This window comes from Calonectris borealis, chromosome 2, assembly GCF_964195595.1.
Source record: "Calonectris borealis chromosome 2, bCalBor7.hap1.2, whole genome shotgun sequence".
Classification (NCBI taxonomy): Eukaryota; Metazoa; Chordata; class Aves; order Procellariiformes; family Procellariidae; genus Calonectris; species Calonectris borealis.
In genome coordinates this window covers 165148837-165220925 of record NC_134313.1, presented here as the reverse complement: position 1 = coordinate 165220925, position 72089 = coordinate 165148837, and the positions used below count along the sequence as shown (strand labels likewise).

The window sequence follows — 72089 nt, the reverse complement described above, 5'->3', positions numbered from 1 at the left end:
TGTTTATTAAATTTAAGGTCAGTCTCATGAAATATACACACTTAACCCATATCTACTGATATTTCATATGATGAAGTTTGATGGAAAGGGCAAGTGACTGAGAACACTAGTTATCATACACCGTGATGTACGCTTACGTGAAAAACGCTCCCTGATAAATGCATTAGGCAGGTGAGGTGCAGGCAAGTTCTAATGCACACATAAACTCTACGCTGAAAGTCATTTTTAAAGAAGTTTGATATACAGACTGTTGAGGGTACATGGAACGTGAGAGCATCTGCTTCATTAAGGTTGTAAGATCAAGGACCTTTTCAGTTCAGAGGGATAACAAGTAAAAGGGAAAGGGATAAACAAAACACAGAGACACAAACCTGGTAGACAAGGGATAACTAAGATGATGATGAAGACCAAAAGTCTCCAGATGGTAGTTGATGGGCCGCTAAGGAACTACAGGCACAGCTTTGGAGAGAGCCAACCTGGGCGGTGCAACTGATAAGAAGGGAAAAAGAAGATGAACTTGAGGATTTGGGGTATTCAAGGGGGCTGTGCAGGACAAGCAAGCGGGGCTAGCTGACAAGTAGGAGATCATATAGGAGGTAAGAGGGCCAGTGTTCCCACTGAGGGTGCACCAGACTGGGCTCCAGCAGCTGGGCAGGAGAAATCCCTGGTCCCAGAGGCTGCTGGAGACAGCAGGTCCTTAACACATATATAATACTCTATATGATGGTCTTACTGGTTTTAGTTAAAACCTTTCTGCACCATTTGGGCAGGTAAAGGATGTTTAAAATTGATAAATCCAATTTACTGACACTTCAGTGTTCTTTCAGTCTGAGCAAATAATATAATTAGCTGCAAGAGAGAGGGTCTGATATTCACTGTCTTTTAAATTGAATCATCGTTATAATACAGCTAAGATAAATGCAATGTTCGCTGTTGGTGAACCTAAAGCTCTCCCTTGCTGAACACACACACAGACTTTATTGTTCATGTCTGAGTCATCTTATTCTTTTCTTAAACAGTTGTCTTTCCACATGATTCTTCTAAAAAATAAGAACTTTAATTTTATGTTAATTAGAAAGTCTAAAATACTTATTTACTCAACATTTTTTTTATTTCTAGTGTTTACTGGCATCTCTGATAGCTAAACATTTTGTATTGGCATCTTATTTTTAGGGTTTGATTGCTGCTTGTGCCTTTTCTAAAATCTTTGTGAATCTTTGGATAACTTAGAGAGAGCGTCAAAACCTAGTTAAAAAAAAAAGACAGTTAATAATAAATTAAAACCTATTTTTCTCATGGTGTAATTCAAAGTTTTGTGAATGAGTTACATCATGACAAACTTCTATTTCCTCCATTTCTTCGTCTGAAACCTCCAAGAGATACAGAAAAAATAGTGGTTTTCCATCTGTATAGCTTCTTGGGATTAATCTGAGATTAAACCAGCACTTCGAACCAAATATCACAATAGGTTTAGAGTTAAAATAATTTTAGAGGTAAAAAAATCTTAAGATAATGAACAGGTGCCCCGTGGTACAATTTTTTTCTATCTGGACATTTTACTTGGACTAACGTGTATGTTGTGTTAGGAAACCCCCCCAAAAAGAGCTTCAAGGAAAGGTTTGATGCACCTTGGATCCCAGTACCAGGGCTGGGGCACGAGGGCTCACACGCTCGCAGCCATTGCAGTCCTGGGAAAGGAGCCCGTCACGTCGCCGTCGCTTTTCAGAGCCCAGATGCTACCTGGCTCCCGGGGACTGCAGGGTTCTGCTTCAGCGCACGTTGTATTTGGAGAGTAAACCAGTACATAAAGATCAATGAACTGGGAGATGAGTAACAACACCCAACACCCCACTTTTTTTTAACTCTTCGGCATCTGACAACTTCCAGTTTACTTTTGCTAATTGTTTTAGTTGAATTCTGGCCTTGGCGGTCTGTTTTAAGTATCATATGGGGTTGGGCCATTGCAAAAATAATTTGAACGCTTTCCTTCTACTAAAATATAAATCACATGAGCTAGAATATAAATCACATGAGTTACAGCAATGTCCCTTCATATGTTAGCAATCGTATCGTATCTTGCGCTGTCGTATTACAAAAGGCTAATGCAAAACCAAACAGGTTGTTAACAGATTGTGAAATAAGCCTCAGTACTTCCATTTATAGTAAACACCCAATATAGCATTAAAAAACCACTGAACATATACCTGCACTTTGATCTTTTTTCTTGCAGCTGAATTCCTACAGGCAGGTTTTTAGGATCTCATAATACAGAGGAATTTATATGTGAAATCTTTATATTAGAGCAACATATGATTGACAAACTAGATGGAATATATGGATCAAAAATTCTTATAATTCAAACACCTGTAAAAGCTTTTCAGCTTCTCTGAACATTGAGCACAGAAGATCCAAAAGGAAAACCATCTCCCGTGTTACAGGCAAAGACACAATTTCCAGGAATAACCATTTACAACTGGGTGCTGTCAATGTGACAACAGGTTTCCTCAGTGCAGTATGAAGAATTTGGATGATTCAACTCTTAATTATTCAAAACACTGCTAATCAAATCAAGGTCAAAGGGCTCCTTTAAGTAGCAAAACATGTTACCCACTTTAATATGTTTAATGATCCATGATTAGTTTTGAGCATTCATATAGCTCTATTAAAATCATTAAGTATACATACTCATGCAGGGGAAGCATGTAATTAAATATTTTGCTGGATCAGGACCAGATCGTTCAGCTAGTTGTAGTTTCACACTATGAAATAAAACTATCCATCCCAATATGGATTTGACTATACTGAAAATCTTGGGAAAGGAGCAAGATGTCAACAATTCAAATGACTTCTGCACAGCACAGAATTCAAAGAGCAAGTCTTCAGAAATAACGTCCTTTTTATGTACTTTTAATACTTTTAATTTACTTTTTAGCAGAGTAGCTTGATCTTGCCTTCAGGTTCTGCAGAACATTCAGTACATAATTCAATCTCGTTTCAGTTTTTTAAGTCACTGTTGTGCTAGTAAGCAGTTTACTGAAATCCAGAGTAACACTTAAGAGTTATGGGTGTGATTTTCTACATGCAAATAAACTGTATGCTTTAGAAAAACTAGTCTATGAAGCTTTATAAATACTGGTATTCTTAATTCCACTGAAATCAATGGAAAAGTTTAGTATTAATGACATCAGAATCTCACCCAGTGTGTTTACTGGAAAAGTTCACCTTGACCTTAAGTAAAGAGGAAAAAGTACAAAACAAATAGCCCACATTCTGTCTTTTTTAGTCCTTACTCAACATGGAAAAAACTAGTAAACACATTCATGTATAAGTATTTTAATATGCTTATTAATTTAATTTCAAAGCTTTTAGTTTAAAGTTAAGAAGAAAATGCTATTAATTGTGGAGAAAAAAGTAGGTAAAAAAGCAAGGTGGGAGTCTTCGCAGTTTGTAGCAGGAAGGAATGTGTATGAAAAGATCTTAAGAATTCTTACCTCATTTTTTGCCATTTCTACAAACACTCTGAGAGCATTTTCTACATTGCGTATGCCTGTGGTAGCCATTAAACAGTAGTTCTGTAACGTCTTTAGCTGATTTTGGCCCTCTTCCGAACAAGGACAAAACTACTTTAATAATTTTTCTGCTATTCTTACACCCTGTTGCACAGCTTCCTCCTTCTCATCTAAATTACCGTAACATTAAATTCTATACGGCATTTCCTAGTTTATCAAATAGTGACTAACACAAAGCGGTATGCATCTTTGTCTATAAATCCTAACTACCCTGTATGTAAACAGAGTGGTTATATATTTGTTTTTCTAAGTATCTCATAAATCACACTGTTTCCCAGACCAGAAATGAATCACCTTAAACTATCTGCATATCTGTTCTATAGCTAATTTCATCCTACTCCAAGTTTCACATGCATGGCATTTTTCAGAAGTGCTACATTTTCCTTTAGTTTTAAAATGAAAAGACATTTTAAAAGAATGGTTAGATATTAATGTTTTATTTCTAGGTGTGTTGTCAATATGTACATTTGTGCTTTTGCTGTACATAAATTCACGCACTCAAGACTGACAAATTTTTATCTCAGTAGTATGCACAGGGGATACATATAAGTTACCTTCCTCTGTTTGCCCTCATTTCTTCTTTCTCATGTCATTCATGCTGGTGTCATAAGAAAGGCACACACCCTACAATATCTGTTTCTCTCAACATCAGAATTTCTGGAAAAATACTTACGGCCTCAAAGCAAGAGATGTAGGAATATACATACAAAAACATATCTTAAAGAATAGAATTTCAGCCAATTTCAGGAAATTCAACATAAGGAGCAGAAAAAGACTGAATGCCTCCACTTGTGGATGCTGAGATGGCGGCTAAGTATTCACAACTAATTGGTGGAGATGTCCATCTAGTTGAGCTTAACTGTGTTCGCAGTGCCTAGTATTGCAGCCAAACTGATAAAAGCATCTGAGATGACAGCAGTTGATGAACGTTGTGTACTTGGATGCACAGCAGAGCAATTTTTGACTGAGGATCAGAATTTCTCTTGCTGAGAAGTTGCAGGTGTGCTCTCATCCAGAAGGACAACCAACACAAGCACCGTTGAACAGGGACAGCAGAGCCTGGGATGGCGATTCTGGCCTGAAACAACTACAAGAAGATGTAGAAGGAAGGGCAGGGCTCTTGGACTCACTGGATACCCTCAAAACAGAAGAAGGTCCTTGGCCAAGAGTAGGATCAGCTGAAACTCCACTGTAAAACCCCACTTGGCAAGGGTCCTGAGTGCACCAGCAGGTGCTGCAACCCAATCCTCATACCCCCCAGGTGTTCAGCTGCCTGTGTTCAGGGTCAGCTCTGATATAGTGGAGCTGCAACCTTGGATCAGACTTCTGTGGAAACTGCTATGTTATGAGAAAATGCTGAATGAGCAAGAAAACCCTGAGAAGCCTCATCTGGGACCATACCCATTGGGCCTGCTGCTCAGGCCCTTGCTTTTGGTACTTGCTTGAGCTACGTTGCTTAGGACACAATTCCCCATCCCTTCTTCCCCCACTCCTCATTTCATGGTCATCAGCTTTAAAGAGATTAGCACTTCCACTAGTATATTTGAAACTCTTGGCAAGTCACCCATTGATAAACTTGATGCTACATGCTGCTTGCTGGTAAAGAAGATGGGAACCTTGCAGTACCTTATTTATTGTTATTATAGCAGCGACATTACCGCTGTGGTACCGCTGATGGATCTTCTTCATGTAGGGCTTTGGGATATTCCCAAGCATGACAAACTTTGAGCTTTCAGATCACTGGGATGAACCTTCCTACCAAGCAAGGAGGCAACCGTAACTATTAATTAGGGTAGCAAAGATAATTTGAAAGGTATTCTGATACATCCTTTCTCCATGTCTGCTGTTGATAAAGAAAATCCCAGACTTTCTACAGAAGCAACATATTCCTGCTGGTCAAATGATGGAAGTGATCAGGACGTTGGTACACTGACCAACTTCATGCTCTGTATCACCCAGTCCAAGTCAAAGCCAGAACTCCAGAGGTTTAGTTGGATCAAAAGGAACTTTTCTACATTTATCTTGAGACCCAGAGCTCCTTCTACGCCAAGAACTAAACAGCACCAGAGCAAAGGGCTTGGCATTTCCTTCTGTTGTCTATATTGTGAAACTGTTTGCACAGTTCCTGGTGTGGTTTTGCCCCATGTCGGCCACCACAGTCTCAGACAACTCGTGGTCACATTTTAGTGTATAATATGGGCCAGGAACAATTCCAATAGGCAATTGGGATGCGCCCAGTCTGGTTTAGAGAGGAAAGATTTTAATCACATGGACGTGAGCCGTGTCTTGCAGGCTGAACTCAGGAACAAAGAATGGTACCACCCATTTGATTTACTACAGACTCAGAATGATTTTTTTTGCCATCTGAAACTCTGTCCAGACACCTCCTTTTTAAGCCTGCTGCTGATGCAAAGTGAAGCAATTACTCTTTTCACCCTCAAGTTTCTGACAAGCGGTATCACCTTTTTGAAAAGTCTGGATGCTGAGGAAACGGTGGGACATTGTTCTCTCCCTGGAGAATAACGGGATAACTCCTTGAAAGTGGTGAGTCAAATTAGTCTTTTGCAGAGTGTAAGAACTTGGTTTAGGCATTGAAAAGGACTCTACAAAAGGTGTTGTACTTGACAATTAAATGAAAATGCACAGGAAAACCTCAAGACAGCAGCCAACCTACCTTAGAGCCATCCCTACAGGTAGAAGTCTTGGATTTGACAGAGACAAAGCATTGCTCAGGAATGTAGCCTTAACCCAAACAATGGAAGGAATGGCTAAGTTCACCAGAGCAGAAAAATCACTTCCATAAGTTATAAAAAGTCTGTCAGAAAAGTTGTGGTCATGTGGCACACGAAGAGCCAAAGTCCGAGAGGATTTACACAAATCTGAATCATATTGTTAATCGCTCTCTGGCCCCAGTCGCTGCTCTTTCTAGCTTTGTTAAAGTATCTCAGAGCTGGACTAGATTGTCCCATGTCCCTACCTGAAAAGAATAGAAGGCGATCAATCTTTTCAATATGAAGTTTCCATATTTACCTATATAAAGCTAGAAAAAGAAAAGTTTTTTTTAGAAAAAGAGAATTTTGAAATATTTGCATACATCTGTACACAAACCTATAAACAAGTGTATGAATTTCTTCAGACAGATGTTTAATTTATTTTATAATATATTGATGGATGTACAGGTTTTCTCACACCTATGCCATCCTTTCATTTATAGCTTCACAGTTCTTACAGTTTCACAGATCATGTGCTTGCCAGTTGTGATGCACAGATTAATGCAAAATCAAGCATTTAAAAAAGAGACAAACCAGGCACCAACCACGTAAGCTCTGCTAACGGAGGAGGAAGTCAGCCCTGGAAGAGAATGAGTTTGTCTACTTCTCCCCAAGTACCACAACTCTTGCGCTGAATCATGACTGCTTAAGTACCTCGTTTCTGCTTACATGCTTAGACAAAGAGTGCTTCTGCAATTAATGAAGTACTTTTGTTTAGGTGCTGAATGAATTAAAAATCTGTCAACGGTATGTGTCGCTGGAAACCTGCCAATTCAAATCTCTCCGGGACACAGATGCCTACATTTCTCCAAACTTCTACCTTAATGTCAAAGTTGATGCTCTCACCCTCACCTTGAAATCCCAGCAAAACCACAAGCTCTACTTAACGCACGATGTTCCCTGTATGAAACAGCGAGCAAGAGAACAGATGGGTCGTGCCAGATGTTAACTATGTTGTTTAACACAATTCACAAAGGTACACCTGTACTATGGTGATAAATAAAATAGTGAAGAGCAATATTGATAAAGAACAGCATTTCCTTTAACAACTGAGGTCTAGAAAGAACCCTTTCGGGTAACTGGCAAGGATAATTTATAATTAGAGTAGCATTAGGGTATTGGCTCGTGTGCTCTCCAGTTACGGGTACTTACATAGCTGAAAACTGATGATGGGGCAAGCTCCATCAGCTGTGCCGAGGGTAACGTTACCTATCAGGTTTAGCTGCTTTAACAGCTTGTTGCTAAAAAAAAAAAAAGTGACTTCTTATCACTATTTCTGGCAACAGGGTCCTCACTTGCCTTGAGCTCTGGAACTTTTCCTCTCACATGGTAAAATTATTCGATTCACTAACCCAGGGAAAATATATTCATATTTTTGCTGGTTATTTCTCTGTCATTTTAGAAAGCTGAATCAGGCAGGTACAGAATTGGGTGATTTTCAGAGCCTGTGCAAAGAAGCAGGTGAGACCATATGGCAAGAAGCAAGGCAGGAGGAAGAGCAGGACCTTCCCATTCCAGCACAGCAAGTGCCCAAATCTGTATCATAAAGTTAGACATCCATGTTTTCATGTGCAAAAAAATTGCACATCTACATAATGAACATTTTACTAAGTTTTTCATTCAGTGCTGCAAGACAGTCCAGTGCAGGCTGAAAGATCTGTCCAATACACTCCCTATTGTGCCTTCACATATTTAATACGTTCCAGTCGCTTATGCCTGTAGAGACATACTCTGAGCAATCAAGTCATGAAGAAATCACTAAAGACTCAAGTTAAACCGATTCTAGTTACAAGCACTTTGGGTTTGTGTATTCTGCATTATGCAGTAAAGAGGAAAAAAAAAAAACACACCTTCTTGTTATCAGATTGATTATATAGTCCAAGTTAGTTTTGTTTAATTGTGTTTTGATATATCATTTACAGACACATATTAGATGTGAAACCCTATAATTATAATGTCTCATTTTAGAGCCAAATGCCCAAAAGCCAAAAAGTAGACTAAGAACTACCTGGACTACCCGTACAACTGAAAAATGGGTAAAAACCCAAATTTGTAGAATATCGAGGTCATGTGTATAACATAAATGTGTAGAAAATGTTTTGAGATCCCCAAAATAAACAGGTGCTTTTACAGTATGTTGCAGGACTTATTTGAATTCTCTTACTGACTACATTATAGAAAAACATCTTGGTCAGAATCCTGGCTCAGTGAAATAATTTAAGCCAGGATTTGTCTCCTAATGTTTGCAGATGGAGGACTATGAACAGTCAACGCTCTTGTGTTAAGTATCTGCAGTTGATATATTCAAATCAACATACTCCTGTTTGGAGCACTCTCTTTCACTTTACATATAGCTTTCCCAATCTTCATGCTCCAGTACTTTCCAAAAGAAGACCTGACCTATTAAGAAGTTTGTATTTTTACCAGCTCTAACTTATAAGCAAATCTGAAAACACTAGTTTCATTTCTGTGCACATGAAGAAATAACATTTAACAAACTGAGCCTTAAAGCAGTCACATAAACTGCACAGAGGTTCTGCAGCACCGCTCTGAAAATCTTAAATCCACAAATATTCCTTTGCATGCCTTACCAGCAGTAGCATCCTTTGCAGTAGTTACATCCAGGTTCCAAAAATAACCATGTTTCTTCACCATTTCAAAGAAAAATGCAGTTTTATCAAGGTTACCACTTCTTCTCAGCAAATCAACCATGCTAACATTTCCAGCTTCTTGAAGTAGAAAGCTCTTCCAGAACACTTCAGATCTATTCATATTCTATATGTGACATTAGAGAAAGTCCTGAGAAATCCTGGATTTTACTCAGGAGGGGAAAATTTTGTAGGTGAAATTAAGAAAACAGAGTTTTCACATTTTCATGAGTTAGTTTTTTAAAATTTAGAGTGGAAATCTGAACAAACACACAATCTTCAAACTTATTTAATGTTATATACCTGGTGATTTTTCCACAACATTCTGGTAAAGGTTTATTGCTTCTTCATACTTCTGTTTCCTGAACATGAGATCTGCCATCATCTAGAAGATAAAAACTTGTAAAAATAAAAGGAGATGCACAAATAAAAAGCCCTATATATGAACTGGCATTAAACAATATTCCAAATTTAGTTCTTTTAAATATTATCAGAATACATAATAAAAGAACTAATAATTACCATACCAGAAAGCATTTGGGACATTTTCACTTTTTATTCCAATTGGCATGCAATTACCCACAAAAAGCAAACATTTCTTTTATTTTCATATGTTTGTATAGAGTGAATATTTTTTCTGTCCTACAAAGACTATATTTGGCGGATACAGATCTTTGCTTTTCATCATTCCATTACTTCTGTCCTTTTCTATGACTTTTTCTGGACAAAAATTAGTGATCCCAACCTATCATGCCAGCAATTTCATTATTAGTACTTTCATGTAAAAACAGTGTGCTGGTGTGTAGACTGGGAAAACAGTTATTAGATCTTGACAATAAATCATCCAAATTAAAATAAGCCAACTTCAGTATTATCTGAGAAAATAAGAAGTAATTAAAAATGAAGTATTTAGATAACAATTTTAGTAAGTATCAAGAGCCTCTTATTTTCTCCCTACTGAGTTCTATCATAGAAGACAGAAACAGAGTAGATCAATTTTTCCCAACGCAATTTCAATCGACTTTTATAATTAAATCAAAGATAGATTTCCCCATTAGCATAACCATTGCAGTATCCAAGTAATTATGAATAATCAGCAAAGGATATTCTTTACTGATTTTTCGTGTGCATCATTAATTATCTGAGGTGACAGGGCTAACATTATTTCTGTTATGAATAAACAACAACTAGAGGAAACATGGAGGAAGTCATAATAATAAGTAATAATAATAAGATGGCGACTTTTCAAAAATCAGTTAATAGCAGTGCTATTTAAATGAAGCTGCATGTGCTAGCTAGACATTAAAGCTTGTAATATGTTGCGTATCATTAGTTCTCAGAAAAAGCGTAGATGGAATTCATATCTAATTCAATGCTATTTTCTGCCAGTTAATGCCCCTGAGAATCAAGCGTTCACAAATGTAAATGGGAGTTTTTCCAAACCAATACTTTATGGGCTTTAAGAACTAGCTTTTACTGTGAGTAGAAAACCATACCTGAGCAATTTTCTTTGTTGTAAGTGTGACCGGATTTTTACATTTGTAATATGATACGCTCTTCTGATCATTTACTATGTTACACAGGAATTTTAAAATATTTTTCAATTTGATACATTTTATTGAATGGAGAAATAAGTACAGAAATGGCTAACGTGGCTGTATTTCCTTTTTGTGGTCGTGTTCCTTTTTGGCTCTTATTCCATTCAAATGTCAGAAATACGATTTAAGAATTCACCCACGGTAATTCTATGGTTTTGAAAAATCAATAAATACTTCCTTTTCTATATTTTTGAGGACACGACACTAACAGAACAATTTCTCTCACTTACCTTGTATATAGATACTAAGAATGAGATATTGATTGAGATTTTAAAAAATACTTTCTTTACTATCTGTTGGAGAATATGTTAATGCATTTTTATAGCTCTCAGTAGCTTGTATATAGTCCTTCTGAGTCAGATAGCGCTGGACATTAATCAGCGCTGCCAGCTGCTTCTGAGAAGAAATTGATCCTGGCTCCTCCAAAGGGACACGTTTCCGTGTTCTCTCTTGTATTTCAAAAGCCTGTAGCAATGATGAACAGTGTAGGGGAGATTCACAAAAATGAAATAACAATTTCTGACAGTTTTTCAGAGCAATTTCTTTCGTGTCTGTGTGTTGTTTGGGCATCCACCTGAGGAGTGGACATCTGCCTTTACATCGCCTTTTCTTGGTCCGAAAGAGAGAACTCAATTCAACCCTCCTACCACCAGATTTGTGTCCTAAAAGCCTGACGGGTATTAAAAGATAAATCTCTTTCAGTCACTGCCCACTGAAGCTCTTCCATTTTGCGTAAATAACATATTAACTAGACTTGTGCAACCTGACCTGTGCCTGTGGGGAATCATGGCCATTGGACTATGTCAATATTTTCTTCTTCCAGGCATGCTTCGTACATAAGTGTGGATGACTGAGAATACAGTTAAATAACTAACCATCCATTGAAATATCATGCCTTTTCCTAGTGGATAGATGGTTCTCCCCATCTCCTGGCTTGATCCTCGCCTCTCTTAAGTTCACTTCAATGAAATCCTTTCTTAAAATGCTTTACTCTTCCAATGCAGTATATGGGGAGACTGATGGGGGCAGATGCAGCTGTGAATTCCACCACTGCAGTGACTAAATCCTGATTTCGGCACTGCTTTTTATCAATGGATAATTCTCAATATATAACATTTACCCTTTTTCAGTACGTCACCCCAGGGATTATGGATTTCAAATGGTGTCTGGGATGGTGCTCTCTCTGCCGGCAGGTGAACTGTATTAAAAGAACTATGTTCACATTAAAATTCCTGCTCTATCTCTGATGGATTCACAAATGTATTTCTAATATGAAATCCGTTTCTCTCTCACAGAAACACACACATGTACCTGGCTCCCACACCACTTATCCTACTCATTGACTAGTCTGCCTTAATATTTGCCACACACTAATGCACTTACCCTCACCCGCTCCAGCTGCTGGAACTACAGACACACAAGCCCCTGTGACCCATGGTCCCTAACCCAGTTGCTGGCACTTAGGCCCCCGTACAGGCATCGCAGGGAGCCCCTCATCCAGGAGAATCGTTAAAAATCGAGTTTAATGAGACTGTGCTGATCAGACACAGGGCATGGCTAGACAAGTGCACTGATCAGCAGCCCTGTTTACAGATGACCAACCCCTTTTATCTCCTTATACCTCTATTTTCCCATGCCTGTTCCTCCCCAAAACACCTTGATCCCTCCCTTTCCCCAGCCTTGGTTTCTCTGCTAAACATCTCATGATAAGTCCTGCGAAATCCCCAAATGCTCTTCCCCCGCATCCCATTATGCGTCCCATATCCCCCAGGCAATAGTCCCCCTTGGTCCAAAGATGCTCTGGAGAACCTTCCCTGTTGACTCATGATGACAGGCTTCATCCCCAGCCAAGGGGACTAAGGACTCACCCGTGACAGCGCCAGGAGGAGCTATGGTAGGGTGTCTGTTTCTGAAAATGCATTATTGGGGTTTCCCTGCCATATCACGTAACCTAACAAAGCTAACTGAACAGCACATGGATCACATCTGGACATGGACTGGACATGACATCAAGAACTGTCAGGCATGATAACAGCGTGAGAAGCTGACAGAAGTTACAGATAATGCCACGAGGGATGGCTGGATTTGGCAGGGGGTTCACAGGGAGTTACATGAGAAATGGCTGGCCCTCACAGATAACTGGAGGGGAGCACTGAGGACCTTTATGTGGAGCAGAATCTTGCAAGGCCAACAGCATCAAGTTAAGTGTATCAGTGATTCCACGGAAGGCCTAGGTAATGGCATCAGAAACACCAAATTAGGTTATGGATGTAGCAAAACTAGGACGAATGGGGAAAAAGTAATGAGGAGATAAGACTGTGTTAAAGAAAGGGAGGTACAAAGGTGGCAAAAAAGGGTCAAGAAACAGGGAAAGGATAACAACGTATGGACATCATGTCTGTTTGGACACATCTGGGCTTGTTTATCGCAGCTGAAGCAGGACACTACACCAAACCCGTTTGTTGTGACCATGTTGTAAGAGCCAAACCTGCTTCTACTGCCAGGAGAGGCAGGGTAGAGGCAGGGGTGGCTGGCTGGGGAACACCTGGACAGAAGGACCGAGCATCCTGGTACCACCTGTTCTGGGCCTGACTCCATTGGCAGCTACCTACCACTTCATAACACTCTCTATCATCTTTGAGACAACAACCAGGAGAGATAAAAAGGCACAATATCACAATCATCTTCAACACTGAAGATCAGAGGAAGTACAGGCTGCTCAGCCTATCCTCAGTTGTTGGGAAGGTTAAGGCACAAATAGTCCTTGAAGTCATTTCCAGCCACCTGAAGGACAAGAAGGTGATTGAGATCAGCCAGTATGGGTTAACCAAAGGAAAATTGCACCTGACCAACCTAACTGCCTTCCATGATGAGATGACTGGCTGTGTGGATAGGAGGACAGCAGTGGATGTTACACATCATCTCGACTGTACCAAGGCCTTTAATAGAGTCCCCTACAGAATCTTTATAGCCCAATTGGTGACATACAGAGTGGAAGACTAGATAATAAGGTGGATGGGTGGATTGTCAGGTCAATTGTGGCCAATTACTAGTGGCATGCCTCAGGTCAATACTGTTCGATATCTTTATTAATGATCTAGATGATGGGATAGAGTGCACTCCCACTATATTTGCAGATATTACCCAGCCAGGGGGAGCGGTTGATACGCTGGAGGAGAAAATTGCTCTTCAGAGAGACGTAGACAGGCTGGAAATGGCCTGGCAGAAACCTCCTGAAGTTCAACACAGGCAAATGCAAAGTCCTGCCTCTGGGGTGGAATAACCATGTGCAACTGCGCAGGCTGGGGAACGACTGGCTGGAAAGCAGCTCTGCAGAAAAGGATCTGGGAGTCCTGGTGAACAACAAATTGAACATGAGACAGCAGTGAGCCCTTGCAGCAGATAAAGCCTACCACGCGCTGGGCTGAATTAGCTGGAGCGTAGCCAGCAGGTCAAAGGAAGTAATTCTCCCCCCCTCTTCAGCAGCTGTTAGACTGCATCCCTGAAGTAGCGTGTCCAGTTTTGTGCTCCCCAATGCAAGGAAGACATTCACATCCTGGAACAAGTCCAGTAAAGGGCTACCAAGATGATAAGGGGGCTGGAGCCTAGAGAGTTAATCAGCTTGCCCTATAGTATAAACCTATACTTTATCAGCAGAATATATCTTTAGACTCCCTTGGGAGTGATTCAGTTACTTAAATGTAGGCTTATACAGCCATTTTAAGTGTCCCAGAATATCTGCCACATCCTCACTGGGCTGGCAGTCTGACATAGGACCTATATCTAGACATGGTCCTGGGCAACTGGCCTCTAGGCAGCCTTGCCTGAGCACTGGGGTTGGACAAGATGACCTCCAGAGGTCCCTTCCAACCTCAACCATTCTGTGATTCCATGGGAGACCCATTCACTTCTGAAGCTTTGAGGTAACTTAATCCAAACACTATTCAAGTTATTTCAATTTGCTGATGACCGCATTACTGCTTGACTGCTATCGATGCAGTTAGCCTGCTCCTTCATCAAGCAGCGCAGCTTAAATGGTGGAACATTTCCAAGAGCTCCGTTTGTACAGGAAATATGTTTGCCTACCAACGCGGGCGGTTGTGATAGCACTGGCACGCTGGTGCAGTAATGGAGACAAAAGAATAAATTGCTTAGTTTCAGCAAGTCTCAATAATAAGAAAAATGAGGTTATTAAAGACATTTTATGCTATACTGCTATACTAAATTCAGGTGCACCCTAGAGCTTTGGAAACACCAAAACGTTCTTTAGCAGCGAACATCAATATGTTGTTTACATTAAAGGGGAATTCTCTCTTGTGAATACAAGAAGGAGCTTGAAACACACTATGACAGCCCACCAAAACCAAAACTGGATGCAACTGAACCCTTGCCTCTGCCTGGCAACTTTTATAGAAAGTGTAGAAATATTTTTATTTATGCTTCTCCAGGGTTGCAAGATTCAATTCTCTACAAGTTCTGTAGAGGTGACACTGTTAACAAGGTGATGATCATTTAAATTTTTAATGTATGATGTACATATGAAAATGCTGTCTTATCGTTGTTACAGAGACAACTGCTTTCAGAATGCCTGTTTGTGAGCATCCTGTGCATGTCTTCAAAGCGGTATAAACAAATATGACTGAAGATCATGACAGATTTATTAATATGTGCCAGTGAAATGAATAATCTTGTCGGATACATAATCATTCAGGACTAAATTCAATTGCTCACATGTTGGCATATAGTGTCCCTGGAGATCACCCGAAGTATTTCAAGTGAGGGCTTACCTCCTCCTTCCCTTGGGAGCCCCTTTGAAGCTGAGGCTTCACCACCAGCCCCAGCCTGCGCTACGTAGCGTAGCAGCTATGTCTGTGCCCAGCCTCGGATTGTGGCCCTGGTCTGGATTCGTTGCTCAGCCAGCTGGAAGAGGAAAGCGCCCAGGCCCTAACGCCCGGCCGACGTCCAACACCCTAGGCTGCCACAAACTGCAGCAGCTGTCCAGTGCAAAGAGGTGAACCAACCTCTGGCCAGGACAGTCAATGGAGCCTACAGTGCTGTTGATCTCACTTAATGTAGGTGTCTACTTTAGGTGACCTGAACAATTCTCTGCTTTCTAGACCTCCATTGCGGGAGCTTTGACACCTAAGGCTCAAGTCATTTACCTGCACGTAGCTGTCCCATATCATCTGAGATGCCATACAGTACCTCTCCTCACTTTCAGATACTGTTCCAGAAAGGCACCAGCACCCTGTGGTTCGTGTGTAACGACTAACAGCCTCCTTCAGATTTCTCAAGTACCCTACGGCATCTCAGCTGGCACTGAAAACCCGTGTTTAAGCAAATGAATTAGGACCGTAGGCATTAGAGAGACAACTTAACGTTGACCTGACCACCACCCTAATAAGCACTATTCCACCAAGGACAATACTGTCATCAAGTATTTTCCAACTCAATGTCAAATTCACTTTTTTCCAAAACGGATCAAGCAATAAAACGTATTTTTTGAAGTAAGTTTAGCATCTTTAAGAGATGGACAAAACCACTTTTTCAGGACAATAAAGGTCCTGTAAATCATCTGCACAAGTTTGAGAGGAAATTAATCTCCTTAAGAAAATGCAGTTTAAACAGGTTTGATCTACTCGATGCTCTTCCTCTTATTTTTTCGCGTAATGAATTTCTGTCATCTCTTCTCAGTAATGTTTAGTTCTATTCCCAATCATTTTGACCAAACGTTACTGCTTGTTTAGGGTCAACTTCTTTGATCACCTTAAAATTTACTATAGGAATATTATTATACAAATATTTTGTATTGATAATTACTGAAGAATTAATCTTCCATTAACATTTTTCATCCTTCTTGATTTTTCTAATTAATTAAACTCATTCACAGAATTTCTTCTGAATTGCAAGCTTGCTTCTGAAGCTTACTGAGTTTGGACAGTATAACATTTGAAAATCTTTACTCCTTTGAAACCTTGAATTGGAATGTTTACTCCTTTATAATCTCTGATGAGTTCTAGAGAAAAAACTTCTGAAAGAGGGCAAAGATCTTTATTCACCCTACACAATTCTTCTGCCATACTGAACAATTACTTGTACAATGAGGATGAGAAATCCTTAATTGTAAGAGCTACAGCCGAGAAGTGCCTGTTTTTGTCCACATATTGAAAAAAGGAACTTATGACTAACTCAGACGCAGCTTTGTATACTATATCTACATATCTAAACGTATTTTAGAATGGTCAGCACACATTTCACATATCAACTGTCATTTACATAGGAACGTTTAGAAAAGACTGATATTGGAAGCAAGCAGTAATTGCTAAGCATACAAAGAGCTTTGAAAAATAAGCATTTAAAGTTTACAGTACTCTGCAGAATCTGTCAGTTCTGTATTACATTGTTTTAGTTTCATTACCATGAATGATAAATGACATTTCTTTGAAAATTCAGTATCTGCAAAAGCAAAGACCTCATATAGATATCATTGCGTGAAAATGCCATAACACTGCGTTACTTCTAGTGGCTTAAAGCCCTGTAACAATCAGAATATTTCTAATGACCTGTCAATTATTATGTTTTTAACTTTGCATTACCAATTAGTTGGTTTTTATCATGTACTGATTTTATTATAAAAGGAAAATAATCTGTTGACAAAGTATTTTGGAGAATGCCTCAAATATAACTCTTAGCCACTTACTAACAATAATACGATCCTTTTTCTACTGTCTAATACACAATTAACAAAATAAAATTTTAAAAGTAAGATTTCAAAATGTATTTACTAAGAAACTGGACAACAATTTTCATCCACCAGTTATGGAGTAGCCAGTTTTGACGACATCAATATGCAGGTAACTTCTGTAAAGTGTCACAGATATGACCGGACAGTCCTCTTCGTATATTTTCATGAACTCTTTTAAATGCAGACTGTTTCCTGTATAGCGCAATTCATGAGGAAAGAGGAATCACAGACAGAAACACAGGAAGAAGAGGCTTGGAATTCTTCTGAAACTCCTTGTACCTTTTTCTCAGTAGGTCAGGATTTGCCTCTTAGTGGAGTAGTCTGTAAGACCTGTTCAGAAAGCTTTTTAATTCCAGACTCCTTGCCTCTGGCATATAATTACATCAAAGTAATTCCAAAGTTACAACCAAATGTAAGTAGACCTGATGAAACAGTTTTACCCCCAACCATTATTTTATTTTCCCACTGTAGAAAAAAATAATAAACATTCTTCCCCATCAGAAAGAGTTTTGGATTAATGTGGATATATTTTAGTGGATATAAAATAATATAAAAATAATCAATTAATTTCCCCAGATTTTATAGTAAACAAGAAATGTAGTCTAGATAATTATAATCTTAGGTACAGTATACATTAGTTTTTGCATATTTATATTTTCTTATATTTGGCTAAAAGTCTGATGATCTCATTTTACTTTTTAAATAGTGAGAACTTCTGTCTTGTTATGGATGAAATACCATTTATACATTACCTCTCTAGATCCAGGAGACATTTTCAGCATTCTGTCAAGTCCTTCATCATTTTTATCCATTAGCCATAGAAACATTCCTGCATAATATAATTCATTAGTCCCTGCATTTTTTCTGTTTCTCTTGTTTTCCAGCTCTAAGCCAGCTTCATAATCAAAAATCAAATATTCAAACAAAAATGTGCTAAATGTGTTAAATTTTGAAAAGTCATGTAATGACAAAAACAATCTAATTAAACAAGCCTCCTAATCCTTGAAACACACATGTAGGTAGCTTCTCAGATTGTGTTACTGAAATCAAAATTGTTCAGCATTTGCCAGATTGAAAAGTAAATTAGTAAGCTTTTCTCCTTTAGAAATTATATCTTTAAAAAATGAATTATTTTTGCACAAAGGCACACTGAAAAATAATATACAATTCTTCATTGATATGGAATGTAAATCTCCCATTACCTTGTATGGGACTTCAGCTCAGACCCAACTGCTTTTGAACCTCAGGTCACTCCCGTGTGAGCTGCAAGTGTTTTGTGTCTTTCAGGATCTTTGTATTCCCAAAATTTATTACTTCTAATAGAAGAAATAGCTACTAGTTCGTGTTCTCCTCTAGTGTCTGAAATACTCTCAATGTTCTAGAAACAGCCATGCAACTATTCAAAATAAATCTTTAGTGTAGCGCAGACTCATCTTCAAGGTAGCCACATGAAAATAAAACTTGATTTCTCTTCATGAGAATACCATAATGTGTTGACTATGAATTCTCCTACTCAATGCTGTTGTTTAATAATTTATTGAAGTCTCTGAGCTTTGTATAAGACAAATGGAATATGCAAGTACCGCTTAAGTGTTGAATAAACACGAGCTAAGTTATTTTTCTAAATAAACAAAAATGTGTTGCAAAAGAGCAGTCCAGGGCAGATTAGATTTTTTCAGTAATTCTAGTGACAGCAGCACTATTTTTGGTACTATTTTATTTAGCAAATTAGACAAAATATTACTTAAAACATACATACATTTATCCTAGATGTCTTTCATTCTATAACTCCTAATTTAACCTGTGTAAGTGGATGTAACACTGGACTAATGCATTGCCAAGTTTCTGACTGTTGAAACTTGTGACAACTAATATGTAAAAGCACAGGGGAAAAAAACCCTCTTACCTATATTTTTACATCTTTTGTGTGCATAAATGAGTTCGAAAAGACTACACAATGACACACCAGAATGATTCGTTCTGGCTTTTCCTAACTGTAAGATAGCACCTTGCATTTGACCAGCAGAGACATTGCAGATGGGTGGTTGATTCAGATGCTATTAGCAATCACTTAAAAAGTTATTTGTATAAATGAAGTTCGAGCCACAATCTAACTAGGTAGTTTGTTTCATTTGCATGATCTATGATCTATGTGATTCTATGATTCTATATTGGACATTAGGAGAAATTTCTTTACTGAAAGAGTGGTCAGGCCTTGGAACAGGCTGCCCAGGGAAGTGGTGGAGTCACGACCCTGGAAGTATTTAAAAGACGTGTAGATGAGGCGCTTAGGGACATGGTGTAGTGGGCATGGTGGTGTTGGGTTGACGGCTGGACACGATGATCTTAGAGGTCTTTTCCAACCTTAATGATTCTATGATTCTATGATTCTATGATTCTCTATCACAATAAACTATTCTCAGTGCATGCATGTTTCTACGATAGCTTTGTAAACTACGTGCAATAGCAAGAAGTAATGAGCTATGAGCATTAACATTAAGAACAGCTGTGCTGGCTCAAACCAAAGCTACGTCTAGCCCACCCTCAACCTGCAACAGCAGCTCTAAAGTGCCTAGCAAAGTCTAAGACTGGGACACGTGTAAATGATACTTCCCTTGAACAGTCTCGCAGCCTTCAGATGGCTTCAGCTCAGAAAATACCTTTTGTTGTATTGGTTTCTGTGTGCTAATTGGTCCTTCCCAGATTCTTCCTCAGTGAACTTGCCCCCTGCCTCCTTGGGTCCAAACAAACTCTTGGCATCACAATCTCCTGTGGTAGAGAGTTGCAGAACTCAACTGTTATGTGAAAAATCACCTCCTTTTGCTTACTGTGAATGTGTGCCCTCATAGTTTCAACAGTTCCCTTGTCATTACATGGAAGGAGAGCAAACACTCAATTCCTGACTACCCTCTCCATAGCACAAATGATTTTATAGCACATTCTCTCTTCAGTTGTCTCCCTTCAAAATGAAAAAGCCCTGCTTTACTTATCACTCCCAGTGTGGTAACTAGTGATACCTCTAATCATTGCTGCTGCTCTTTTTCAAGCTTTCCCATTTCTGCTATTTTTTTTTAATGGAAGGACAAAATGTGGGAAAATGATGAGTTTATATGGTAATTCAACAATGTCCTCTTCCTTAGTTCCCGTTGTTTTCCTGATAGTTCTTAATAATTTCTGATTTCTGAAATGACACTTTGTAAACGCTAGCTCTCACTTCAGACTGTTGCTGAATAGCTCAGAGCCCACCATTTCACAAGTGGAATTAGTCATGATTTTTCCCCACATGTATCATTTTATGTTTATCTACACTTAATTATACCTGTGGTTTTATTGCCCACCTAATCTTCTAAGACCCTTCTGCAGTTCTGAAACTGCTCTCTAGTTTTGCTATTCTGAATAATTCCATGACATCAGTACATTTTGTCATTTCACTGCTTATGTCTTTTTCCAGGACTTTTAGAATATGAAGAAAAGCAGGGTCTAACCATTTTTTTGGATAACTCTTTGGATGATCTTTCCAAGCAGCGATCATTCACTCCTATCATCTACTTCTTCTCTTTTAACCACTCACCTAAATAAAGATATCTTAGAGTATTGCTGCTTAGTTTCCTTGATAAGCCCTTGCTAAAGCTTTAATAAGGGACTTTTTGAAATCTAAAGAATCAGATCTTTCTGTATGTTTGTTAACGCCTTCAGGAACTCCAATAGATGTGTGAGACAGGATATCCCTTTATCAGAGCCATGTTGACTCTTCCCAAGAATATAATACTCAGGTACCCACTAAAACTATTATTTATTATAGTTTCTATTACTTTGTTGACAGAGACTTACAGACCTCCCCTTCAGATCTCTGCTAGAACTCTTTTTAAAAAAGAGGGTATTTGCTACTTTCTACTCCCCTGCGGCCAATCTGCTTTTAAGCAAGAAGTGCAATACAACTGTGTAGGTGTGCTATCTCATTCCTGAGTCCCTTTGAAGAGTTTGGGAAGTACCCCCTGTTCCTGCAAACTGTTACTGTTCATTTTGTCTGTTCCATAGTCTCCTTGACCTCCGCCTCGATTTAAGACAGATGCTCTCATGAGTTCTCTACAAAGACAGGTTTGGGAATGGGAACCTCCTCACTATCTTCCATGGTAAACACAAATGCAAATAATTCCTTTAGACTTTTTTTGCTATGGTCTTATATTTCCTAGGTACTCATTTTATACTGGGATCAGACCTTTCTCTGGCATCTACTTTTGGTATGTCTGAAGGAAGATTTCTTATTTCTATTATTTGTAGAAATACAATTATATGGCCAACGCTGCAGTTCTTCATCGGCACACCTGTTATAAAAGACATCTGACGAAAAGGAATTTAAGAAAAAATGTAATGATGTGATAAGGTTCCCAAATATGTACCAGAAAACACAGAAAAATGTTTGACAAAATTTTATTTTTTCTGAATACTTACATGCACTTCTACCATATGCTCAATGAATGCGATGCACGGATCTGCAAACACAGCTTAGAGATAACACCGGAAAAAGTTACTTAAAAAGGCTCCTGAGAATATCCTGGTCTTTCTTCGGAGAAAAAATGAACCAGTATGTATGGCTTTCAAGCATAAGTAGCTATTGAAGTGACAGGGAATTTAATAGTTTCACTTGGAAGCAAAGGCAGCGGATGGAGAAAGCAACTTTTTTTCTCTTCTGTCTTTATGCATCGCACTTGAACCACAGAAATTATGTGGATGGGTGCTTTGGAAAAATGACATCTCAGAGGTGAGAGCAGTAACTACCAAGGAGTTTTACTAAAATGGATGCTTTTATACCAGAATGAAAGTACTCATGCAGGAAATAAAACTGGCACTTTAACTATATTAATATAATAATGCTTCAAATTATTACCATTACTACTACTTTGAAAACTTTCAGAACTTTTCCATTATGAGTTAAAGGCAGAATCAGAAGAATTCATCCTAAGTAAAACAGAGTGGAACAGGTAGGAAATTTCGGGGGAATGGAAATACCACCACTTCTTAACAATTACCTAAACACAAGGCTCCCTGTGTCTTGAAAAACAGCAACATTGGACCGTTGATTTGCTTCTTCAAAGTGTGCAAATCGTCTCAGCTGGTGGAAATACTTTCCTTGAGCATAATATATAATATCTGCCTACAGGGCGGAACAGAACAGAAACACTTGCCGTTCTGACGTGTGCAAATTAGGTATCGGTAAAAAATAATCACCTCTTTCTGGATTATACTAACAGGAGTATAAATTTTAAAAGGCTGTTAGAATGAGAAGAGTAGTCAACTGTTTTTTACAGAGTTTTGTAAGAATATATTTGAAAAAAAAAAGAGAATTTATAACTGAAAGTCTGTTTCTGCCAAAAAAAAAAAAAAAAAGGCTCCGAGACCCACACTGCCATTCAGCCGCACGCCGGCTGCTGGAGGGGCTGCCCCGGCTCGGCAGGCATCCTCGTTTCAAAGGGAAGCAGTTCAGGGCATTCGAGCGCCAGGGTAGGCGGAGGGGGGAGCGAGGGACCACCCGCCTGCCTGCCTTCCCTCCCCGGGGGCGGCGCCCGGGTCTCCGCCTCCCTCCGAGGAGCCGCAGCCCGGCTCAGGGCTGTGACAGACCCTCCGTGGGCCAGCCAAGCCCTGACAAGGCTCAGCGACCCCCGCTCCCTCCCCGCTTCTCCTCAGCGATCCCCCCGGGCTCTTTCCCGCCCGGAGACCCTCGGCCGCCCCGCGGCTCGCGCCCCGCCCTCCCGCGGCAACGCCTCGCTTCCCCCCGCCCCCTCCCGGGTCGCTAGGGGCGTCACCGCGTCACGCGCGGCGCCAGGCCGGCAGGGAGCGGAGTAGAGCCGAACGCCTGTTCCCTTCCACCGTGCGCGGGCGCTGCGCTCGGCGCTCGCTTGCTCAGGCCTGCGACGCCCTCAGCTGAGGCAGCGGCGCGAGGGCGATGCTCGTTGCTGTTGCCGCCGCCGCCGCCGCCTGAGCGTCCCGCGGCGGTGGGCATGGGGCTGGGCTCCAGCTCCGAGGTCCCCGACGGCGGCGCCGAGGGATTCCACGTACACGGGGTGAGGCGGCCGCCGCCGGGCCCGCGGGGGCGAGGACGGGAGGGCCGTGAGGGGCGGCGGGCGCTGAGGGAGGGCGGTCTGGCGGGGCGCGGGGTCCCGCTTCCCCCCTCCTGACTGTGGTGGCTCAGGCAGGCCGGGCCCGGCACGGGAGAGGGCGCTGGCTCGGGCCGGCGGGCCTGTGGGCTGCGGGCTCCCTGGCCCCCACCTGTTGGCTCCTTCCAGGGAACTGCCACGGCGGCAGGGGAGGAGCGGCCGCACTGCTCGCCGTAGGCAGTGGGTACCCGCCCGGCGCGGCCTCACACCCGCCCCGGCTGCCTTTACCGGATCGGAGCCTCGACCTGCGGTGTCTTGGCTGCCGGACAGCCAAGGGGACCTTTTTGTGCTCTTTGAAATAGTTTAAGAGTAGCATAGCCCGCCCTCCCGCTCCCCTCCAGATTCCCTTGACTGGAAGGTTTGACTGATATCTCTGCGGATCTTTACAGCATCTTAGCTGGGGGTTAATTCCTGCTCCAGCCAGTGTTTTCCTGAGGGGCTGCTTCTCACAGGCGCTGTGTGTAGATGCAAATTTGTTGTAACTCCTCTATCTGGCAAATTGTCTGCATGCACATTGGTTTAAATGCGTATCTTGGAGCTTAAAGATAGGCAGAGGTATTGCGTGAGTTATCATTTCATTTAGTTGGTGGTCTTCCTCCCTGAAATAAGAGTGGAAACGTTGTTGGCCCATGCTGCTTTCCACCTCATCAGCAGTTTGTGTTTCTCAATATCACAAGATGTGTTTGGGGTACCAGTGTTGTTAGTAATCTGTTTTTGTCAGTCTCCTTAACTGAGTTAACTCCATCAGAAATTACTTGGTCATGAAATGCCTCCTCCTTTTATGTTAAGTGCAGGATACTGCTCAGTTTTCTGTACTGGAGGATGATTTCGGTGACCTACAATATGCAGGAGACAAAGTTTTCTCCAGGGAATGCATACAGCTTTTGATACGGTGTCATTTTGAAAACCAAATACTACAGGATTTTTTGCAACTTCCAGCTTCATGTGGGAATCTGTACGGCTTTTAGACATCTGAACGATATCATGAGCTCCATAATAACTTCCATGTACTTCTTTTTGTGTATGTTTTCATCCTTGATATTGTGTTACGTGACAGTTTCATTCTAAGGCTTCTTGCACTTTATTTAGAATTGGGATGTAGGGTAGACTCTTTTTAACCTTCAGCTTGGTTCAGTATAAGCTAGCTGTTTGCTTTTGATGCAATTTAGGGTTGTGATGAAAGTTAATACTTCCTACTCCAATTGTGGTTATAGTGGTCAGTCTTGACTGTTTAATAATAAAGCATGATTTTTTTTTTTTTTGCTTTAAAAGCTTTTGTTGAAGTAACTATGCTATTACTTATGTATATTTTATAACTTGCATAAACAGTTATGCCAGCAAAAGCCCCAATACTGGTACAACTTATTTAAAAGAGAAAAAAAAAAGCAGTTTCATAACAAAAGATCAAATATAAAATGTAGCAGTTTTAACTTTGCTAGCAATGAACTTCTTAGTTTAGATGATGCGTGGGTTGTAACTTGGCACTTAAATTGTGGGGTGCCTTTCAGGAGTCGAATACGTTGCAGGTTAAGAGCTGTACTGCTGAGTTCACAAAAGTAAAGTTACAAGCAGCGTGAACTGTTAGCATGTTGGCAATGGTTCCCTATCGCGTTGCTTTGTTAGTATACTTTGAAGTGGGTATACTCTCATATGCTTAGCATATATCAAGTTCTGTGTAATTTTTGGTGGGTTACATCCTGGTGTGAATGCATTTTAATAGGTGTTCTTTATATTTCTTTATTACATCTGTTTTACGATAACTTGGTTATAATGAAATTGAGATGTTGTAACTCTCATTTCTTATGAATCTCTTGTAAGTGATGGCAATCTTCTTGACCAGTACTTGTGGTTAGCCATGCGTTTCTAGCATACTCTCTTAAGTGTTCCCATTCTAATAAGCTGTAAATTGTGTTTATGTAAAAAATGGCTGTGATGAAATTGGGGACTCCCAATGTGCTCAGGCTATTCGTAGCACGGAAGAAAGTCCTGAAGCAGCACTTTGGAAAATAAGCCCTTCTCCGAAGCCCTCAGTATTTAATAATGCCATGCTGTGTACTTTGCATCACAATACTTGTGTCTTGTGTGGAGTTCAAAACCTGTTTTTCACAGCTTAATTAGGACACCAGTTGTTCATAGTTCTATAAACAGAAGTTCACAATTGTGGACTGCTTCCAAGGTCTGTCATTTGGTATCTCATCTCTGGTTCAACTCAAAAGTAAATATTGATTCAAGTGTAAAGATTAACGCTGTCCCTCTTACTGTAACTTACTGTAACTAGAGAACAATGCACAATAAAAATAAAATGTATGTTTTGCAGGTTCAGGAAAACTCTCCAGCTCAACAAGGAGGACTGGAACCTTTCTTTGATTTCATCATTGCAATAGGACACACTAGGCTTGTAAGCCTCAAATGATTTTATTTTTTTCCCTTGCACGAATTATGGGTATTGTAATGATGAAAGGTAGAAGCCAAAGCTGTCACAGTAAAGATAGCTTTTCGTATTGGACATTGTATATGGCATTAACAAGGTAAAGGAAAACTTGATGGTGTTCAAAATCTCCTCTCTGGCTGATCCAAATTTGAGGAAAGTCTTATTTATGCCTTTAGTGTCCTTAACTTCTTAACAGATTAACACAGTGTTTATTATATTACTCATTCATGCATATTTTTTGCCACAAGGTGAATATTGAACTGGTGAGTCAATGGTAAGAGCTCAACATTTGTTTAAACAAACTTGCTTCAACATTTGATAAAACATGAAAAAGAATCATGGCCTGTCTGCTTATACTTAAGCCTGGTAACAGTTCCTGTATGGTGAGTTATGAAAACAGAGTTGAGTTTTGGTTTGGTGGTTTTTTGGTTTAAAAGGCTCACAGCTGTACGCTTCATCCTAGCTACATACAAGCTGAATTCAGTAAGTTTGTCTTGCTCTCATTAGTGGGGGTGTCTTTCTGGAAATGATTGTTACAATGGTAAATTTTGGTGGAAGATCAACCTTCTCACATGACAGAAATAATGATAGTTCTCTAAGGTGCTCGCAAATAGTCTATCCTTTCACAGTCAATTTGCAATGACTTTGAAGGGTTATTGAGTAAGGACTGGGATCAGAGGCATGAAGTAAAATGTTGCTGCTTGTTGTTACGACTACATAGTTGAGATCCAAGATTGCTGTTGTTATTTAATAGCAGTTATGAAGAATGGGAAAGTAAGCGATGAAACTGAATAATAGTAAGTAGTTACGTAAAGGGACATGAACTGACAGTACTGACTTCTTTCTAATAAAAGAAAATTGAACTGCTGGGACCGATTGTGAGACACAGAGCCTAAACTTTGACGGTTTTGGTTCTTTGGTTCTTTGTTTTCAAATTCTGCCACAGGTGTGACACCTACAGTACAGGTGCAACTAGAAATAATGTTAATCATGTATCTCTTTCTGTGCTCTACAGAATAAAGAAAACAATATGTTGAAAGATCTGCTGAAGGCAAATGCTGAAAAAGCAGTGAAGCTGGAGGTGTATAATATCAAAACAATGAAAATAAGGGAGGTGGAGGTGATCCCCAGTAACATGTGGGGAGGACAAGGTCTTCTTGGAGCCAGTGTGAGGTTCTGCAGTTTCCAGGGAGCCAGTGAACACGTATGGCACGTTTTGGTGAGACAGAATTCTTCGGTGGCTCGTTCATACAACCTTGTTTTAAAGTGTAACGTTTAGAAGTAACTTGTCTGTAGAAGTACAATGCTGAAATCATACAGAAGAAGGAAACGCAGTCTTGAAAGTTTGTCTGAGCTATTTGAATATGGTCAAGTAGTGGGTGACTGTTAGTGTTGCCTGTCGCTGTGAAGAAAAATAACTCCATCCCAACCAGACCAAATAGTTTGTGATGGGGAGAAGGTTTTTCCGTCTTATATTAAAGAATCAATGGCAAAAGCCAAAAAGATTCTGGCTTGATAGGTGTCTCTGTGTTGGCTGAACTTCATTAAAGTAATATTAATGTTACAAAAAACACCAAAAAATTATTTTAAAATTAGAGGGAGAGCTGAAAGAGTAGAACAGAATAGGAAAGACTGTTATATTTCTGGTTGTTTAAGTAAATGCAACTTTTCAACATCTTCAGAGCATCTCATTTTGAACAGGTAGTATCTCGGTCCTTCTTGTTCAGCCTGTTTTACGAGATGTCACACCTAGATGTAGACTGTTCAAGGGCATCTGTTTTGTCCCATAAATAAAATGTTCTTTCCTTCTGTTGCTTTTGGAAGTAGATTTCCTTTTTGATCTTGGGATGGTTTATCCTGCTGCGAGTGCAGATGACACATGTCATTCTTTCACAGGATGTTGAACCTGCATCTCCTGCAGCTCTCGCTGGTCTCCAGCCGAACACTGACTACATTGTGGGATCTGATCAGATTCTTCAGGAGGTAGGGCGCATGCTCCTTCAAGTAGTGATTGTCTTCATGCCTGCCAAGTGTATGTTGTAGGGTTTGGGTTTTTTTATAAATCTAATTGCGTGTACGTCAAATGTATGGGGATAGTGTTTTGGGATTTTGGGAAGTTGATGTTTATCACAGATGCTTTATGCTTGAGGTAAACATTACCTTTTTTGATCTGACAATTGCCCCTAACGATCAAACTACACTAATAAGTGTTAGTCTGTGTTTGGGTTTTTAATATCTCATGTTGGAGTAAATAACTGCACAAAATGCTAACTTGCTTCCAGCTCCTTGTCTTACACATTTGAGTTTAATAACTACTATTTTTTTTTTTTCTTAGTCAGAGGATTTCTTTTCACTGATTGAATCCCATGAGGGGAAGCCGCTGAAGCTGATGGTTTATAACACTGAAGCAGATTCCATTCGAGAGGTAGTTGTGACTCCCAATGGAGCTTGGGGTGGAGAAGGAAGGTACTGATCTCAGGACAGTCACTGGCTGATGACAGGTTATATACTCACTGTAAATGAGTTCCTGTTAAGAGTATTATTATTATTATTATTATTATTGATTACAGCTTGTTTTCAAGTTAAGCCTTGTTTTCTTACACTTGTCACGCAAAACTGTTCATCTTTCCATTAAAAAAAAAAGCTTAGAACTAGGAATTAGGCATGTTCTGGATCTAATCCTGTTCGGGTTGAAACCAATGGCAAAACCTGTATTGACTTCCCCGGTGGCGGATTCACTAGCTACGTTCTCAGAGTCAAACATTTGGTTAAAGCAAGAACAAAATCCAAATCGGGTCAGATTATGTATTTTGTAAAGATATAAAAATAATCACCTGAAAGCTAAGCTATGTATGTCTAAATGTCAGTTGCAGAGTGCTCCTTGAGTACTATAAGTAAGTGAAATGATTCTTGCAGGTAGGTGATTCTTGCTATAGATTAAAGACTCAAACTCTTCGTGTTTTAAAGAGTCAAAATTTAAAACACTTACTAGCTTTGTTAAGAACAGCTTTTTCTCAAGTCTTGTTTTACTTCTCTTGTACAGTCTAGGATGTGGTATTGGATATGGCTATTTGCACAGAATTCCCACACAGTCTGTAGCATCAAAGAAAAAGTCAGAAAGCAAACCACCTTCACCCTTACCAGAAGCCGGAACTCCTGTACCGTCTACTAATGGTTACACAGAGGTATGTAAGAAATCAGTTATGTTTTCTGGAGTTTCAAAATTTTTACTTGTTGGAACATTCATAATATAGTATATTTGAGTACAGCATACAATTTTGCTTGAACAAAATGGAGTTAGGTGATGGGGAAGTGAGAGCTGATGATGCTGAGCAGATGACAGGATGGGTAGCATGAGCGAGAAACTCTGTTTGCCGAGGTGTACCCTTTATTTTCTCAAACTTTCAGCTGGTATTCTTCCATATTCCTCACTGTATTTGGGTGGAATTACATATATTACAATTAATCTTTCACCAGTGTTGGCTGATATAAATTTTTGGCAGATATTTTCTTCCTGTTTTAATGGCTTGCATACTACAGCTGTACCAGTCAATGAGAACCACATTAGAAGAATACTTTTCTCACTAGCAAATAAAATACACCTACAAGAATTAAGTATATATATAAGTTTTTCTGAGAACGTACTGGCTTTAAAAGGCTACATTGGAACATGTCCTAAGCAGTGGTGTGCCTATCGGTTTCAGCATCATAGGTTCTCTCTGAATTGGCGTACTTGGAGACCGGGGCAGAATGCTTTCATAGGAAGGTCGTCTTCAGGTGAAGCTTTCAATATAAAAAGATGCTTTTCCTTCTTACTGTGTTATTCCAGACTCCATTATTGGCACCTACTTCTCAGAGTGACAACTCTGAAATAGTTATGAACTTGGATCATTCCACAGATCAAGAAATGAGTGGTTATTCACCAGAAAGCTCACTTTCTCCTCCTCCCCCCCTCCAGAGAGTTATGGATCCAGGTATATTTTCTTAGGTGCTTTTTTCAGCAATTCTTTAGAGGACATCTCGGTAAACTAATAAGGTCTTAAACAAGTTTGAGACTTAAATACAGAACTATGAGCATTGGTGGTTGTTTTCCTTAAAGCTTTTGACTTCACTGGATTTCAGAACTGTGGAATTTGGGTACTGTGAGCCTGACTGAGATTAATATTCTGCAGAAGTCTTTCCACTGATGTCAGCTAACTTTTAGGTTAAATTTATTTGCATTTAGCGGGGAGGGGAATTCACTGACTTCAGTCTGGATAAAACGTCTTTTTGAATCTAGAATTTTGTGTTGTATCTAAAACAGTACTGTAATATTTGCTTTCTCCTTCAGGATTTCTAGATGTGTCTGGTATTTCATTTCCTGAACTCACTGACTTAACAGAAGTGTCCAACATGTCTTCATCTGCCTCCTCCAACATGCCAGCAGCAGATGCTTTAGTGGGCACTGAAAAGTTAATGACGTCGAACAACGACGCTTCTGCTTATTTTGGTAAGTGTATTCAAGATTTCCTTTAGGCCTCTGACCTAATTTCTGGAATGGTGCCAACTCATGCCTGTTCAACAGTGTCATGCTTTTTGGAAATAAGCCAATTTTAAGAAAAATCAGAAAGGGGATTGGCTAAAATGAGATGGAAAAAGTAGCAGAAATCAGGTGTAGAAGTGGACAAAAACTAATAGGCTTTTTCATAAGATTATAGAATGTGTGTCTTTAAATGAAAATGTTGATGATCCCAATTAAACTCACCTTAAAAGTAGGTATTTCTAAAATCAGTGTAAATGAATTTTTGTACCACAAGCTTGTCTTCACAGTTGTAAAGTGAAAACAAAATTGCAGTCATCTTAATAGTGACTTTTCTATTTTTTAAAAAAAAGAAGTATCTTCACATTATGGATGCCTTTGCCTTTTAAAAGGTGGGGTAACTAAGAGTTGTCATACAAAATAAAACATCTCTAGCATAAGAATACAGCAGACCAAATTGTCTGTGGCCTCTTAAAAACCTGCTTGCACCATCAGATTTTCTGGATTTGGGGAGAACCAAGTAAACAGAGCCCGTGTATTTGACAGTTGTGAATCCGGTTATGCGCCTGTACGAGGTACCTCATCCAAGCTGATTTTTCTAGACGTATGGTAACTGTCTGTTAGCCTGACAGCTTTTGGTTTTTTTACAATTTCCATTTCCCAGAACGTGCCACAGCTTTGGACCCTGAAGATGTAACCGTGTATTCTGAAGGCTCAGTCAAGCAGCCCAAGTTGGATGACCTACTGCCTTCAATTCCATCTTTACCTTCTTTTGCTCTTCCTAATGAAATTTCTTCAAAAACAACACTAGGAACTGATCCCAATAACCAAGAAACAAAGCTGCTTTTAGACAGTATTGAGAGCTTGTTAACCACTACTCCGGTGAAACCAGATGATGAAGCAGCATGTGAACAGAAAGAAGAAGCAGCTGCACAAGATCATGAGTGAAATGGATGCTGCTTTTGTTTACAGACTGCCATACTGTAACACTACAGCTTGGAATATTTTTCTGATCTTGGAAAGAATTACAGTTATTCTATTTTGTTAGTGTAGACAATATTATAAAAGAAAGAATATGGAGTACATATCCTGTTGTCTTTTCCAATCATTGTTTAATGGATTGACCTGTGGATTGATCACTAAATTAATGGAGAAATTAATGCAGAAACAAGTTGGAGACTGGCAAAACATCAAGTTCCTGAATTCACATTTGCCTACAAATGCTCCTGAATGTATGTATGAAGGCACTCTGCCTGAACAGTGACACTTGATGATGATTTTCTCAGTATGATTGATGGCATTAAAAAAACCCCCACCTATTTATGGTTTTGACTTGCTAGAAAGCTTTTCTAATGGTGTGCCTCACTTTGACAGTTCTTGTGACTTTCAAGGCATTTCCTACTTGTTTTAGAGTTTCTCTTCTCTGTAACAGTTGTTCACATACCTTCTGTACAACTACTTTTGCAGGAAAGGAAGTACCACATGGTTTGAAGTCGCAGCATAGAGAGAGGCCAAAATCGTGTGGGTGGGTCCTGTCATTCACTTCAGCTCTTCAATGGATCATGTGGTCATCTCACAGTTTAAAAAAAAAAAAAAAAAGGTGGGGGAAAAACGATGATGGTTATTTGAAACAAACTGAAGTCAAAGATGATTTTAAGCCAGGCCCATGTGTTTTCAGGGCGATGAACCTTTTCAGTGGAGTTGAATATGTCTTGATTTCTGTAGTGACAGAGGAGTAACATTTCTTTAGTTGTGCTTTTCTATTTACCCATTTCTATTTTTATACAAATCATTGCTTAAGACTTGGGGAATGGAACACGTTAGTGCAGCAACATCTATTGCTTTTTGTAGCTTTTTTGTTTTGTTTGCACTTGTCTTCAGATAGCTTCTGAATGTAATAGTAAACATGAAAGAAATGTGGGTGTTCTTATACCCCTCAGGGCAGTGATTTATCATGGAATTTTAAAGCTGCTGATCTGGAATATCTTCACTATAGCTGGTACAGTTAGTGCGGTGAATTCATAAATTAAGAGAATGGGGTACAAGATGAGGTGTGTGTTTAAGCTGTAAGTTAGAGTATACTTATTTAGCAGAGTGTTGTCTGATTTCCTTTTCTCTGCCCTGCCTCCTGATCTGTTTCTGCATTGTGCCCTGTGGAGGTCGGTAAGCGAAATGACGGACTACGCTGAGATCTAGTGACGATGCAGGATGGGGAATCTGGGTCACACGGATTTGCCTGTGACAGCTCAGCTTCAGGAAAAGGGTGCAGATGAAGTTGCAACACCAAGAGAGGTCTTCAGATGAGTATACCCTTACGTAAAATCTGTCCTCCATATTCCTTCATCTCTGTTAGTCTTAAATACTGTTTTCACATAAAATACAGCAGCTCTGAACAGGATGGTCAAAATACCTTCTGCTTTAAAGAAGAATGCATTAAGCCCTAACTGTAGGTAGTAGAATTAAGAGATTTGAAACCCAGTCTGCTAAATGGTCTGTTAATAGTGAACAGATTTTTTTTTTCCCATTCTGCTAAAATAAATTACCTCTTTTCTTTCCCCTACTGACTGTGACAAGGGTGAACAGCCAAACACTGAAAATAAATGTAACTTAAACTAGTGGTAGGTTTGGTCTCAGAGCCTGATGAATGAAGACATCTAGGTGATCTGTCTGGGTTTTTGTTGTTTATTTAGGACTGTTTCTAGTCTTATACCTTTGTCAAAACTGTTTTTAAGCTGGTAGTAGCTCATTTAAGTGATGCTGTACCATAAGCACCCTTTAAAAAAATAAAGAGCAGGGAATGTCACTCATACATAAATTTCAAATGTCACAGCAATAAATGGCTTAATGCTCATGGCAGTCTGTGTCCAGCCTACTTTGTGTTAATTGGCTCTTGGAAGGGGAGGTGGGGAGGTGGTTTATATTTAGGAAGACTTGATTCTTTTTCCATAACATCTGAATGAACAATGGTCTAACATACCCATTTAGAAAACCAAACAGAGAGTGAAACTCTAGCAGTAGTATGTTGTATTCTCCTAACCCATAACGTTATCATTTAAATGCTAAATGAGGTGAAGAGTTTAACCTCCTCATCAAATTCCTTTTCTCTTGACAATTTGGAGACTACCTTTTGAGATGCCTGAAGCTACCTCTCTGCTGAGAAAGCTGATTAGAATTTCTTAGGTTTTATTTTAAAACTAAAAAGAGTGGAAGAAGCTCCTGAGAGTGGCTGGATTCAGAGAGGATCCAATTCTCCTTGACACAGGCCTCCTGCCTGGCCTTCCTGCTGTCGCTGCAAGCCCTCTGATAGACGATGTGCTGTAGACCGAGCTGGAGCATTTGTGATTATCTCACTGCTGCTGCCACCTTAATTTGAGGAAAACTCAGGAAGGGAATGACCAGGTATTATTTCTGAAAGAAATGTACCTCATAAGGCCTGTTCTGATTAGGCCAGTTCTGAAATAAAAAAAGAGGCTTCCAGGAGCTCAAGTATTACAGCAAGGATTAGGCAAAGCTCATTTCCCCTGAGCCATGCCTCTGGTAACCCTAATGAGCCACAGCCCCTGGGTGCTGGTGGTTAAACACAGGATGGGTGCTCAGAGAGGCTGTGGGACCTCCACCCACCCAGATACTCACAACTCAACAAAGGCTGCAGCAACTCCATCAAGCCTTGCCCCAAGCAAGGCTAACTTCAGCAGGTTGGACCAAGCCCTCCCTTCTGAAGTAAATTACGTGATTCAGGGGAACTTCAGACAGCACAACCCTGTGCTAGGAATGACCCTAACCCCCAAAACTCATAAGGAAATAATCATCCTAGAGATAAACATGCAAATCTCATTATTAGCAGCAACATGGATGCTAAACTAATTCCAGCTGAACTTGAATTTGTGAATGAATGCGTTTAGTGTCTTTAAGGTGAAAGAACTGTTGAAATACCAAATTCAGGCAGAGATGACTTTGTTTTCCCTCTTGAACTTTCACAGCCGGCTTGCCGATTTACTGGATCTGCACAAATCTGCTGCTGTACTACTGTAGGTGACATTCAGAAGCTCCTCATCCAAATCGCCCTACGCGACTGAATTCCTCGTAGCTGTAACTGAGAAATGCTGCAGGAAGATAGGCTGCAACACTGAGTAGAGGTCACACCACTGGCCTTGAATTATGCATTTCCAGCTGCTTGGGGGTTCGGAATTTAATCTCACCTAGCATGAAGGATTACAGCACTAACTGGGGAAGCAGGAGACTATTCCTGCACCATGAATTTAGCAGAAATGGAAAGCAGCAGAGAGCAGCCTCCCAGGGAGAAGCTTTAATTCAGCACTCCCCTCAGCACCCTTCCCCTTCTCCATCTTCCCCCATAACTGGGCAAATATTTTCACCCCCAGCAGTTACGAAAGAACTAGGCACCACTGCCTCTGGCTGTGAAGTGAAAGCAGCTACAGGTTACTCACTGCGTTTGATTTGACTGTGCTAACCTGTTATTTCCTGGGCACTGCCTCTGATGTCCACACCTCCTCCCTCTTTGCTTTTGCCTTAAGCAAACACTAATTTGCATTGGTTCTGCTGTAACGGCAATTTCAAAGCAATTGTTTGGTGTAAGTTACATTTCTAAGCTACAAAAAGTAATAAAGCATTCACAGTCCCATGAAAAAGATGGCTAGAGCACTGCCGCAATATCCTCAGAGAGAGATCGGGCGTGTCCCACCCAGTCTCTGATCAGTACCTCTGGTCTGCGTGATGTTTGTACAGCTGCTTACAGAAAAACCTCCACCACACAGTACAGGAAACTATTTTAGTCAATCACTTTCTTGATATTTAAGTCTGCATCTGCTTTTAACAGTTCTGTTATCTAGCTGGGTGGTAAATCCACCTGGCTCCATTCGGGAGCCATCAGCACATCCAGAAGTGTAAGATCATGTGCTTAAAGATTGATGCTGAATATCAAGGTCAAGAAGTTTCTAGGGATAAAGTCTGAATCAAATGGGACCTCTGTGGAAGAAAAAGTAATACCTCGGTGTAATGTACTGGCCAAAATTGGGAGTACTGTAACTGGATTCATGCCGTTAACGGTCGCTCTGTGCCTTCACCTTTGGCAAACGCATTTTCTCCCCTTCCTGGCACCTCCGCGCTAATTCACCTCAGCAAACTTCCCCCTCTGCCCTGAGTCGGCAGCTCTCAGATCTACACGTTGAATAGACGCCCAGACTTCAGCTTGCACCATCTGAGCCACGGGACAGCTGTTCTCCGAGCAGCTCTCGCGCTGCGCTGCGCGAGACTGACCGAGGCGTGCACTGCCAGTTGCCCCTCTCCCGTGGAATATGGGCAATCGGACTAATAAATCCCAAGCCACTTTTTTTCCCCACCACTTCAGGCAATGAGGCAGAACTACATTATTATCTTCTGCCTATGGCTTATTTTGAGCATTTTTTTTTTTTAGTGTTTCCAAAAGTTTACGCTAAATTCTTCAAGTAGTTCTTCTCTTCCTAAAATGATATTTGCACTTCAGCTGCAACTACTCAGCCTGGCTCTCCTGTTCTCAGCACTACCCCACCTGAAGAGAAAAACAAAATCACCTGTCACAGATCAATTAAGTGTTTTTCCAGGAGACAGGTTACACTACTAAATAATAGATTTACAACTCCTTTCCAATATGAACTTGGAAATTAAAGAACCTTCTACAAATCAATGGCCTTTCCTATGATTCTGGCAAACTGGAACTCCATCTCTGTTCATAATGCCCTAGTGAGCTGTGACTCTCACGTTAACTCCTTAACGCCGTGCAGGGGCCTCTCCTGTTCTTGTCTTCATGACTTACAGACAGCACAACACCAGAAAAGGTGACAGAAATCAAAAGGGAAGTAGCAAAAAAACTCCTCTCACTCGACACTCCATCTAAGATGGATGCTGGGAGTCTCTGGGAACACATTCGGTCACTGAATTACTGCGTCCTCTCCGAGAGCAGCCCAGCCGACAGTCCCCACAGCAAAGGCTTTGAGTATTCCGTACCGGCATTTTCAGCATCAGGAAACGCAGTCTTGGCTTCCCATGTGTCTCTTTCAGGGCTATAACCTTTCCACATCCAGAAAACTCAGTGTCAGCTGGCAGGAGTCACTTGTAGCAGGGCTGTCTTTTCTTATGTACTACGTTGGTGTCAGCACAAAACATTTTCGTAGTACAAAAGCACGCACTGCCCATGCGAACAGCGTTACTCAAGCACATTCTCCACCTCAACAGTATCTCAGAGATTGTATCTGAAGGCTTGCATGCCTGCTAAATTCTTATATCCAACCGCATTATAAGATCATCTTGAAGGGATTTTGCTAAGGCACTGCCATTTCTTCAGCCATTCCACTACTTGAGGCTTCAAAAGGACTTTGAAGTCCTTTGTAATACAACCATTAAGTGGCAATGGTCCAAGCTCTAAAATTGCATAATTGATCCAATACACAAAACAACTGGAAAATATTTTAACTAAAGCCTTTTATTCTATACAACTGTGAAACATCATTTACCCTTCTGGCATTGCAGACTCTTCTGTCAGTCTTTCCTGAAACTGTGTTTTGGGATGGTTAGAAAGAAAAAAAGAAGAAAAATTACAACCTTGGCTGATTTCAAACAAAATTACTGGGAGCAATTCCAATGTATACAACGGGACAGCAAGACAACCAGAAAAAAAAAAAAAACCCCAAACCCAAACAGTGCCTATTGGAACAAGCGTACACCCTTGCTATTAATAAATACAAGTCAGAACAGTTTATCAATAAAAGTTACAGTTCTGCTTAGCCATTTAATTCACAAATATCACTAAAAATGTGCAGTTATAGCACAATTGTGTCAAACTGAGCATACACAGAAATGGGGATTCAAAACCTGAAACTGACTCTCAAAAGACAGGGAAAAAGACATGCTAGCTTAGTTCTGAACCATATTTTTTGTGTAAGCAATGAGTTTGTGTAGCTAGGTTAAGAGTGCAGAAGGTAATGATTTGACTATTTTTTCAAATAAAATACGATGAAAAATATTTTACTTCTTGTTTGACCAATACAATCCCAGTAATATAATTTATTGGGACTTTCTTTAGGCCTCAACCTAAATCTTGATAGCAAGATACAGGAAGGGCAAGAGCGTATGTCTCCTGAAGAAACTCGACTAATATACTGCCCTTTGAAGGCACTTGTGCTTCTGCTTCAGACAAGAGTCATTTTTACACAATTTCTTTACGAGGATTTGTAATTTGTTCTGGCTACAAATGGTTTTCTGGGACAGCCCCACATTTTCTCACGGAAAGTTGAAATGCCTTTACCCCCTCCCCCCAATAAGTTAAACTCTATAAAAGACTACTATGAGTCTATGACAGTCACATATCTTTAGAAATAACAGTGAAAAGAAGATCCGCATACATCTATAACAAAAGAACAACTGCATATAAAACTTCAGAAAAGAAGAGTAAGTATTTTTATATCATGAATATGAAATCTGCTGAGAAGTTTCTAAAGTTTAACATTAAACATACGAAGTTATTTTCAGAATGGTCTGAAGTTTTAACAAAATGTCACATAGTTTTGGAGCACAGTTACCAAAAATTAGACTAGTGTGTCTTTAGAACACCTAGGACACAGTGCAGGAAGTAGTTATATATATTTAAAAAAAACCCCTCTCTTTAAGTTGCTGCAAAGCATGTTCACTCTATTATGATGCACAGCACCATTGGACCGACCCTGCCACAATATTTATCTAGTGTTCTTATTCTGCACGTCAACAGCTCTCTAAAGCAACAATTGCGTTGCAGTATTAAAACAATTCTAATGTTAACCTTTCATTTGCAATTCAATGGGCCGATTCTTTCAAGTATGCAATACCTATTTCCTGTTGGTTTTCTTTTCCAAATTTCTTTAAGTGGTAGAAATGTTTGAGTAACCTGTGAGAAATCATTGTAGGAACTTTATGAATGGAATGTACTAAAAATACTTTGTGTGCAGTTCTGAATTATATTGTGAACACAGCGACTAATATGGCCAAAACGGTTTCATATCAAGCATGAGCAGATGAGGATATTATGTTCTGGAAAAACAAAAGCAAAAAGGAGGAAGCAAGTCTGCACTGGATTATCATCCGTTCTCTGTACACCTCACACAACACGAACCACTCAGGGACTTCCCATCTCATTGGCTGAGACTAGGACAGACTTTAGTTTAAGTCATATAGATTTTTTTCCTCTATGTTACAGATCTATTAGTCACTTCAATTAAATGTATACTTTCCGTCCATACTGAGTCATTAGAAGTCTCATCTACCTTAGGGGTTCAGTGGGCTTCTATAGTACTACTCTTGGAACCAGTACAGTATGGTCAAGTAAATAAGTAACCATTTGGGTCCACCACTCCCTTCACGTTGATTTCTGGCGATAATGAAGCGTCAGATCACCACCACTCTTCCAAATGAAGTGCTTTACAGTTCGAAGGTCCATATTCGGATCCAAAACCTAAACAGTAAAAATTCATCTTTTATTCTACAAATCTGCTAGATTATCAGAAATTCAAAGATAAAACACTCTGGTTGGGCAAAATAATCCTATGCACAAACTGGCATCAAAGATGAATCATGCAAAGGCTCAGATTTTTCAAGTAGCAAGTAAACCTGACGCCTTACTGAAATATTTTAGCCATGTAACATATAACTTCAGATTACAACCACCTCCTCAATATTTAATCTTCATGCACTTACCACTAGACAATTCATGATTTTGGACAAATTTTAAACTCTGCTAGAAATGTAGAATTCAAAACATTCCAAAAATGCTAGAAATAAAACTCCATGGAATTGTATTAAGTCCATTTCTTCAGTATGAGTAACTAATCCTATAACGGCTACTAGTCAGACCAAATTAAACAGGCATACGATATAAATTCTTCGATCCGGCTACCTGCAGCTGTCTGAACTTGTGCGAGCACTAAGTTAACACGATGTCAAAACATTTACTTGGTTTTAAAGGTAACAGATAATCTATAGCATATTTCAAGCTCAGTATTCAGAAATTCACAACTGATTCACCGGTAGACATTGGTTTTGTTCACAGGCTAAAACGCCCAAGTAACTTACCTGGTCCTGGCACAGAAGTTCAATCTTCTCCTCTGCTAGCACAGCAATGTCCTCCTCTTTTTCTTGTTCTCCTGCTTTTTCATTATTGGAAGAGCTAGTTGTCTGAGACTCATTATCCAAGTTTATGATTTTCTCGTACACGTGTTCCATCACTTTTCTCACCTGAAGCATATCACTTGCTGACAGTCGGTCTCTATATAAGGTAAGCAAAGTTTGGCAGGAAAAAACTTGAGAAACTGTATTTCTTATCTTCACAATACCTTAATCTGTAGTAAACTACACAAGTACACAGAAAAGCTCTTTATATTACAAATTTAACAGTAAATTATCAGGATCATCCAGAATACCATGATCAATACAGCCATTTATCCAAAGATTCACCCAGCAAAAGAGACTCAGAGAAGTGGTAAGATATTCAAAAGACCAAATTAAATCAAACCCTAGATGAAGAGTATTGTATACCACCTTCATTCTTTCAATAGAAAAGGGATTAGTAAGAGAAGGACACGGGGTATGGAATAATAAGAGGTAAGACAGAATATGCTGTTCACCCTACTACATGAACAGAAGGGCATTCTAAAGTAGTAAGCAGCAGCAGTTTTTCCACAACGTACACAAAAAGCCTATGATTTCACAAATCGTCTCTGATGTGAAGAATTCAGTAAAACTTAAAGAGGAACTAGGCATTCGTGGAAGATACCGAAAATTGTTGCATATAAATGGTAGGCATACTGTCTATGACATTGACTTCGTATCTGAGGACCTGCATTGATGTCTAACCTATATAGGTCCCAGTTACAGCTAGTGTGACAGGCGGACTATCCGGCATTCCCTACTGTCAGGTTTTGTACCTCTTCCTTTTAAAAAGCTATTCTTCTTCACTGCTAGCAATAGGAAACATAATATAAAACTGTGGTTCTGAACAGTGTAACAATCTATCTCTGTTTCTGATTAAATACCACAAAAGACAGAAAGTCTAATTTCTGTAGATAGTTCTTGGACATTTCTTAACATAAACTTAAGCAATTGCCCACTGAACCCAAAAGAAAGCTACAGTTCTTTCAAATATTCTGATGTAATGCAATGCTTCAGAGCAATGCTGCTTAAATGACTAGAAACTTCTACAAATTCACCAAGCACAATACGATTCTCTGGTAAACCGTTTTGGTTGTTTTTTTTTTTTTTTGAGCTTGCAATTCTCTTCCTGCAGTTTTGAGAGTCAAAAACGCATTACTTACTTTTTTAGAGTTTTTGCCCCTGATGATGAATGAGGTTGGAGGTAGAAGGGAATCTTATTGAATTTGGGCATATTTTTCTAGAAGGAAACAAATTTGAAAAGTGTTAATTTAGGATGAACTGTTATCAGCTCCTATTTCCACCAGCTGGTATGTGAAGTATATTCAGCTCCTAATTATCAAAAACCAAGAGAGATCCTTAATCAATATAACCACCACAGCCAACTTCCAAATTACTCATACTCCTGAGATGCTTCAATTTAGATGATGCACCTATCATCTAGCTTTTGAATATAAATTATCATTTATTTCAAAGGAAATTAGACAGTATCAAAAGACTGCAGCAATATGAAGAGTATTCTCTGTTCCCGAGCTCCACACTTGAAAAGGATACCAGTTATGCACTTTTTCTAAGACTTTCTGTCAAAAGAAAGTGAGCAAAAATACCTTATCTGGACAAATCAAAAAATAATGAATCTCAAAGGGTCTTGAATACAGACCTTGAGATCACTTATTTTAAATACAAACAGAGTAAAAATTTAAAATGTCATTTCAGATCCTGTACAGTTAAAAAAAAAAAAATTGTAGTTCACCTTAGAAAAAAAAACAACAAAAAAGCAAAATCCACACACATGTTACTTACATCCACAGTGATGTCAATTACCCATTGTGGCACAGTTTCATTAAGAAGCATAGATTCAGTTTCACCGCCTGAATCCCGACATAATAACCTAAGACATACAGAAATAACCTTTGTGAATGAAAACAATTATTGTAATGTGCATTACATAATGTGCTCCTTTCAGGAGAGGACCTGCCCTTTCGATGGGCAGGGAGCTCGAACTTGGGTAGCTGGCCCTTCACATCATCAAACTTATTGGGGAAGTGATCACGTATTTTCTGTAAAGACCAGAAAAAGTAACTGCAGGAAGAAGACGACAGATCCCTAGAGCAGAAACAGGGACAAGTATCTCAGGAGACTATAGGACTACTTTGCTCGTGGATTGCGTACGTTTGTGAGTTGAAGTACAAAACTGTCAGGAGAAGGGGAGAGGCACCTGGCATAAAGCAATTCTTTTCTGCTTGGGAAAAATGAGCTTTGCATGTAAAGTGTCTGCTAAGTCCTCTCCAAATGGAAAGAATAAAACCAATTTTAAGAAATGCGGACATACAACGGTGAAACAAAGCCACATATAATTTTATACATTCCAATTAAGTATTTTGTCAGAGTCTCCTGCAAGCCACCTTTTAGGGCCAGTAAACATGGCTTGCTCCTTCCACTGGTGTCTTTTCAGTGCTCTCTTTAGAACAAGCTGTGTAAGTCATAAGATCCACCACTACAGAATGAATGCAAATATTAAGCCCCAGCTACAATGTAAATACATTGATACTGCAGAAAAAAAAAAACAAAACAGTTTTGAAAGCTGAAAAAGGTTATGCAGTTTTACTGACCAATTGATGGACTGAAAGTTACATAGTTTTGGGGCCTATTCAGCCTGGGAAACAAAAACAACAAATCAAACATCCCCCACCCCTCAAATTTAAAATCCACTATGTCAGTAAATATTAAATGCTTCATGGTATTTGAAAGCTTGGCATTTGTTTTGCAGCACTATTAAACTGTCTCTGACATATCATACATCACAGTTAGGCTTTTCAATATAGAATGAAAAGAAATAGAAGGGTAATCGGTATATACACATTACAATACAGAACCTGTGCTCCTACCTGCTAGAGCTTAGGACCTTCTAATGGGTCATCAACTATAATTTTGGGAGCAGAAACCAACTCTCTAGTGAGTAGGATCTCCCATCTGGGTCATTAATGCTCAAAGACCAGCACAACAGACCCGTAAGAGAAGTTCTACAGGAACCTATAAAGTAGCACCATTTCATTCTAAAACAAAGTTCAGTTAATCAGTTTGCAGGAAGAGGGCACCCAAAAAGATCTCAAAGCTATGACATACAACTAGGAACAATATACAACTCTTACTGTTGTAAAACCTCACACCTTGATGTTCAAACTCACATACTCAGTTGGACAATGCAAAATTATCATTAACAGCTGCTTATTTTGCCTGCCAAGGGCATGTCTTGAATGTACAGTACAGAACGGATGCAAGTATTACATTCTGATAACATTTCTGTTTGCACAAAGGACGTGATTGTTTAGCCACTGAATTTACACTCTTGAGTTTTTATACCTGAACAAAGTACGTCCTCCAGCCTCACCAAAAATAACTGGTGTGTGTGGTGGCACTTGGAAGTATCCATTTCCTTTCTGGACTCTGTTCTCCTGCTCACCATTCACTGTTGGAAAAAAATATACACAACAGTGAGACTGCACTAGGCCTTAAAATTGGGTATACATAGACCAAAGAGTGTCTTCTCCACCTACAGCTAATGTATTTCATAAATTAATAAAATCATAAGCTTCATAAAAACCAAGAAAATCCCCATTTCCAACACACAGCAAGTATATAAAAAGGAACACCAGAGAGTAACTAGATCAATACAGGTTTGTGGAAGGCCTATTTCAAAAGCCTTTGAGAAAAGGGAAATAGAGCTCATGAGCCAAAACCTGATTACTAGTTTTTTCCAGTTCCTTAACAGAATTCTGAGGATTTGTCAAACTGAACAATACTAATATGAGAAATCAACTAAAGAGATTCCACTGAGACAAGACTATTTTCCCCCACTACACTGACAGTACAGAACTCTGACGGATGTTAGCTTTGCTCTTCTACGTGGATTTGCCAGATGTCAAAGTAGTGTACTCGTACAGCTCGGACTCACATTTCCTTGAAGTTACTGCATTCTAAATACAATTTATTTTTAGCTAGTTATAGCACTGCGGTCTTCAAACACTGAAGAACCTGATTCCACATCAGATGGATAGGATAAAATTAAAGAAAAAATCAGCATTATGCACCTCTTGAACAGTGCAGCTTCTAGTCAGTCAAGTATCTTGAAACAGAGATTTTTATATATATATTTATTACATATTTATTTAGATGCCTTCCTTTCACTTGAGAAAGATCATCTCGATTACACTGCAGCATGTAATTACTGTATTTGAACATGATGTTGAATTCAAACAACATAAGAAATTTAAACGGGATAGTCTGATGAGATGAATAATTCCTTAGCTTTCTGACCAGCAACACATGTAGTGAAAGAACGGTCAAAAATTGTATCAAGCAAAGAAACAAACAAAAAAAATCTGTTCTCTGTTAGAAAGGATGAATATGATACTGAAGTTAGAGCAAGTGAAAAATCCTACAGTTTGAAAGATTTCTTCATAACACTTTTGTTAACAATTGAGAGGAACAATATTGCACATATGTATGTATATTTAAGTTCTTGCCTCTTTACACAAATTCCAGTGTCCAACAGGTACACTTTATCTTCTTAAGTCATTGTTCAATGTCAGTTTCTTAACTGTTACTTTTGAAAGGGAAAATGAGGACTGATTCTGTAGTGAATATTCTAAACATTCCACTAATTCACAACTATTCACAGAAATAAGTAGTGCAGCATCAGTTTCCAACAATACAAAAGCCCAAGATATACTTCTCATATACTCTCTGGCTCTCAAGCTGCAGACTGCCAGTACACAAAAAGTATGAGAATCAGCAACTTTATCCAGAAAAGCCTGCCAAGTGCTGTAACCCTCCATGGAGGTCATTTTTGAAAGAAGAAAGTAGCTAACTCTTGGCACAATCTTTGTCACAAAATGGCAAGATATTGCTGAACTTGGTTTTCTTAATTGCATTACCTGTAGAAAGTAATTTCTTAATCAGCAAAGATAAGACTTTTCAGTCAACTCTGATCTGGGTTGAATTAGTTTCAAAATAATCCACAAATTTAGGAGTTATACAGTCTCTTTTATTCTGCCAAATTCAGCCGCTATCTTACATTTTGCATAGCTGTGCTTTTTATCTCACGCCTGATTAGACTTAGCATTATTACCTTAAAACACCACTCTAAGATGGTTTTGTATAGACCTACCCCATGTAATATTCTAATAGCCATTGAATATATTTTTTTCCAATAAATCTTTCTTTTATTTTATATTGTTCATAATACCTAGAAACAAATTGGAATTATGTCAAGAGAATACTGGCTAATGTTGAATAACTGAACTATTGCTTTTTGCTGTCATTATCTAGGCTGTTTCTTTTCCCAGTCAAGCCTTAGTTTTGCCAGTAATTGTTCTTCATCAAGGCATCATGTTTCTGTAACTTCAGAATCTTCTATTCATCTACTTTTTTATGGACTAGAGTTCTTGAGATTTTTGCTGATACTTTCAGAAGAAGAAAGCTACTCAGCAAATTTTGGTGTAAAGCAAATTTAAAAGCATTAAAAAACATTAGTCTATGTCAGGTATAAGACAGCAAGTCAAGTTATACCTGCTAAAGAAACAGAAATATAAACAAACAGAATGTATGAACAAATCCAAAAAAGGAAAATATTAAAATACTAACCATGATTTATTTCGTTTTCTTCTTCATCCATTGGATTGATATGTGTTCTAGGCCAATACTCCAGAAGTGCTTGTAGCAGAAGCCCTCCAAGGTTTACTGTAAAGACATAGCGAGGTAGAACTTCAGTTACATACAAAACGTTGGTATTATAATATTCTACATTTGATCCACAGCTGAAAACTTTCCCAAAAGTTAGAGTAGTTCTGTTCCCAAAACAAACTATTTATGGGCACAGAAATCTGCTTATCACAATCTCAGAGCTATACGTTACAGTCTTTCAGAAAAAGCTGATTTTAGAATCACTACAGTTGGATCACTCACATGCCATAACATTCTCTAGATTAGGTGATAGTTCCAGGTCTATTACTTTTTCCTTTTTGCTTCTTGGAGGTTTAAAACCAAGTTAAATAGAAAACCTGAACATGACTGAAATGTTTCAGAAAAAAGCAAACATTCCCATTAGAGAATTCTCTGCAGAATTTCATCTCAAGAAAATAAGCTCTAAAATCCAACCAGCTACTGACATATGTGGCACTGGAATACGTTGAAACATAAATACTGGAATTTAGTCTGTTTTTTTCTCTCAATAAACACTAACATTAGTTAAAACTTACATTTTGGATCAGAACCATCTGGACTGCTAAATCCAGCATCCTTTGCTGAAACCCACGCTGCAAAGCAGTCACTTTCATCCAGAGTAATTGTCAACATCTGTGGGAAAAAGACCACCAGGAAGAGGAATGCAATAGTTGTTTTGTATTAAGCAAGTCTATAAATTTATTTTGTTTATACTTAGCTGCAAATACAAACCAAAGAATTTCTAAATGCATGCTAGCACAGTTTGTTTACCAAAATGTATTAATTCGTAATTAGTATCGGTGGATTTAAACTGACCATACCATGAGGAAAAAAAAAAAATGTTATTCAGATTATTAAGAACTGAGGTAAAATTTGCTGTTTTGCTTCAAAATAAATCTAACCCATCAGATAAATGATAATCGTTCTTCAAAACTTATACCAAAACCTTTGTGAACAAACAGTATATGAAAATATATGAAATATGACATTAGAACAACAGATTTAGGAGTTGTATCTCACCCCAGTTTTCAAGTCTACTGAGAACCAGTTTGGCACATACACCATTTTAAATCTCTTCTTAATTTCTTCTTCAAAATCTACTTTCCCAAGGTCTTCAACTTTACATGCCTGTACACGAAAAGAAATACAGAAGTTTTTAAATTCTGAGTATTGAGTCATATCAGCACCTCAAATCTTTTACTTGACTTTCATTTACACTTGGAATGATTAGGACGTATGATTTCTCCATGAGTACTGTCGTCCAGAAACACACAAGTTAAAGGTTCAAATTTTTCTCAAAAAATTGAACAATAGTTTACGTGGTAAGTAATTTTTATTTTTTATTTATTATTTATTTCTGAGGTAGTGGCATCAAGCCTGTGGAGAGGTATAGAATTATTACCTCACATTAATAAAAAACACTTTCCCTATCACTGAGCAGGTAGCTGTCTTATAGCATCCTCTGTCATTCTTCTCCCCATCAGTATCAATATTTCAGTACAACTGTCCATCAAACACCAATATTCTTTGCAAATCTAGAAACAAATTCAGCTCAACTACTGTAATGGGAACAGCAGTGAGTGAATTTACGTGCAGATTCTTTTTTTGTTTTATTTTATACTTTTTTTTTTAAAGTTCCTCAAGCAAATCTGTTAATATCCAAATTCTTGTAATCCACTTGCAGAGTCATCCTGAAACACATGCTTTAAGCGAACTCTAAGGATTGTAACCTTGCAAAGACTTATTTCCTCAAAATCCAGGAAAAGTTACAGGAAGCAAAGATTGAAGGGTGTAGCTACAGATAAGAAAACTTCCCTCTTTTCTTCCAGCATCCTCAATAAAGAGTCTCAGCTTTAGAGCGCAGTGATCCTATACATAAGATGACACTTTGACCTGGCGAATAACCCCATCTCTAAAGTGAATATGTATTTAAACATATCTAAGAGATGCTTCTGAAGCCCTTACAAAAGAGAAAAAGAATTGAACGAAAGTACAAATTAACAGTTCCATTTGACTTTGGTCCTGTGATCTAACACTGTATTTCAATATATACCAACTATAAATGGAAAGAAAGAAAAGCTATTCACTTTTCCACAAAAGTCATCTAGATAATTTTTAGTACAAATCTACATTCTCCAACTTAATTCCCTTCTTTCTCACTTCAGTCAGCAACTGAGCAAGTTAGCTGGGCATGCTTTACTTCATTAACGAATCTTGGCTGGAGCACTGCATAATTCAAGATAAAAAAAAGATTTAGAATTTCAAACAGGATTTTGCAACAGAAGATATTGCTGACCATCTCACTGATCTGGGATTCCAGTCCTTTCTCTCTGCACTCTCTTCCCTCTCCTTTGACCAGTCATTGGGTAAAACAAGATAAAGAAATGCCACACCAGGTCTCTCTCTTCTCACAGGAGCCAGTAACACTAGGCCATGCTTCCTTCTGCTAATTTTCCTTCCAGTCCTGCCTTTCTGCCTGCTATCTTGCCAGCTAACAGGGGAAGCAGTACGTTCACGCTCTCAGACTACTCCACAGACTACCAGTCAGCACACCCACTTGGGATCTGTGGGTTTGTAGCAGGACCTGAAGCACAGGTTTCCCTTTTGCAGGCTAAGCTTTCTTATGCTATTCCATACTGCATTGGGCCTCTATGAGCCCTCTTTGAAACAAAACCCAACCAAAACAAACATTACTGTTTTCAGGAGAGAATTCAAGGGTCTGAATTTCAGGTGAATGAAGATGTCAATACCCAGCTTCACGTCAGGCAGACGCAGAAAAGCTCAGAAATGCCCCCTCCCCTTTCAAAAAGCAATCTTTGCATTATGTCTTCAGACAGAAAGATGACTTACTTTCTACCATAGGAATCTCATGCACTAAAAAAATATATGAAAAGGTACAAAATAATTAATCATCCAACAGTAGATGTTTAATCAGAAATGATGTACTTACCTTCAAGACATCCCAGTATGCCACATTATTATTTGTGTCTTTGGTTAATATGTGTCTCTTGTCGTTAAGAATGTGGCACTGAATAATACTAGCACCCCCTAGCAAACAAACAAGAATTAAGGTCACTAAAGTGACTTTTTTTTCCTAATATTACATTAAATTAAACTGTATAAAATGACATGTGTGATTGTTCTTTGGTTTCACTATTTTATCTAAGACTTGGATATCACGAGGGTTCAAACGCTATTTTAACTGTAATTAACAGTAGATAGATGATAAGCACATTGGTTTTGTTTTGGTTGAAATCATAGTATCAAGTACCTAAAAACCTGAGTCAGTCTTAAAGATCTACCATTTCTGCTAATGATAACAGATTTTGTAAGGGACTGGAAAACAGCTGTTTACCTTTTATAACTTGGTCAGGCTGCGTACACAGGGGTGGTATAGGATTGGTACAATCATTATCATAATCTCCAGATGCTCTAAAATTATGAATTCCCTTCAAAGTCTAAAGAAAGAAATAAAATAATGACACATTCATAATAATCTATAAACTTTGCTTTTATCTGTGAGTAACAACTGCCAATTCATGGTGCTATTTAGATGTTAACCGTCCAGTTCCGAGTAAGATAGTTTATTTCTAAAAGCAGCATAAAGAGACAGCAAAGGAAGTAATTCAAAGCTTAATGTCTTTTGATCAATTTAAATATTAGCATTTTATGATGTTTTTAAAGAAAGCTTACAGATCATAGCAAGTCACAGTCAAATTGCAATAAGCAGTCCAACAGTTCCCAAACCAAGCCTGCAAGTCCCATGACTACTTAATTGCATTCACAGAGTGTAAAATATATCACCTACCCATTTATTCACAGAGGATTTAGTTGTTGCAACCCAAAGTGCTGGAGGAGGATCAGCTGATCTATCAAGTTCCATCTAAATAATGAAACCACAGATACTTTCAGGCACGCTTAACTTAATTTTCCTTTGTTCAATTAATATTTGCTCTGTATAGATCTGCTCCCATACTTGGATGTTATCTCAGAAACAGCACTACTTTCAGTTTACTAAAGAAATACAAATTTTAAATGAAAAATAACTAAGCTGCAATTTTTGAAACTCCAGAGAAATTGTTTCAAGTATTCAACAAATAAATTCTGGACATGGACAACAGCAAATGCAATGTGTCTAAACACCCAGTATTTAAAGTTGCTTCTAGCATGATGCAATCTTGTCTAATGGACAGTTTGGTAAGTACAGTATTTTCTGAATTACTTTGCATTCAAATACTTCACATTGTTAAAAAGAGAATGTAAGAAGTTCTGTACTAATTAAAAAGCAGAACTTTATACGTTTGGCTCTGCTGTTACATTTCTTGGACTACGAATCACTGTAGCTAAGATCTTAGAAGACGCCTTCTGATCTTTGTACAGCTGACCATAGCTTTCATTTTCCATTTTGAACTGAAATTTCTCAGATTCTGACTTTTTCAAAACTACATTAATAAATCCAGGATTTTGTCTGAACATACTAAGCCAGAGTTCACTCACAAAGAAAGCCTTACTTATATACTGGTATCTGTTTCAATCGCACATTCCTTACATACCTACATGTTCCAAGGTCATGTTATCTAGAGTTATAGACAGTAAAAAAAATCCAAAAAGCAGTCTCTTCTCCGACTTGTGCATGCAGTTTTCTCCAGTTAAGAAAACATCAGGTTTAGGTGTTCAAAAAACCCACAATAAATTTTACTCCTGGTTCCCATGAGTATGCAACAGTCCTGTGCATATATATTGCTGCTAAGAAACATCCATTTTTGTCTAAAGCCTTGGCAATGCCAGCTTAGTTTCTTAAAACCATACTAGAGTCTGGTAAAAACAACTTTTCATGTTTGAAGCATATTCAATTTCAGTAATATTTGAATTTGCATATTTTAGGTAGCTGCCAGGCATTTATATTCTTCAGACAATTAAGTTGCAGATGTAATTTAGGAGACAAAGCCAATATACTGAAGACGTGGTGTAGTAAACACTTGTTACCCAATATGCATTCTTTTATAAACTGAAGCCACTATTGTACCTCAAGCCACTATTTCATTAGACAATACGCGATACAATTACACTCTTATACTGTGAGGGTTACTGAGCACTGGCACAGATTGCCCAGAGAGGTTTCGAAGTCTCCGTCCTTGGAAATATTCAAAAGCCGTCTGGACATGGTCCTGGGCAATCAGCTCTAGGTAGCTCCTCTTGAGCAGGGGGGGGTGATGATGATGACCTCCAGAGGTCACTTCCAACCTCAACCATTCTGTGATTCTCTGAATTAAACTCAATTACCTTAAGAACTGGTGCCTTTTCTTCACAGATCAGCACACGGATATCAGGATTTCGTAAATCTGTACAATAAATCTTCCTATCTCTTCCTCCTGAATAAACATGAGTGAAGGCTTCATTGACCTGCAGAGCCCAAACACCTTCATCATGGACTCGATATGTGGCTATACATCTCTGCTGCCCAAGGGACCACAGGCGGATAGTCCCATCAGAGCTGCCTGAAAGACACTGAGCAACAACCATCATACTTAAATCAAGCAAGTATTTAAGTCTTTTAAAATCATTTTTTCCATAAAGAGCTTTCATAATTCTTATGGTTATATTTTTCCATTAAGACAGTGCTAAACGAAGACTGGCACTTAACAACCCTAGTCACAATTTCCAGACTTTTTATGTAAACCACCCCCTCCATACCTAGATGGACCTGTAATAAAACAGAACTTTCACCCACACCAGTGTCCTTCCCTTAATAACTAAATATCTGTAAAATACTTGTTAATCTACCTTCTATAATCTATGACATAAAATAATTATATTGAAAAAGACTAATGACATTTCTGCATTCTGTAAAATGCGTTTGTCTCAAGTTAAAGCACATACCTGGGTGCCATCTCTGTTCAGCAACAAAGCTTTTACATTGTCCGTGTGCCCTTTGAGTTTCATTAGTTTTGCACAAGTTCTCGGATCCCACACCCTTAGAACCTACATAAATAGACATTGGATAACTGGCATTAACATCATTCTTCCCACCAATGCATTTTCTCTACAGAATATTAAGCCTTTCCGAATAAACTGACCCTTATTCTGAACACACAGACATCCATCACCAAAACCATACTTTGTTAGACCAAGATAGACATAACTAGATCTTATGTACCTCTAATAATCAGCTGTGATTTTCTTCGCTTGATTTTAATTTCATTTGTTCTGGCTTTTCCTGTCTTCTTAAGAAATTAAAGAATGGAAGTGACTGGAAACAGGATAGTGCAATATGGGTAAAAAAAATCTGAGAATCCTCTCAGATGCTTCACTGGTTTATCCTATTTTCATTTTTACATTGACTTGGAAATAAAATTCTCTCTAGATTAGATTAGGTAAAAAAACAACTCGCAGGGGCCTTTAGGGTGTTCCATCTTCCTTTACAAAGAGCATGGGCTATCTCCCAGGAACACTTGAACTTCATTAGCTCACTTCATTTCCCACCTCCTGCAGGGGTCTTACAAATTGCTGGCACCACTTCTTTCTTACCTGTGGCAACTGCTTCAGTTTTTATAATCATCTGAGTAACTGCCCCCAAAATCAGAGCTCTTGTGGTGAAATGTAATGATTTCTGATAGAGAGAGGGTTACACAAGATGATCTGATTGTCTCTTCTGCGTATTAAAGCTGTATGGACATATACACATCTTCAGATTGAGGCAGGTAATTGTGTCCTACACTTACACTCCCCCTTAAAAAATAGTGTCTACCCTCACTATTAAAAACACCAAAGCTGCTACAGACATGACATTGGAAATGAATAAACTTGTCTCTTTATACTAAACTTTGAACTGAAGTGGAATGAGCCTTACCAGATTTTTGCTTACCTTTTCAGTGGACCCTGACACAATAACTGTTCCCATTTGATTCATTGCAAGGCTGTAGATAGAGTCTTTGTTCCCACTCAGGGAAGAAGCTATTTCAAAATAAAATTTACATTTTCAATTTTAATGCGGTCATTTGAAAAACATACTTATTCACTCAAAAACGGTATTTTAGGGTATTTTAATACTCTTGCATCCATGAAAACAGTGCCACTCTACCCCATATATAGAGTTGCTTTAAAAAAAAAAAAGACAGACTGTAGACAGCATATTGTTAGGAAAACCACATCCCAATTCTTAATCTACTGCTAACATAAAAACAAAGTAACCCCTCACACTTACAGTCATTACAGTCCTGGTGCACTCTTGCTCTTCTCAACTACTTTACTAGTGAATGATACTTCCATGTGATCTTACAATACACAGCATTTGGATTTAAGCGCAGAGATTTTTTTCCGAGCCAAGTAGTAGCAAAATTCTACATTATAATATTAAAGGCTCTTTTCTTCGTTCAGCAGACATGCATTACTGAAGTTACGCTGCAGTGCTGAAATGTGTTACTTGAGCACGGATGCTACTTTTGCATTTGGGAAAACCGTATGGCAACTCCTTAGCATCACAACTGTCATCAGAGTTGAGAAATTCTGTACCTTCTAGCCTGATCTACTTTTGGACAGATTAAAGTACCAATCCCTCAACTGGGAAAAGCACAGACACAGCAAATTAAGATCATCTATTCAGAGAGCACCATTAGGCATTTCATCAAGCCTCAAAACCATACGATCAGTATGCTAAAAAGGCTGAGAATAGCAACAAACTGTATTGCCAGCAAAAATGCGAAACTTTATGTAATGATTTATGTATATTATGGAAATAAGTTTCTAACACAGTATTTGTGACCCAGTATCATAAACATTTTGTCACAGTGGAAGAATTATGCAGCTTTACTTCAGGGTTCTCTTAACCACTAGCTATGGCTATCCAAATGTAAACTTTCAAATGAAATCTATTATTTGTAGCCAAAATAAAGTCATAGTCTTCCACTGTCCCCAGAAAATAGTTGAAGGTAAAAAGCAGAACTGAAAACTCTTGAAAGTTAGCACACTGTTCAACAACCATCGTAATTTGTGAAAGGATAACGTACAGAGTTATCACAAGCTGGACATCAGGAATGGAAGAGAGAATCTTAAGTGTACAGAAGCAAAACTTATGCCAGAACAAAAGCAAAGCTCGACTCCACCCTCTTCTGGAAGGGACTACCTCTCAAAAGCAAAATCTCTCCACTTAATTTAAATTAAGGCTATGCTGACTGAGATACTCTTTAAAAATAGGCTTCCTTTTAATGTTGGCTTGTGTGCATTGCTCCCCTGTAATCAGATAGGAAATTAATGCACAAGAACAATCTTCATTTGCACTCTGAAAAAATCAATATTGTTTGAAAGGACTGAGGAAAACCAGCTTCTTTAAGGACATATACAATGTTCTTCCCAACAAACACTGTTAGTTAGGAGCATTAGAAAGAAAGAAAAATAACTCCCCTGTTTCCCTTTTCTCACCCTTATGAAGCATTACTGTTCTAACTCGAGAAATGCAAATTTTTTTCTGTCATCTTAGAGGCAATGCGTCCACTTCTGTTTGATCTTGGGCTCAAAACAAGCATCAGCTCCTCGGTACGCCCCATCTCCCAACTGCAATTCACTTGAATCATTTAGCTTCTGTATCACTGTTGCAGTGCTCAAGAAATTCTTTTTCCCCCCCCCCCACAACCAAGTTTTCCTGTGAGCCAGCAAATAAATTCTTCCTTCAAAAACTCCCTGTTCAATCAGAAGATAGCATAACTTACAGTTATCAGCAAAGTTTAGTGATAAAATAATTCTACTTTCAGTGAAAGAAAACTTCTGGGAAATATAAGGTAAATCTACTTAGTTATGTGCAGTCATGTGCCATCCCAATACTATTCTGCAGTCCAACACAGCTCACTAGAAGCCATCTCTCTTCTGAAGGCTACAGAGACATGCCAGCATAAGGCTATTCTTGAATTAAAAAGTCCTGTAGACAGAACAACCCAGACGCACCTTTAGTTTTAGAAGCTACCAAATCCATAAAATTAACACACCTCTCAGAATTAGCCAAAACACTAATTAAAAAACACCAAAACAACTATATGTCTGCCTCTTATTTACAGAATCACATATTCCTGAAATTTCTTAAAAGTCTGTTGTGCCAATTCCAAATTTTAGTTTTGCAGATTTTTCTCGAGTCATTCCTAACCTACGAATGAGGAAGCAAGTAGTCTTATTTAGAAAATTAAAGTGTGGCAGTGAAGCAAGATGGTATGTTCTTTCCCAATGCATACATCTGAGACTCTGCTACTGTTTAAACATGTAGCAAACACTAAGTATAAAATGAAAGAGATCAGTCACTTTGAACACTATTTTTCCAACCTACCTAAAGGCAGCAAAACACACTGTGGTCAAACTAGACCTCTTTCTCAAAAAATATATTGTAAAATAGCCAATACCAACCAGGATGCTGATGACCCAGATTTACGTTATTCACTAATTAACTAAATCTAACTGAACTTGAAGATGGGTGTCATGCTTCACAGAAGAGAAACTTAACGAGCTCTATCTTGACTATTCTAAGAAAGTGGTGCTGGAATTGCTCTACGGGGTAAGATCTCATGATTTATTGTAATGTCTTCATTGGGATAGAGAAGCAGGACAGACCACTTCTTAAAAGATGATGATGACGTTAAGGATTAACCCTGATACGTAGAATCTACGGATAGTTTCCCCTGGCGTTCTAATATCTAACTAGTGAGTTAGATCTCACTAGTATGCTATTTTTACATGTAATTAGTGCTTAGTACTACTTCACGTGTTTTTTAATCTAAATTTATCTAGTAACTTTATTCTTCTGACAGATAGATTTGATAAATGTATCAAGTTCTGCTTTAGGAGCTGTACTGCAATTTTGCAGCACCTATATAAAAAAAAAAGACCCAATTCAAAAACCAACCAAATTATAATACACAGAAAATGCACTCACAAAAAACCTACGGGAAAATTTCTATAACGGGTTAGTTGAGGAGCAAAAAGCTTCTCAAGCTAAAGCTCTATCAAGTTTGAGATAGAGCATATTACATTTCAGGAGAAAATGTTCAAAGAGACCGGTCGTCTATTCTAAATGACTGTTGGCTGCTCTAGATTTTCAGCTGTTATATAATGCAACAAATGGACTCATTACATACTAAAACCACCTTAAAATTTCTTGCACATTTTTTATGTACACACAGAAGAAGTATCTATAGTTTTAAATTCATCTCACAGATTATGCTACTCAATAAAATGCACTTGCCTCCCCTCCCTAGGTACCTACTTGTTACGGTGTTATTTGAGGCAGTCAGTGCTGTTAGAGTATTTACATCCCAGAGGAATATCTGTCTGTCCAGCCCGGCAGATGCTACCAGTTCTTTATCTTTTGCATAGGCTAAGGCTTTCACGTAATCCTACAACAAAGTAAATATAACAATATGAATCAACAACACTACCCATTTGAAGTCTACATCTTAATATTTAAAAGATTGTAAGTGATAACATACAGTATTTACAGATAATATTTTTCACCTTATGCGTCCTTAGTGTTGACATGCAAAACCCCTTATGTGCATTCCACACTTTAACAGTAGTATCTGAAGAAGCAGATATCACTAAATTGGAAAGAATAAAGAGTAAACTTCAATGGCTTATATATTACTTTAGAGCATATTTCTACTACTCTAATTTGCTTTTCAAAAAGATTAAAAGAATCATTTATATACACATTTAAATTTTCATTAAAACATCTGCTTACACTATTTATCAAATTTACAATATACATCACAAATTAATTTTACATGCTAAGAAAAGATGGAAAATAATTAAAGGAGCAGATAATATACTTTTATACACAATTTCTGAATCCTCTAGTTTTCAAACATTTAAGTACTTACATGTTTTACCATTGCAGCAGAGCACAATATCATTTACCCAATCTGTATGATGTTCCATAGATGCTATATAAGGGTCTTGCTGCAAATTAAGAAAAAAAAAGTTTGTAAGAGCTCATCACAAATGGAAAAGATTGTAACTATCAGATCCTGTTGTGGTATTTTCTTCAATCTTCAAATGGGTCAAAAGTTGCCTAATGCAGAGTTGCTTGAAGTCACTATTCCAGAATCTTTTTGTGAAAGAACTATACAGCTATGTCAGATATCACAGTATGAGCAATATCAAAATGATTTTCCTATCATAGTAATTGGCAGCTGTTAAAAAACAGTATCAGATGTACACCTGTAGGCAGCTTACTAGCATGATAACTTGGAAAAAAGTAGGTTTAGACGTAGGAATCCTCTCATGACTTACCTTGTGCTGATTCACACTCCATATCCTTATAATAGAGTCTCGGCCTGCTGTGAAGAGTCTATTTAATGCTGGATCCAGCTGAAGTGCATTTACCCCATTTCGGTTATACTTCTCCACTTCATCTCTAATCACATAGGAGACCTAAAATACATTTACACAAATCCAATTATGGTATTAAGATATTGACTTGGCCATAAAACCCTAACATCTAATTTCATCTTTGTGAGGTTCTCGGGTAGAAAATATTAAGAGCTTTACAAGCATTCAGTAAGTCTGTCAGTTTGAGAGTTACCAACACCACCTCAGTCATTTCTCTCCCCCCACGCCCCCGAAAATGGGGAAGAATCATAGAGAAGATATCAGCAGTGCTATAACCAGAGCCCAAAGGATTATTTAATCATCACAACTCAAGCTTAGACCCAGAGAATCCTTAGTTCAATTCCCTGCTCTGCACAGATATTCTGGGTGATCTCAGACAACACACTGAGTTTGCGTCTCACTTCCTAAGTAGGTTTCATAGTTTTTATAGCTGGGATGAGAGTATTTCCCAGACTCACAAGAGAGAGGATATGGTCACTAAGGATTACAAAGCATTGCAAGACTGCAGATACAAATTCTAGCTATTTCAGGTGTCGCTTTATTTTGAAACCAGTTTTTAAAAAACTACCTACTTCCTAATATAAGAAGCAGCACGAATGTTCACTGTTATTTCAGATAGTTTCTTTCCTTCTGTATTTGACAGTACTTTGTGTATAGGTTATTTCATTGTTTTGTTCAGAAACCCTAAAAGGAGATTTAAGGAGACATACTGCAAAGGCTACAGCACTCTCCATTATTACTGTTCAGTTAACACAATTATAAGGCACTGCAGCTTCTTCAGAGCTACCCCACTCACACTGTGCTGCACCTCTCCTGATTCACAGGGTTTACGCATTACTATGAGGAAAGCCCTCACACCTAGAGAAAAGGAGGGGAAGCTGCCAGTTATGCCTCTTCCCAGATTCTGTAAAACATAATCAAAACAAGGTAAAATTTTAGGCTTGGTATAATCCAATCTGCCCACAGCAGAAATAATTTGGATACATAAGTACCAGTGTTTTGAAAACGCTTTCAAGGAGCAGTCTTGGACTAGAGATCTGAAAGCAATTTTTCACTCCAGTAATTGCATTATAGCAGTATAAAGAAAATGTTTTCCAGATCAGATCTCAGTTACACAAAATAAAACCAACAAATTAAACAAAATGTTCAGTGGTCATTATCATTGAAGAAACATTTTACAGATCAGATTCTGTACCACAAGAACTGACAGGTCCATTTGGTGAATGTGGGCAACAACTCAACTGAATTATCCCATCCCAGTACAGCACTGTAAGAGAACGGATGCCTCTGGAATGCACATATCCAGTCTTATTCTCCAATTTAGAAACAGCTGCAACAGCTCTATAGACCAACACTAGCGGATCAAAATTAAGAGCCTCCTGAATCCTTCTGCCCTAATACTCTCCATTACCATTCCACAAGCCCATTTACTACATTTATTATGTTATGTCCCCATGCTCTTAAAGCACTTCTTGCTCACAGTCTTTGTTAGCCACTCACAGTCCTTGTAGAATCACAGCTCTTCCTCCCAATTTCAGATTGTGTTCTAATTTCCAACACTCTGGGCTTCTCACACACATTCCAGACTCATCCATAATGTTCCTGCTATCCATGCTCAAGTCTTCGCCTACACACAAGCTTCAGAGACGTTACCGAGAGAAGACACCGTCAACCACGCATAACATTGTTATGTTAAAACACTTCAAACACTTGAAGTTGTTTTTGGGTTGGTTTTTGGGTGGTTTTTTTTGTTGTTGTTGTTTGTTTGTTTGTTTTGGGTTAGGTTTTTTTTCTGTGATGCAGAGAGCAAGATGTATGTGCAACTTCTCACCTGGGCTTGATCGTATCATGTCTATATTGCTAGAAGACCTGCACAGCACAGACTACCTGAGTAAAAAAAGTCAAGGTTTAACGTGATACAAAACACAAGGCAAAGGGACGGCCATCAAATTCACACCTCTTTCAAACTCTTTGAATAAAGCCAATGAAAATACTCAGTTAAAAATACTAAGTGGGAGCAGATAAGACACAAAGGAATTCAAAACCTAAAGGTCAGTAGATCAAATTTGATATTAGTTACTAGCGAGAACAATCTCTTCCTGAAATATAGTGTCAGACTCAAGATCAGCCAGGGCCCTTCAGCTCTTGCTTCTCCAAACTGCTAGCAGGATATTTTTTGACAAATCCTCAATTTTTGGATTTGTTCTTCTTCTGTCAGTCACCTCCCATATTTGTTATATTTTCAGGTGTAATATAGACTGTGGAAATTGAGAGTCATATTTCTATGTTAATCTTGATAGAACTAAAGTCGTTTAATAATTTCTTAAAATGCAATGGATATATTTTCTTGCTAAAATAAAGAACTAAACATGCTTAACACAGAAACTAGCAGTGAAAAAAGCTCATAGAGATTAGATGTAGTAAAATAATTTTCACTTCTTTCTGTAATGGAATTTGCATAACTATTAAATTTCCATCTAGAAGACCTTGAAACACTGTCGGCTCAACTGGGAGCTGTTTGTCCATCGTTCAAAGACATGACCAGGGAAGACCATTTCCCACTACCACCAGTACTGAAATATTCAAATGAAGGTCAAATTTAATTTGCCCTTTATTCATTTTAATAACTTCCACATATGAATTTAGTCAAACGTCTCTTGGCAAGTATTGTTTATATTTTAAGAGAACTGAGGCAAAGAGAGGAATTATATTGTTTCAGGGTTAATGAGTCTGTGGTAGATCTAAGAGCGAATGCTAGATCTCAGTACCAGTTCAGCATTAAATAGAACACCATCCTTTCCTCCTGTGAGAAACCTGACAAAGTAACTCTGCTGTAACAACTGAATTAAAAAAGATTAAAATCTTATTTCTTACTGTTCCAATTTTTTGGGGTAAATACATGACAGCTTTGAAGGAAAAAAAGATGGTAAAACAACAAAAAAAGCTTGACACTTAACAAAATTACCCAGCAGTAACTGCTACTGTTCATAGAATTCAACGTTACTTTTGTCTCTCCTCAGACCTACAATTCTACAAAGTTTTATTTTCCATCCACAGTTTACCTTTCCTGATAAACTATCTTAAAAATTTAAGATATAAAAGTAAGAAGGAAAAGAAATCTCTATTGTATAAAGAATAGGTAATGATTGTTTTCTGCATATCATGGGAAGAAACTGTGACAGCCATTTTTCAATGATAAAGGTGATTCTAATCCAAATTAAGCATGTGCTCCTAAAATTCTTTTTTTTCCCCTAATACTAGAAGCACAAGGGGTGAAAATTAAGATGAAAGAAGATGATTTTATGGTCACCAAGTTTATTGGATACCACACCAACATTTCAAATGAATACTGCTACTTGAGCAGTTAGGAAAGGACAAAAAAACCCTACTTTTAATGAAAAGAATTTGAATTGAAAATGATGACTATGGCATAAAAATGAACTCTTCCAACTCTTATTGGAGGCCTAATGACATCCTAATAACTGTCAGTTGCTTACATTAGAAATACTTCATAAATTCCTTTTCTCATCCAAAACCAAAAAATGTTAAATGGTCCACTCTTGCAAACCAGTCATTGAGACTGAAATAAAGACCTTTATATATTAAAAAAACTAGAACAAGACACACGGAATATGTGGCTGAACTAAAAATAACCTCACAAGACATTTGCTGCACACCACATGGAACCTTTTAGAAAGACAGGTATAACACTAGAAGCATCCAGGCTTGTATTCAAATACATTAATTATATATTAACACAGAGGGACAAATTAAGGGATCCACAAAATCTGTTGAAAGGGTGTTGAAATGCCTCCCTTAACACAGGGAACTTAAAATGGATCAATAAAAGCAATAGCAACTTGATTTAAAAGACCTGACACTTGTGTAAGAGTGGTGGACAGCAGGTAAGTTCACTAAACCAAAAAGTTCACTAAGATGAACAGGGGAAGATTGCTGATAATCCACATGTGGTTCTCTATTATATTCTTATTTTTGGGAAAAAAGGTCAGAAAGTGTTTTTTTTGTTCATTTGTTTTTTTAAATTTGAGGGTCACTGAGTATAGACTTATAAGAACTATTAGAAAATATAGTAACTGTACAAACAAATACAAAAATATAAAGTATATATTCAAGTATGTGTGTACACACACATATCTAAACAATGTAAAAGCAACAAGCTTTTGGCTGAGAAGGAATTGCTTCGGTAAAATTCAACTCTGACCTGCAGCATACACATCTTTATCGCTCCAGATAAGGTACAGTATTCTGCATAGAAAGACTCTGAAGGTCACCAGGAAGTTGCCACTTTAAGCACCAAATGGCATTCACTTCAAACAGGGCAGGCTGAGAGCACATTTCTGCTTTGTTCATTGCGCTGATGCACAAAATCAGTTGCAAGCCACAAAGATAATGAGTATGATATAGATCATAGTTGTTTTATTGCTGTGATGGTCTGGGAGGGGCAAGATTTGTGGGATATGAAGTATTTTAATAATGACCAAGGCCTTTTACATTTATACTGCTCTGGCTTTTATAAACTCCCATAACAAATAAGAATCTTTCACTGCAGCAGTGCACAAACATTACAAGGTGATGGACCCTCATTATAAAGAATTTATGGGATTCAGTACCCTAAATGGATCAGGACTAATCATTTTAATGACTGTCTAAGAGCTCCAAAGGTAAAGCTACTGTCAACAGATACGCTTCAGCACACAAAGCCAAGTGAATTTCTTACAGGATCTACGATGTGTTTCCTTCATGGATGAGTGTATCAGATGATCTGAAATCTTGTTACCCTCGTTACATTACATGTCTTATAATAGATTTTGTCTTAATAGATGGGTAGAATCTGCTTTTAAAAATACCACCACACAATCATGGTGGAGGAAACAGTGAACAGCCGAGCTCTGATGGCACTCATTCCTTATTTGCAAGTAGCAAAAATTTCAAAGACGCAAATACTATTGTGAACAATTAAAAAAACGGTATTTCTCAAAATCACTGGAAGGATTCCATGAGATCTGACAGGAATTGCATCAAAAAATGAGAGAAGCAGCAGTCAACCACCAAGGAAGAAAAAAAAAAAATCTATTGCCTTAGTATCTTGGTAGGGCAGATGTATCCCTTAAAATAAGTTTTTAAATTAAGAACATATTGATATTTGAATTTTTATCAGGTGCTCCAGGCCCTAGAATAAAAATAATGGAAGGCATTAAGAAATTCATTTTATCCTTTTACAATGGAATCAACTTACTGGCTATTCATTTGCTTAAATATTATATACAAAATAAATATAATTTATAAATATAATGTATATATTTATTATATATAAAAATAATATATATAACATCTAATAAGTTAGAGCATACAACATCTAGTGCGCTTTTAGTAAATGGTACTATTAAAAAAATCAGTAGCTGAAATATTTTCTTAAAGATTTTTTTTTGTTTCACTACTTTCTACTTGCTGTCATAATGCAGTATTAGTGCATAAATACGACAAAGTCAGAGCAAAAAGATCTTCTTATTCTGTACAAGACTTAAAGTTCATTCAATAGTTTCGTAATAAAGATGCTGATCCAGACCACTTATGGCAAAATTCCCATGTTCTGTCAATAGGTGTTGAGTGTGGGGGTGAATTCATTCTGGCCAGGCAGCCAGTATGGGAGAGCAGTTACAATGCAACCCCTCAAGGGCAGCTACTTTAAGCCACCTGCTGAAAAGTGGCTTCATCTTGATTTAATTCACAGTAACATATCCGAAAGCTACAGCATATGGCCAACTGTTTCTCGTCACACAGCAGTGTCTGACACACCTCTGCATCCCCATTCCCTTCCCAAATCAGACAACCTTACTACTGCAGCCTTCAGACTGGCATAGCTAAGCTTAAGAAACACCCATAGCCTGCCGCTGGACATTTCAAATGCCTGACTTACATTTAAATCATTCAACTTCTTACCTTTTTTTATGCATGGAATTTATTTTGAAGCCTAAAACATCTATTCTGATTAAAACCTTATAAACATAAAATTATATGCAGAAGCACCCTAAACTGGCTATTTTGGATGGTTCTGCTTACCAGTAAAACAGGTGCATCCAAGCTAATAATAGTTCCAATTTCCATAAACTTCAACCAGCCCTCCTGCCATGTAAGGAATCAAATTCCTCCATGCCTGAGAGGCATTTTTTTAAAAAGCTTCTTCCCCTAGCCTCATAGGTTTGGGAGAAATTTCTCCTCCTCTCTCACTCAAAAGCTTGATGAGCAGTACCCTAAATGCTCAGCCATAGGGAAGCAAAATAAACCATTAGTGGTTTTAACTTTCTGTCAGTGGCTGGATACAACAGCCATTTAGAATTCCATTACATGAACAAAATCCTGTCTCTAACCAAGTAGGTGAAATAACAAGAATGCAAGAAAATACTTAGCTTCTTACTCAAGGCTTTACATATGCTTATATTGTAACCAAAGCTGTTCTCTGCAGATCTAAACTTACAATGTATTGGCTGAGACAGAGATCAGTGCAACAGTACATGAAGTGAAAAAAGTCATGTAACACAATGAAAATGGAAAACAAGACATTATAAACTAGCACAAAACCACCTGTAAATACAAGCTTTTGAGCTAAATAATGTTTGGAAGAGGAATGTAGTAGTAAAAAAAAGGAAACATGTTCTTTGATGCATGTTGCTGTCAGGGAAATAATACTTCATAAAGAAATAAGACTACATCAAAGAAATATCTAGTTAACATAAAATCCCCCTCCTTAGGGGAGCAACCTGCAAAAACTTGTTTATGGCACAGGCAACAAAGTCAATAAATGGATATTATATTTGGGACTCTTTGTATTTTAAAGAATGTCAGAGGGTTTTTTTGGAACGGTAAAGGAATTCTTTATACGGTATTGGTCGAGAGCTAACCTTAACCATGAAAAACATTAAAGGCTATAAAGAAATGCACATTTCCACTGTGTGATAAAACACAAAAGAAGTGTTGAAAAACCGAATGCATCTCTGGAAGGATTCTAATGTTATTTCAGGCTTAATCAATATTTCTTTTGATCACAGTGGATAGATACAGCTGAAACTTGCACTTGCCACTAGAAGTAAGCAGCTTTGCACATTGATAAAGCATTAAATCTTTTCCATAGTGAAAGCTGTAAAAACGTTTAAAGCGCTAGTAGTATCACAAACACGAACAAAAAAGTTGAGGACCATAATAAAACCATTTTCATGTCTTTTACTATTAAAAAGTCTTGGCTTTTTACACACATTTCAGTAATTCCAGTCTCCACCAAGGCTACAACAGTGTACTCATAGCTACAAATGAGCCCACACCACAAGGTCCGATCGTCTCTCGGGTGATATGTGAAAGTTTACACCCACCAGACTGCCTAAGCCACGGTCTTTCTTTAAGAAATGCTGACCGGAGCTGGGAAGGGCAGACGGGCGGGGTGGTTCAGCTCTGCCTCCTCCGGGCTGGGGAACCTGGCCCCGTTCGGCAGCGAGCAGCACCTCTTCCCCCTCGGCCGGCCAGGCCCCGCTGCCATAGGCAGCCACTCGCCCCCTCCACGGACGTTAGTGGGGGAGCGCCGTTGGGGGGTGTTGGCGGGGGGTGTCTCCCCTTCACCTCAGTGTGGTTGGGAAAGGGAAGGAGGCGACTGCGTTGCCATGGAAACCCCCAATCCCTGCCTCCCCCCAGCTGGGAGCAGCCGCTGCCACAGCCCCTCAGGGCCGGGCGGCAGCGTCCCCGAGGGGCAGCGTCCCCGAGAGAGGCCCTCGCTGGCCCGCCGCCCTCCCGCCGCTACCCGCCACCTGCCCGCCGCCCCCGCCCGCTGACCCCACCCCCGCCACCGCCCCTCTCCCGGGCCGCGCTCCGCCTCGCCGCCGCAAGCTGTCCTCCTCCCGCCGGGCCAGGCCGGGCCGGGCCAGGGCCCCGCCGCGCCGTGCTCCCCCGCAGCCCGCCCCGGGCCCTGCCTCGCCCTCACCTGCACTTTCCGCCGCCCCGCCGTGTTCTGCCGATGATGCGCCGCCATCTTGCATGTTGACACTCTGATGTCATTTCCGAGGAGGGCAAGTCGGCCCGGAAGTCCCGCCCCCTCACCGCTCCAAACCCGCGATACGAGGTAGGGCGGGGGCGGTCACCGCCCGAGGCGTTGCGAGGGGAACGGCCGGAGGGGGCGGGGCCGGAGGAGGGGGCGGGGCTAGCGTTCCCGCCCACGCCCCCGGTTTCCGCCATGTTCTCCCCAGAGGAGCCTCCCCACAGCCCTTTCCCGCAGAGGTTTGGGGCCGTGTCCCCGCCCGTGCTGCTGCTCGCGGGGCGTCTTCGTCTCTCCTTGCGGTGCCCCAGGGGCCGTGTTTTTCCCCGGCAGGCCAGGCCTGCGGGGTGAGGTCACCTTGTTCCCCTCTGGAGGGCTCCGCTCAGGGCTGAGGCGTTCAGACAAGGCTGGGGCTGGGTGCCGGCCCTGGGGTGCTCCAGGTCAAAGCGTGAGGCAGGCTGTGGTGGGCAGTGCTTCGGAGCTGCTGGCGGCGTTACACACGCCCTTTTAGTGCCCAGGCCCACCCTTTTCTGTTCAGGGGCCTCCAGTGGGGGAGAAATGCTTAAAAAGCGAGATCATGCCTTGCCCCTTGCTTGAGGCTGCCCTTCTGAGAGGGTAAAAAAGACTCTGCTACCTTCCCTAGAGAACCAGGGGAGATTGTATTATTTTGTCTAATGAAAAAGGATTCCTGAAAATGATTGTATGATAGTATGAACTTTAATACTGTTTTCCAGAGATGCTTCCCCCCCCCAGCAACTCCCAAATATCTCTTTGACACTTTCACTGTTAATGCAAAAAGTGTTCAGCTGCAGCAGTGACTGTGTTCTGGGTGAGAATCTGTATGAAGTTGTGTACAGGACTGTCTCCTTGGGACACCTTTTGTTAGTTCGTTACTTCATTACTTTGTTACTCGTAACTTCATTATGGTAGAAAGTAAAGATGCTAATAATTAGCAAAAAAAATTACTGTGAGAGAAACAAATGTGTAAAGGGATAAGGAAGAAAAGATACATTCAGGTATTTGCATTCTTGCTCAATGCTGGTTGCAACCATAAGTAGAAGACATAATGGTCATTTTGCTTCTGCTAATCTAAACTTTGCTTATTTTGATACAGATCACATTTTCTAGCATTGCCGAGTGCACAGTGTCCTCATCGCAATTGCAGGTGGAGGGTAGGATTCTTAATGAGATCTGCCTTGACTATCTGCAGTATTTCTACTATTTTATCTTGTTACACCAGTGGGAAGTATATGATTTAAGGCATCTCCTAAGACAAATGTGAAATGCGTTTATTGTTTAATAAATTTCTTTTTTTTTTCAAAGATAAAATTAAGGCTTTTTTTGTTCAGAGTTTAGTTGTGTACTGGCTTCAGGCTAATGGTAATTGTCAAAGTGTTTCAGATGCTGTCATGCATAAAGTATGTAATTTTATTGGATTCTGGACCGGAGAGAATGAGGCAGCGTGAAGTTTTCTCTGTAAGTAAATACTGAGCAAAGAGCTTTACTACATTTCAGTATGCATTAGTCCATTAAGAGGTTGATGACTTCTTTTCATAACACAATAATTTTCATGCATGCTTTAAAGTAATTTCTTGTTTTCTCTTAAAGATACTGAAATTCTGATATTATTTTTGTGTTATTCTTTGATAAAATGAAATAATAACTTCATTCATAAACCCTAATCATCATTTCATTATCCGTAGTCACCAATGGATTATTCATTTAGTAAAGTTAATGTGTCTTCAAGGGCAGTCATCATCTTTTGTACATTTGATTTAAAATGGGTTTTTTTATGAACAGAGGACCTTTGTTTTTTACATTATTATGCAATTAAAAAATCGCTTTTCCTCTTTTTTTGTGCATCAGAGAACTTTTTGTGGATAGTTGCTGCTATTAATATATATAATACAGTGCTTCCTCAACCTTTCACATCAACAATTCATTACTTGAAGGAGAAAAAAAGTACAGTGATCCCTTTGTATCACGGAGTCATTGCAGTTGGAAGGGATCTCTGGAGATTGCCTAGTCCAACAAAGATCATATTTACTAAGGGCTGCTAAAAACATGAGTATTATAATAGTGATAATTTTCTGGTTTCTGTGTGTATGTTTATCAAGCCTGAACTAAAGACAATATTATGCAAAAAATATTGTAGGTAAAATTTTCTTTTTTATGCAGTAAATCTTTCAGCCTGTCATCATGTTTGTGTCATTTTAGGAGAGTGGTAAGATGATCTCGTTTATAGTGTTAGTTGTTTGGTTTTGGTAGAGAAGGAACATGATTTATATATGAGTCCAGGGATTATTTTTCAATTTCCATGAAAATCTGGTCATTTTTGGCTAAATTGTACATTTCTGAGAACACTGGAGTGAGCAAACAGCTGTTGAGCCAAAAAGGAAGTGGTGGAGAACCGAACAGGTCTCAGGAGTGAAGCCAGGATGTTGAGAAGTAAGGATGGAAATGTCCAGAATGTAAGTGTTGGGTGAACAATCATTGTTATAAGTAAGATGATTGTAATTGTAATAATAAAGATGATATTTCCTTAATAATAGTAGGTTCAAGAATGCTGTAGAATTTCCCAGCTGCTTCTGTCTGCTGCTCTATTCCCTCTTTGTGAGGTTTGACAGTCACAGCATTCAAAGAAAATGTTAAAAGGATTTAGAAATACGCTGTAAGAATGATTTGGACCCTCAGAAGTATGAATTACAATTTAAATGTAATGGATGGATTTTGTCTACAGAAGAGAAGACGAAAGGAAACATGATAGCAGTTTTCAAATACTTAATAAGAAATGTGGAGTAAACTCATCTTCACGTCCATGATGAGTGAAACAAGAAATAACAGGCTGAGATTGCAGTTCAGGAAATTCAGATGAAGCACAAGAAAATCTTTTTTTGGCAGTGAGAATAGCGAAGCACTAGAATACATTGCATATAAAGGTTTTGGAATCGCCATCTGTCATAACAAGTAACAAATATCTCCAGGAATTACATCAGTAGAATTGATGCTGTTTTGGGCTAAAGCGTGAACTAGTTGGCTTTAGGATACCACTTCCAACACCACTTTTTAAAATATAATTATACAACTACAAGGAGAAAATGTTCTTCATAAACAAAGGCCTTTTTAATCCTCCAGGAAAAGCTGTAATAGGTTCTTGGGTAGTTGGGATAAGAGCTAGGTAAATTCAAGATACGAATAAGACATGCATTTTAAGACCAGCTAATCACTGAAAAAAAACCCCAAAGGACGTGCTAGATTCTACATAGCTTGAAACCAAAAGTATTGTAGCCTATATATAATTTATGGGCATGACTCAGATGTGACTGTTTGAAATTACTGTATGTAGTCTGTATTTTATGGGATGTGAAACTTGGTGATCTTAAATCCTATTTAATTTTATTTGTGACTAAATTTTCCTGGGATATCATATTCTATGTGTCTGCAGAAGCAAGACATTCAAGTAATACAACCCACTGTTTTAGAGTCCTTCATGTCAAAAATCTGCTGTAAAAGCCACAAAAATATATTCACAGAACAATGTACAATAAGCACAGTCTTTGCTGTGGTTCTCTGGAAGTGGTGTGGCTGTAGCTGCCTCGTGCTGCTGGATTAAGCCCTGAAAAGTTGCAGAATATCATCTGGAATAAAGTTTTGGTTTTGGACGACAGTCAGGCAGATCCCCAGACTTTCTGTATTATTTCACTGTTTACAATGATTTGTAGAAATCTAACGAAAAATACTGGAAATGAGTTTACAATCGCTTTATTTTTGACTGCTGGATGAGGAGTTAGTTTCTCCACTGGCACAGAGGAGTAAGAGAGAGTTCCTTGAGTCACTAAGGCAGTTGGCGTGTCTGAGCGTCTATCACAACTGGGCCACGTGTGAGCAAACGGCTCTGCAGATACGGTAGCAAAACAGTGACTACATATACATTTTTAATGACTGCCAATTACAGTAAGTAGGAGATATGGAACGAGTGCGATGGCAACTGGAAGCAAAGAAAGAAACTAAATTTTCAAGCCATTTTGATAAATCAGTTACCCCAGCTAGCTATAGAGGAGGAACAGACAGAGTTGAAACCCAGGAGGCTTTGGAGAAAGGAGATAAATTATTATTTCAACATTACTTTTGTTTTAAATTTGCTTTCTCACATTAATCTAACTACTAAATACTGTATTCTCGTTCACTAGCATATATGGTTTGTTTGTTTTTAATTTGTAAAGCTGTTTGGTATTAGATAATTTTTACGAGTTGCATTCTTGACATGTTGAAGTTTAGACTTTAATCTTAAAGGGAGCTACGATAAGAAATAGGTTTGAAACCAAATGGCTCAATCTTTGCTGGTGCTCTTGCATTTGTCATTTCATGGTTGTGTTTGGAGCCATGCAATAAATGGTGAGGCTTCAAGAATAAACTGTGTTAGCAAGGTTGCATCAGAAATGCTGGAAATCTTTCAGAGGTTGTAGTAGCAATATTTTGCATGCTCTTAGCATCTTACTTTTGAGAAATATAAAATGCTTCAAAAACCCTAATACTGTTTCTCAGAATACTAAGAAGAAACAAATGGAATAACTTGAACTTCAGGCACTGAGTGAATTTTCAGACTTATTCAGTGTACATTAGGTCATTAGGCAGAAAGCTACTTTGTGTAACAATGCATTTAATGTGTACTTACCATAAAAGCTATTTCCTGTTATTCTGTAAAGCCAATTAGCTATTTACCAAATACCAAATTTCATGTCCATGTGATGTGATTTCTTATTTCATTGTGCAGCATGAAAAAAGGGAAATGGCAATCATATAAATTATTATCTTGATAAATACATTGTCTACTCTACACTATTAGATACTTTTCTAAGAGGGATTGGGGTACACCTTTAGTTTATCTTAGAGATACTTATTAGCCAGATTAATACCCAAGAGTCGGGCCACTGAAGAGCATCAAAACAACCAGCAGGTGGATCAGGCTGCTAAGATTGAATAGCTAAACAGCAGTAACAGCTGTAAATTCGATCTAGCACATTCCAATCAAATCTGTCATTATCTCGAACCCTTCGAGCCCCATGTTGGGCGCCAGAAAGGACTGTCGTGGTTTAACCCCAGCCGGCAACTAAGCCCCACACAGCTGCTTGCTCACTCCTCCCCGGTGGGATGGGGGAGAGAATCGGAAGGGTAAAAGTGAGAAAACTCGTGGGTTGAGATAAAGACAGTTTAATAGGTAAAGCAAAAGCCGCGCACACAAGCAAAGCAAAACAAGGAATTCATTCACTGCTTCGCACGGGCAGGCAGGTGTTCAGCCATCTCCAGGAAAGCAGGGCTCCATCACGTCTAACGGTGACTTGGGAAGACAAACGCCATCACTCTAAACATCCCCCCTTTCTTCTTCTTCCCCAGTTTTATACGCTGAGCATGACGTCATATGGTATGGAATACCCCTTTGGTCCGTTGGGGTCAGCTGTCCCAGCCGTGTCCCCTCCCAGCCTCTTGTGCACCCCCAGCCTCCTCGCTGGTGGGGTGGGGTGAGGAGCAGAAAAGGCCTTGGCTCTCTGTAAGCACTGCTCAGCAGTGACTAAAACATCCCTGTGTTATCAACGCCGTTTCCAGCACAAATCCAGAACAGAGCCCCATCCTAGCTACTGTGAAGAAAATTAACTCTGCCCCAGCCAAAAGCAGCACAGCCCCTCATTTTTTCTGTGACAGACTCATGCCTTTAGATATTTTGTATAATATAATAGTTTGTCTCTGTGTGTGTGTTGGTTTTGGTTTTATTGTATATATAATACTTCGTTATTCTGCATTCCAAGTATATCAAAGAAGATGTATTTCCCCACTACTTTTCTTTTTGCCTGCTGTCCCATATTACTCTTGTTCCAGGGATATGATATTTTGTAAGAGATATTCCTGGAATCTCATCTAGGTCTTGAAATTAAGGAGAATCCTGAAGCTTCTGGCCAGCAGCTGAATTAATTCAGCCCATGAAAGATGCATTTGAGTTTGCATCGTAATAAATGTGTGTGTATTATCTAGAGATAGCTCTTAATGTGATATGTCAGAGGTAACAGTGTTTCCCAAATTGTGGGTGTGCCTCTCTCTCTATGCCAGTTTAGGTTACAGACAGGAGGGAGGATCGCAAATTCGCTGAAGTGGCAGCTGTAGTGAACACAAATCTCTGCAAATAATTTTCATTGCAAGTGTATCCGATGCAAATGCTTGAATTACCAAGGAGCATGAAATTTTATTGCTGAGCAATGAACTGCCTCCATTACACAACTTGTAAGAAATATTATTTATGAGCTGTAAGCATCAGGGTTAATAACTGTTATACTGCTCCAAATATGTGTTATAAAGAAATACTGTCCTATGAAAACCTGCTATCAGTTCTCAAACAGTGTACGTATGTATATAGAGCCAGGTGGGGATTAGAAAACGGAGGTCTAATGTAATCAAACGCTAATGATTTTGAGTATTTGAGAACTCCACAAGCGTTCACAAGTTTGTTTTGTTGTCCGCGTTTATACCTATTTTCTGTTACGTGCACAGTTGAATGTTCTGTGGTTTGTGGAGTTTTCTGTGTGAAACAATGAAAAATTGTTCACAATATTTGTGTTTGCTGACTCTAATGGAGGATCATCGGCACCACTGTATTTGTCTCAGACTCACTTGTGTTAACTAATGGGCAGTGAACCATAACCAGAAGATGCAATAAGCTCTGTAATTAGCAGTCGTGATTTATCTCTGTGAGAATCTTAATCTAAATGAAAACAGTCAAAAGATGCTTTATATCAAATTCAATAGTGTTCTTCATCAGTGGATGACATGATCTAGCTATGTATTGTGTGACCTTGTTTTGCAGGATCCATTTCTTGAAAATATGAAATGTCTTTCTCACGCTCAAGAACTTCCAGGCTTCCTTCCAACTATTATGGTTGAAGTTACTAGATGTTTTTAGCGTGTAAGTAATGTTGATTTTTCCATTGAATTTTTGATAAATGTGTTTGTTTTCTCTCTGTAAAAACTTTTTTACTGGAACTTTCTGTGCTGAGTAGTGTGAATAATAAATAGAGAGGCTGTATACTGAATAGGTCAGTATACAAATTCCAGAGTTAGACTTACAGATACATCAGTTGATGATAGTGACTTCTTTGAAATTTAAGTTCCATGCCTTCTTGTATCCATCTGGTATCTTGTGTCCATCTTGTAATTTTAGCTGATTGTAGACGTCGTATCTTAAAGATACAGATGTATCTTAAGTGGGGGGGGATGAAGTGAGAAGGATTAAGTTTTCGATAATCTGAATTTCAGACTTCTCACGTATACTGGGGGGTCCCTGGTCAGTGAGTTTTTGAGGGAAGG

At 38.9% G+C, this 72089-nt stretch overlaps 2 protein-coding genes across 4 annotated transcripts; one reads left to right on the top strand and one right to left on the bottom strand.

The window, feature by feature from the left end:
- The first annotated feature begins 22917 nt into the window (after positions 1-22917).
- On the top strand, positions 22918-33292 carry GORASP1 (golgi reassembly stacking protein 1). Of its 2 annotated transcripts, XM_075144257.1 has the most exons (9): positions 22918-23393; positions 25804-25884; positions 26933-27136; positions 27814-27900; positions 28253-28383; positions 28961-29102; positions 29747-29891; positions 30248-30406; positions 31101-33292. In XM_075144257.1, the coding sequence occupies exons 1-9, from the start codon at positions 23331-23333 to the stop codon at positions 31382-31384; spliced, it is 1296 nt and encodes a 431-aa protein (XP_075000358.1). In that variant the 5' UTR covers positions 22918-23330; the 3' UTR covers positions 31385-33292. The 2 variants fall into 2 exon arrangements, with proteins under 2 accessions (XP_075000358.1, XP_075000359.1); XM_075144258.1 differs by lacking the exon at positions 26933-27136 and having other exon boundaries at positions 23225-23393.
- Positions 33293-36894: 3602 nt separating this feature from the next.
- Positions 36895-64801, bottom strand: WDR48 (WD repeat domain 48). Of its 2 annotated transcripts, none has more exons than XM_075144254.1 (19): positions 64686-64801; positions 56600-56740; positions 56188-56266; positions 55823-55905; positions 55575-55704; positions 52197-52285; positions 51212-51313; positions 50615-50839; positions 49140-49214; positions 48687-48789; positions 48282-48379; positions 46352-46459; positions 45868-45964; positions 45254-45349; positions 42971-43076; positions 41411-41498; positions 40771-40847; positions 39533-39725; positions 36895-38915 (listed from the first exon to the last, which is right to left on the bottom strand). In XM_075144254.1, exons 1-19 carry the CDS (start codon positions 64731-64733, stop codon positions 38820-38822), a joined length of 2034 nt encoding a protein of 677 aa, XP_075000355.1. In that variant the 5' UTR covers positions 64734-64801; the 3' UTR covers positions 36895-38819. The 2 variants fall into 2 exon arrangements, with proteins under 2 accessions (XP_075000355.1, XP_075000356.1); XM_075144255.1 differs by lacking the exon at positions 64686-64801 and adding an exon at positions 58530-58580.
- Positions 64802-72089: the final 7288 nt, after the last annotated feature.

What these genes read in the sequence shown, in the direction of transcription:
- GORASP1 (XM_075144257.1), top strand. Translation starts at nt 23,331, where the DNA reads ATGGGGCTGGGCTCCAGCTCCGAGGTCCCCGACGGCGGCGCCGAGGGA. An exon ending in AACACGTATGGCACGTTTTG is followed by an intron (nt 27,137 to 27,813) that starts GTGAGACAGAAT and finishes ATTCTTTCACAG; the next exon opens with GATGTTGAACCTGCATCTCC. An exon ending in CGACGCTTCTGCTTATTTTG is followed by an intron (nt 30,407 to 31,100) that starts GTAAGTGTATTC and finishes TCCATTTCCCAG; the next exon opens with AACGTGCCACAGCTTTGGAC.
- WDR48 (XM_075144254.1), bottom strand. Translation starts at nt 64,733, where the DNA reads ATGGCGGCGCATCATCGGCAGAACACGGCGGGGCGGCGGAAAGTGCAG. An exon ending in CTCAAATAACACCGTAACAA is followed by an intron (nt 52,286 to 55,574) that starts GTAGGTACCTAG and finishes ATTTTGAAATAG; the next exon opens with CTTCTTCCCTGAGTGGGAAC. An exon ending in CATACTGGGATGTCTTGAAG is followed by an intron (nt 46,460 to 48,281) that starts GTAAGTACATCA and finishes TTTCGTGTACAG; the next exon opens with GCATGTAAAGTTGAAGACCT.